Source organism: Henckelia pumila, chromosome 4 (genome assembly GCF_033568475.1).
Source record: "Henckelia pumila isolate YLH828 chromosome 4, ASM3356847v2, whole genome shotgun sequence".
Taxonomy (NCBI): domain Eukaryota; kingdom Viridiplantae; phylum Streptophyta; class Magnoliopsida; order Lamiales; family Gesneriaceae; genus Henckelia; species Henckelia pumila.
This window is the reverse complement of record NC_133123.1, coordinates 46,407,582-46,479,670: the sequence shown is the minus strand read 5'-3', so window position 1 is coordinate 46,479,670 and position 72,089 is coordinate 46,407,582. Positions and strand designations below refer to the sequence as shown.

Here is a 72,089-nt window from a genome sequence, read left to right as displayed (position 1 = left end):
TCAAATAAAATATCCACTACCTGGGATGGATCGACAACATCATACAAAAATCAAAATGGTAAACAAGTATGTGGTTTAGGCGGGACAACTCAAGAAGCATCATTCTTGAGTTTCAAATCCCTGACTTGCGATGCTGTCTTATACCTTCGTATTTCTCGATTCTGAATACTTCAAATCTGAAATATAACAATCAGAACATTCTTATCAAACTTCATTCAAGATGATCAATCCAACATCTGATCAAACTCATCAATATAACTTCAATACAGCCACTTCAAACCTCAAGCAAACTTCTTCGGTTCAAAGTCGGACTTCTTGAATTGATCGAGCTTGGAACTAATCTGAAATGTAACGATTATGGTCAAGAAACATTAGTATACAATCACAAGATCCTCAGCTCAATCTTAGGCTATCAAAACAGTCTCAAAACCTAAATCGGCGGCGTAGCGATTGAAAATCGGTAACCGACGAAATATCGAAACCATTTCCGACTTCGAATACAATTCATACGTATATCATATCAGACATAACAACTAAAAGAGCAAGATAACAGCAGCTATAATCATCAAACATAAGCTGACAATCAGGATTAAGTAAAAACAACATGAATTCTTCAAGCCTGTTTCGATATCGGAATGTAGAAACGTCGAAGAACAATTACATAACATCAATATCTGATATCTACCAACTTTTGAACTTCAAAACTTGTCAAAATAAGTAAAAACTTACATTAGATCGAAGCCCTTGTCGTAAGGATTTCAGAACACCTTTCGGAATCAAAATCGGACAATCAAATCAAAAGATACGATGATTTGAAAATTGAAAATCAAATGAAAAGAGAGGGTGATAATCATGTTTGTGTTGCATATTTTCATATCATTTCATTGTCGTTTTTGCATGCATTCATTGGTTTTAATTAAGTTTTAGTTTGTATTTCATGCATCATGTCTACATTACGCGCTCCCGTGTTTATTGTATAGGACGTATCTTTTTGTCGAGGAAAAGATGGAAAAGCTTTTGCGCGAGAATGAATTACGGAGCAGCAATGATCTGAAATTATATTTAATTTTATAAAAATCCAAATCCGATCTCCACCATTCAGAATGAATTTCAAGATGTTTTAAAGTAGCTGTCAAAATTTCAGCTCAATCCGACGGTTAGATTGTGAGATGTGATTTTTTGAAAATTGTCGCTCGCTGCAGAATAACACATGCGAAGCTAAGGCGCGCCCGCGCTGCTCTGTGCGAGAAATTGGCTGATTTTTGTAACTTTAAAACACTCGATTTTTTGGACTTTCTTTGACGGGCTTTGAGGACATATAAAAGAGATTTAAAAGACACAATAGAAGGGATCAGAGGGAACGACGCAGACTTGGACGGCCGAAGATAGAGAGAAATCTTCTGGCGGCTTGGTTCTTTCTTCCTTGTTCTTAGATTTTAATCTTTTAGCTTTTGTTCTTGGTTAAGGAAGACGAAACCCTTGATTTTATTTAATTTGTGAGATTCAGTTTGTATTTGTTTAATTCAAATTGCGTATCAAGAGTTATTCTGAATTGATTGCCATGCTTGTGTGTGAGATTATAGGCCTGTGATTTCTATACAATCTACTGCTAAATTAGAATTCAAATCCGTAATTGTTTGAAACCTCTGATTTGTGAAGCAACTACAATTAATAATCGTCCGCTTGTAAGATTAGGAATTGTAGGGATAACAATTGACTAGGCTAAATTCATCCGCTTGTGTATGGGTTGTCTAGATTTATCAGTTTTTCTAGTTTGAATGCTGCCGTGGGTTTAAATCTGATCGCTTGTATTGGGTTAATTCATTGATAAGGGTTAATTTAGAACGCTTGTGTCTAGTTAACTAAAATTAAGGTGAAACAAGAATTAAATTTCCAATTGTGAATATTCAATGAGAATTAATTATTTTTAGAGAATCGATGATCAAATGAATAATTTCAAGAGTGGAGTCGACTGATACCATGACTTGTTTTTAAGTATTTTATTTTTTTTTAAATTGTTAGTAGTTATTTTTTAAAATCCAAATCCCTTTTTTTTTTTTATTTAATTTCAGTAATTTTAAGAAAACATATAAATTTCACATTCCTCGTGGGAACGATCTCTACTCTCGCTACTACATGTTTAATTATTTAATCTGAGTTGGGTTAATTTGGGCGTGACACAATTAAGCGCTACCAAATTTTGGCGCCGTTGCCGGGGAAGGCGTTTAATTTATTTGTGTTTTTGTTTTTGTTTTTGTTTTTATTTAATTCTTCGTTTTCTGATCTGTTTTTTTTTCCTTCTGTTTTTGCAAGAGTTCTTATGGTGTAATACTTCAAGATGTCAATCGACAAGTATTAGCAAGTTTTATCCAGCAACACGGAGAGCCATTCTACGCAGCTTGGAAGAGATTCAAAGATTGGGAAACCATCTTCCGGTATCATGATTTTTCTAACTATTTTCTCCTTACATATTTTCTTAATGGTTTGGATGCAGTGACAAGAAGATGGGTAATTGATGGAGCTTTCACCGCCGGTGTTTCAATATTTTGCCGAGATGATGAGACCATTAGACACCTGATGGATGATATGGCAGAATTTGACTATTACTAGTATTCACACTTTCAATACCCAGATTTTACAGACCAACCATTCGAGCTTCAATAGGAGGTGGGAAGTTGTGATCAAGGGGCCTTACATCCGCTGAAGGATATAATGAGCAAGCTTGTGGCATCGACTGAGGAAACTATAAAAGATATGAAGAAGTCTAGATGCGACCTTGCGGAGCACATAGAGAATCTCAAGAGGTCAATTATCTAGGGACACAATGAACAGGAGGTGAAGCAAGATACTCAAGAAGTGACCAACCCAATTTGGTTTGATGATGATGACTCAGAACCAGGATTGGGAGTGCGAATCAATTCCTGCTGAAGATTTAGAGGTGCTTGAGTCTTCTCTTCTTATTGACTCTCAGCCGGAAGATGTACTGGAAGAAATATTGGTTGATGGAAATATGTCAGAAAAGTGTGAGGATGACGCGGTTCAAGAATGTATCGATAGGAGCTCATCGATAGTATTATCATACACACATCCCCAATATCCTGTCCTTCCATCAGTACCTGTTTCAAAGGATTTTGGCTTTCGAGATCCAGTAGAGATATTCTCTTCCCATGTTTACCAGCTACAGAGTGTTGTTGAGGTGACGAGATTAATCTTTTTACATCAAGCCAAGATTGAGGGCATATGGAACCAAGACCCATTTGTGGTGTCATATGACACTTACTTTGGGCGTCAGCCGCTCTTTGTGTAGTGCTTCTGAGAGTCAAGCCGACGACTGAAAATCAAGCGCTGGCTGGGAGGCAACCCAGTGTCTTTTTCCTTTATTTCGTTTTTGTTTGTTTTGTTTTTTGTTTTATTTTCTTTTTTTGTCAGAACCTAGCCGCCCCATCTGCAGTCCAAAGTTTCAATAGGAATCTTCCGTTATTCAGCCAGATATCGAAGAGGAAAACATCGACACTTAAACCAGGGGAGTATTGTTTTGTTTTTTTTCGCTTGCATTTTCATCTTGTGTTTGCATTTGTGTTGTTAGTGCTAGAGCATTGAGGGCAATGCTTTGGTTAAGTGTGGGGGGAGTTTCATTCGTTGTTTGTCATTTTGTTCTGCATTTTTTTTGTTGCGTATTTGCATATAGTTCGTTCCGTATCATTTGTTAATTTGTTAGTATTTGTCGTGTTACATAAGTAGGATGGAAATTGATAGCCTATGAAGAGATTGTGAGAAAATGTTTTTTTTGTGAAAATTTGCTCTTGATTGGATATGAGAAACTTGAGGTTGAGTTGTGAATAATCTTTTGCACACATGTTTGACCAGTGAACTGTAATGATGTATTAGACGAGTTGGTGTCTATTGGACCATTGCACGGCAATAGATGTCTGTGAAACTTGATAGTTTCTTGAACCTTGATGATTTTTTTATGTGACACCTACGATCTTGGGCGTACCTAAAAAAAAAAAAAATTTTTACAACTCCATCCGGGCCTTGACAAGATTGAAATCCTAAAAGAGCAAGATCAAGGCTAAGTATGCGGATTAAATGGGGTTGATGCTCCATCCGGGCTATAGACGAGGGGATTAGAAAGAAAAAATAGAATGATTTTTCGTATACTAGCCAGTTATAGCTAAGTCAGCGGGTAATTATTGGGGCTATTGCAATACCGGGTGCAAAATCCGGAGGTACATAATTTTATCTCAAGAGAGTTGTGTTGTGTTAAAGGGTTGTTGAGAGGAGGGATTCTTGAGGGTGAAACGTACACTGATATGTCTTAGGTCGGCGAACAGTCTTAAAAATTTTTCTTTTGAAGTTGCACTAGCTGGAATAACATGACACACACACACATTTGCGCTTAACTGAAGGTGTATCATTGAAAATCGAGAGTATTCGTAAGATTGTTTTTGTGGGAGAAACTTCATTGAGGCTATGATGTCATGATCCATACTTACTTATGATTGTTTTGTTTTATTTGCATATTGTTTTGCATAACTTGCTCGAGGACGAGCAAGGAGTAAGTGTGGGGGTATTTGATATTCATGTTTGTGTTGCATATTTTCATATCATTTCATTGTCGTTTTTGCATTCATTCATTTATTTTAATTAAGTTTTAGTTTGTATTTCATGCATCATGTCTACATTATGCGCTCCCGTGTTTATTGTATAGGACGTATCTTTTTGTCAAGGAAGAGATGGAAAAGCTTTTGCGCGAGAATGAATTACAGAGCAGAAATGATCTGAAAATTATATTTAATTTTATAAAAGTCCAAATTCGATCTTCATCGTTCAGAATGAAGTTCAAGATGTTTTAAAGCAGCTGTCAAAATTTCAGCTCAATCCGATGGTTAGATTGTCATATTTATTTTTTGAAAATTGTCGCTCGCTGTAGAATAACACATGCAAAGCTAAGGCGCGCCCTCCCGATTTATAGGCGCGCCCGCTCCATCCCTGGACGTGAAAAGAAGTGAAAATACGAAGCTAAGGCGCTCCCTCACAATTTGTAGGCGCGCCCGCGCTGCTCTGTGCGAGAAATTGGCCGATTTTTGTAAATTTAAAACACTCGATTTGTCGGACTTTCTTTGACGGGCTTCGAGGACATATAAAAGAGATTTAAAAGACACAATAGAAGGGATCAAAGGGAACGACGCAGACTTGGATGGCCGAAGATAGAGAGAAATCTTCTGGCGGCTTGGTTCTTTCTTCCTTATTCTTAGATTTTAATATTTTAGTTTTTGTTCTTGGTTAAGGAAGACGAAACCCTTGATTTTATTTAATTTGTGAGATTTAGTTTGTATTTGTTTAATTCAAATTGCGTATCAAGAGTTATTCTGAATTGATTGCCATGCTTGTGTGTGAGATTATAGGCCTGTGATTTCTATACAATCTACTGCTAAATTAGAATTCAAATCCATAATTGTTTGAAACCTCTGATTTGCGAAGCAACTACAATTAATAATCGTCTGCTTGTGAGATTAGGAATTGTAGGGATAACAATTGACTAGGCTAAATTCATCCGCTTGCGTATGGGTTGTCTAGATTTATCAGTTTTACTAGTTTGATGCTGCCGTGGGTTTAAATCTGATCGCTTGTATTGGGTTAATTCATTCGTAAGGGTTAATTTAGAACGCTTGTGTCTAGTTAACTAAAATTAAGGTGAAACAAGAATTAAATTTCCAATGGTGAATATTCAATGAGAATTAATTATTTTTAGAAAATCGATGATCAAATGAATAATTTCAAGGGTGGAGTCGACTGATACCAAGACTTGTTTTTAAGTATTTTATTTTGTTTTAAATTGTTAGTAGTTATTTTTTAAAATCCAAATCCCTTTTTTTTTATTTAATTTCAGTAATTTTAAGAACACAGATAAATTTTTCTTTTCTCGTGGGAACGATCCCTACTCTCGCTACTACATGTTTAATTGTTTAATCTGAGTTGGGTTAATTTGGTCGTGACACGACTAAGCGCTACCAGAGGATCTCGACTTCTTGGCTTTGAAAATCTGAATTCTTCTAAAACATACACGTACACATGCTGATGAAGCAACTAATAATCTGATAGCTTCAAATAATATTGCACTTTAGTCCCTAGGAACTTCATAAATTGCAATTCAGTCCTCGGCCCTTATTTTAATTCAATTTCAATCCTAAATAATTTAAGAATATTAGAATTTAAATCGAAACTCTAAATATTCCCAATATACTTGGATTAAAATTAAATAATCTTAGATTAAATTATATATTCATGGATTAAATTAAATAATCCCGGGTCTTACATATTGACAATATCTCAATAATTATCTCAAAAATGCCAATATTATCAGATATCCAAAAATATTCAAAATCATTGACTAATTGACACGTGTATTTTGTAAATACACTCTATAACTCATTTAACTGTAATAATTATTTTTTCCAACTCAATAATTATTTTAAATTGCCAATTAATTCGGTAATAAATTTTTTGGGGCGTTACACGTGAAGTGCCCAAAAGTCTCTAGGGACAACTCTATTTCTCTATCTAGTGACTGATCATCCATTCAACTTATCAAAGTTGTCTGTTTACTCTTAACAATCCCATTTTAAAATTGAAGCATCACATTCAATTAATCCACCAACTAGTAGTCTTCCCGTTAGAACTTAATATAATTGATAGTCGTCATTCCTCGGATCACCACAATAACTTAGGATTTTATCTAGTACTAATACTAAATTCCAATAGTCTAACCACTCACTAAGCAGTTACAAGTCAATTCTCTACTCAAGAAATCGAAATGATGATTGAAACTATAATCCACCTGAGTATTCATCAGGATAGATCATGGAAAGAAATAAACATACAAGTAATGCTGCTAAATACAAAATGAAATAGTGCAAACATTACAAACAAACGAGTTGGAAATAAAATTTAGATAAGTGAAAGCAACTCACTCATAATTCAATTCTAGGGATGAGTGAATAATAAGGGATGCTCCAAAATAACGAATATGAGCCAACAAGATAACATATCTGATGATCACTCACCCATGGGTAATGGCATCATGCTCAAATAATCAAAGCACAATCAAGGAAATCAGTGTGACTTTGGTCGAGAGAAGTCCACATAAGTAAATAATCAGGAGAACAACGGTCCTAAGACATATTCATATATCAACCACAACATAAGTAGGTCACAAAGAAGAAAAAACAAGATGAGTCCCACTCACATCAACATGTGGCTCTAGAACTGAAGGAAAATTTCATGAAGTGTGACATATAAACAAGTTTTTTTACTAAGAAGTTTACCCAAGGTCAAAGTAGTAGCATACAACTTTGACTGATGTCATACGATTCTATAAACGAACCAAGGATGTGCAAAAAAATTTCAGATACTCAAAAGTATATGTCGCAATGGTGATGAGCACAATAGAGGAAACATGAAATAATGATCGGAATAATAGTTCATATAATCGAAAGTCTCATAGTAACCGACTAACTATTTCCCAAAATCATATTTGCCCATATAACAAAAGAAAAACTCAAACTATCTAAAATAATATAAAACAAGGTATTTATTCCAAGTCTTTGCACGACTTTGATTCATTAACTTAACAGACCAAAACATACGTCTTATCAATTTCTAAACAAACTATGCACTTAGTTGAATCCGACAAAAAATCCAATATAAGAACATAACTTACAATAGCAACACACAATCAATATCTCCTAATGCGCAAGTTTAATATTTTTCAACAAACTCCTACAACTTTATCAAAATTTTTTAACACTACCTAATAACTCAACTTCTACGTACTGCTTAAAACTGGTAGGAATATTGGTACACCAACTCCGTTTAACTTAAAACCGCATGCTATAAAAATAAACTGTCAAATAGTACAATTTAAACTATAAAAAAATTTATTTTTTTTTAAAAAAATAAACACTCAGCTACACACTTAAATAAATTAAACATTTAGTTTTGAAATTATTTTAAAAAGGATGACATCAAAACATTTAAAGTAATAACTCAAATGCGCCTAAAATATAAAATTTCTTAAAAATTACAGACTTTGAGGCGAGACTTCTCGAGTTTCTTGCAGTCGGCAGTAGGCACAACCCAAACCAAAACCATGCTCTGATACCAACTGAAACGACCCTAACCTCCACTTAATTAAATAATAAATAAAATACGGATTTGTTTTTAAAATTTTGCCATGACTTGTTTGAAAATACAAAATTCCACCTGTCTCAACTCAGCAGTTCAAAATTAGAATATACGGTAGAAAGAAAAGAAAATACGATAATCATAATCTTCCGAAAATACAACATCCAAAAGTTCAACATTTTGTCTTTTACATGCTCACATACAATTCTATAAATCCTTAAGCTTACATTTATCCAATCAACAAAAATGAGACTTTAAAGTATTAAAATAAACTTTTGCGGAATTCTAGCATAGGCCGAAGAGATGTGTCGTGCCCGCATCGCAGTCCACTCGATAGTCCTGCCCCTCGATCTCAAAAATAATCTAACATGCACCAAGCAAGCGTAGTGAGTCTAATGACACAACAAGTATAAACTTTATAATAACAAGGGTTAAAAATACATGCAAGAATACTTAAAGTATTGTACATATAATACTTTGCAACTTAAACTGAAAATATGCATGATACAAGAGAATGAGACAACCTGTAAACAATGAACTCATGCCAACTCACGCTATGAGAATTTTGATCTTTCTTAACTTAACTTGAAACTGAACTTGAAACTGAACATGAGACTTTCATAAACATTCTTTGAACTTTACTTTCTTTTCTGAGAACTTAGATCATTGATTGTGACGTTTTCTTTAATAATTTGACAGATAATTGTTGTAGTGCACTATGCCGGCAAGGACATCGAGAATACTCCCGACGCCGCATTGCCCCTTTGTTGGTAAGGGAAATCACGATTTCTCCCAACTCCTCCAAACCCCTCTGTTGGCAAGGGAAATCAGGATTTCTCCCAACTCCTCAAAGCCCCTCTGTGTCACAAATCGATTCACTTTGAGTTGTTTTTTTGTATTGGAGTTTAAGCTATAGAGGAAAGCCCAGATATTTGGTTAAGAGCCTTGCTCGCTCAAGCACAGGTTGTGCTCGCTCGAGCGAGGGGCCAAAATCCTGTTTTTTTTGGACAGGGCGTTGCTCGCTCGAGCGCAGTACGTGCTCGCTCGAGCGAGATCTTTCCTGGGTGCCGGGCAGAGTTTTTCTCGCTTGAACTGGCGATTCTTGTCGCTTGAGCGAGGCACTATTCACAGGAATTAATTTTTTTTTTATTGTTTTATGCATGGCTCTTGTATGATTTTATTTTGGTTTATTCTAATTTTTATGATTGGAACCGAGGTCCTCACATTAAGTGGTATCAGAGCGATAAGTTTCTTGGACTGAATTAGAGTGAGCGGGGTAGATCGAGTCCACTTGAACTGATTTCTTGCATGTGTTTGAGTTACTTAATTGATTTATTAAATACTATGCGAGCATGATTTATTAATTGAGAATTATTGAGTTACATGATTGTTAAATTTCTAAAGCATGATTTACTTGAGATATCAATTTCTTGGATTCCTGGATCGAATTCGAATCTTTTCGAGATGGTTGAATATTCGAGAATGAGGTTTTGGGCACCAAATGGAATTGATGGAATTGGATTATCTATGTCCTAACTCTTGATTATCAGATTATGGGACCTCGAAGAAGGTTGAATAGGAACCCACCGCCAGTTATTCCTTCGAATGAAAATCCGCCTGCAGTCACTTCTCCGAACGAGCAGGGCAGTACAGTGATAGATCAGATGGATGCCACAGCTACGCCAAAGGAGACCTTATTTAAGAGGTTCCAATCTTTCCGACCCCCGATTCTGAAGGGTACGGAGAATCCAGTTGACTGTGAGAGCTGGTTGGACAATATAGATCAGCTTTTTGATTGTCTCGACTATTCTGATGACCGTAGAACCAAGTTGGTTATTCATCAGCTGCGGGGTGTTGCTAAGAACTGGTGGATCACAACGAAGAGAGCCATTGAAAATCGAGGTACAGTTATTAACTGAAATATTTTCAAATCTGACTTTTATAAGCGGGTTTTCCTAGTTTCGTACCGAAAGGATAAGGGTGTTGAGTTCGCTAATTTGAAACAAGGGAACTTGAATATCAAAGAGTATGTTACCAAGTTTGACAGCTTAATCAGGTTCGACCGCACATTGCTGACAACGAAGAAGAAAAGCCGATCAGTTCATCAACGGCTTGAATCTTGATATCATTACTCTTGTTAATACTGGGAGGCCCAATAATTCTGCGGATGCAATGGATCAAGTTAAGGGTGCTGAGGCAGGACTCATGAGATAGAGAGGGAATCAGTTTGCACTTCAGAAACAGCAGAGTCAGTTTCAGGCCCAACCGTTGCAATATCAAAATCAACCACCGAGATCTGAGGGTGGTAGCAGTGTAGGCAATAGGAAGGACTACTTTAGTCCCAAGGGAAAACATTTTAAGAAGTCCGGGAGCAGTTCTTCGAGCTCAGGTGGCTCGAAACAGTATAGTTTAGGACAGAGTTTAGGATTCTCTGAAGCGGCTTGTAACAAGTATGGAGGTCGCCATTCCAGTGATCAGTGTAGAGGTGTGTCTGGGAGTTGCTATATCTATCAACAGTCTGGACACTATGCGAGATTCTGTCCTGAGCGGGTTCTTGAGAGATCACAGGTTGGAAGTTCGTCGAGACAGTCAACTCAGCCCGAAAGTCATGCATCTGCTGTACATTCTTTTCATCCACCATAGCAGAGTCGACAGGGAGGTGGACAGAACGTGAATCAGTCTCCGAGACAGCAGGCTAGAATTTTTGCTTTGAATGAGGATCAGGCTCAGGCAGCACCTGATGACGTTATAGCAGGTAACTGTTCGATATTTGGTTATCTTGCTCATGTTTTGATTGATATTGGTGCGTCTCACTCTTTTATTTCTGAAAATTTTGTTTTGATGCATGCCTTGCCTTGCGAGCCTTTGCCTGCTGTAGTTTCTGTTACTTCACCGTAGGGTGGAGGAATTGTTTCTGTGAGGTTAGTCAAGAACTCTGAACTATAATTTGATGAGAATGTGATTGAATTTGATTGTATTGTACTTGGGTTATCCGATTTCGATTGCATTGTTGGTATAGATGCTTTGACCAAGTACAGAGCTACAGTTGATTGTTTTCAGCAGGTAGTTAGATTCAGACCGGAGATGGCCGAGGAGTGGAAATTATTTGGTAAGGGTTCTCGATCCAAAATTCCTTTGATATTTGTTTTGTCTATGACTCGACTGTTACAGAGATGAGAAGAGGGATTTCTGATTTATGCAATGTATGTTTTGAAGTCTAGCCCTGGGTTGACTGACATTCCGGTGGTTAGAGAGTTTCCTGACGTATTTTCGGATGAGATTCATGGATTACCGCCTATTCGTGAGGTAGAATTCAGTATAGAACTATTGTCAGGTACTCAGCCGATTTCCAAGGCTCCATATCGAATGGCTCCGATCGAATTGAAGGAATTGAAAGAGCAGTTGGAGGACTTGATTGCCAAGGGATACATTCGACCTAGTGTATCGCCTTGGGGTGCTCCAGTACTTTTCGCTCGAAAGAAAGATGGTTCTATGAGACTCTACATCGAATACCGCCAACTGAATCAAGCGACGGTGAAGAACATGTATCCTTTACCTCAAATAGATGACTTCTTTGATCAACTGCAGGGTTCTTGTGTCTATTAGAAGATTGATTTGAGGTTCGGATATCATCAGCTGAGGTTTTATGATGAATAAGTCCCTAAGACTGCGTTTAGAACGAGGTATGGCCACTTTGAGTTCATTGTCATGACGTTCGGTTGGACAAATGCTCCGGCAGTTTTTATGGGTTTGATGAACCTTATCTTTCAGCGTAAGTTTGTTATTATTTTCATTGATGATATCCTTATTTATTCGAAGAGTCGTACTGACCATGCTGAGCACTTGAGGATCGTCTTACAGGTTTTGAGGACTGAGCAATTGTATGCCAAGTTATCAAAGTGCGAGTTCTAGTTGGACCAAGTCATCTTCATTGGTCACATTATCTCGGGAGATGGGATTTCTATTGATCCCGGCAAGATCGAAGCGATTATGAACTGGAGTAGATCGACTTTTGTGCCTGAGATTCGAAATTTCATGGGTTTATCGGGTTACTATAGTAGATTCATCCAGGGTTTCTCTTCTATTGCGAAGCCGATTACCCAGCTGACTCAGAAGAATGCACTTTTTGTTTGGACTGAAGAGTGTGAGGCCAGTTTTATTGATCTGAATAAGAGATTGACCAGTGCTATGATTCTTTCTATTCCATCAGGTATTGGAGTTTTTACCGTTTATTGCGATGATTTTCATCTAGGGCTTGGATGTTTTCTTATGCAGAGGATGCATGTGATAGCGTATGCATCGAGGCAGCTGAAGTTTCACGAGACTCGATATCCGATTCATGATCTTGAGCTCGCTGCGATTGTGTTTGCGTTGAAGATTTGGCGTCATTATCTTTATGGTGAGTCCTTTGAGATCTTTTCTAACCATAAGAGCCTAAAATACTTGTTTTCACAGTCCGAACTGAATATGCGACAGAGGAGATGGCTAGATTTGTTGAAGAACTTTGACTGCGAAATCAAGTATTATCCGGGGAAGTCAAATGCTGCTGCTGATGCTTTGAGCTGAAAACTTTGTTATTTATCTCTTTATACTATCGGTTTTTTCTCAGTTAATCGAGGACTTTTGCACTTCTGGTTTGGAGTTTGAATCAGATATGAGGTCTATCAGAGTATGTGCTATCCAATCCGAGCCAAAATTAATTGTGTTGATCAAATAAGCATAGAAATCCGATGCGAGTATCCAGAATTCGATAGAGAAAGTCAGATCAGGACATCAGTCTGAGTCTCAGTTCAGGGATGATATCTTGTTTGTGAATAATCATATTGTTGTGCCTGATATTTTTGAGTTGAGACAGCATATCCTGCGAGAGGCACACTGCAGTTGATTCAGTGTTCATCCTGGTGGCCAAAAGATGTATAAAGATCTGAGGAGTCAGTTCTGGTGGAAGAAAATGAAGAGCGATGTTACGAAGTTTGTATCCCGATGTTTGAACTGTCAACAGGTGAAAGCAGAGAGGAAGCGACCAGGTGGTCTATTTCACAGTTTATCTGTTCCTGAATGGAATAGGGATCACATCTCAATGGATTTTGTCACAAAGCAACCGCGATCTATAGTGACCCGTATCCGTAATTAGCGATTAATGAGTATATTAATCGTGTAATAATGTTGGATTAATTAAAACGTAATTAAGGAAATTCCTAAAGGGTTAACGGAGTCCAGAAATGGATCCAGGACACTCAATATAGCCGGGAAGGTCCCAAGGGTCCGGAGGGTTCGAAAGCTCCGAACCAAGTCAGGAGGTTCCAAACAGGATCGGAGGATCCGAAGTCAGGATCGGAGGCTCCGATCGAGATCGGAAGCTCCGTCGGTGAGATCAGACATTCCGATCGGGACCAGGGCACGTGTCATGGTTGATGTCAGCAAGGTGACGTCATGGCTGATGTAATATTGGGCGATCGGATGCTCCGAAGATGGGATCGAAGGTTCCGATCGTGTTCAGACGTTCCGAACCGGGTTCGGAGGCTTCGAACGTTGCCTATAAATATAGGAGCCGAGGGTTCATTTGGAGTTCACCTTTCCCTCTCTTCTCTCTAATTCCTAAGACTTCTAACTCAGATCTAGGGAGATCTAGGCATCCAATGAGGAATTCGGAAGTGGCGTAGTGATCCAGGTGACGTAGCAGAGCTGTGGCCTAGTTTTGAGACAAATTGTCATCAGCGTGCTGATGACGGACGCAGGTATAGCTATGGTCTCCTTAAAATATTTAGGAGTATGCAATAGCTTAGTTAAAGCTTTTAGAGCTTAAATAATGATGCACGGATATTTTCATTGTAGAGTTGATGAAAGGCTGGGAACCTAGAGTGGGACTGCCTGTAGTAAGGTACGTAAGTACAGATTGAGATAGCCAGCGGGTTTTGCATGCTTATATGTTGCATTTGTGTGTCATATTATTATGCAGCATGTGCATATCATATTGTGTCTGTCCATCTTGTGAGATGAGCCATGTAGGGCCGCTCAGCCCTGTCTGGACGGGTGATTTCTAGTGACCAGTGACTGACGGGTCATGGGTGATTAGCATCTGGGGACACGGTCCACGTCCTATAGGAATGAGCAGTGTACACAGGGTTTGCTCCCCGGGTTGTACCACTCATGTCCTAGGCGCCTTTATTGAGCAGTTGTATACAGTTATTCCAGATATGGATACCCTATCATTTGCATGCATCATGTTTGTATGTTTTACCCAGTTCTTTCGTATTGAGCTTAGAGCTCACGTCCAGTATTTTCTGTGTATCTTGACATCCCATTCGATAGGGCAGGTGTAGGTGAAGGGTGGATCACCAGGAGCTTGGATTGTCCAGTGACCAGTGAAGACAACGAGATTAGCTGTAGGTTTTGCCTTTAGGGTTTATTTATTCGATTGGGTTGTATAATCGAATTTATTTAACCGGTTGTATTCTGTCGGTCTGCTTTTATTTATGTTTTCCGCAGCGATTTATTTTAATGCATGCTTAACTCTTAACTCTGATTAGGTAGTGGATCCGGGTAGGGTCGCTACATTTTTTTGGTATCAGAGCGCATGCATGCAAGAGACTTGGGTTAAAGTAATAAGACTTTGGGTTATCCTATAGGATTGATGAGACCTTGGAAGAGGTGATGATGTGGCAATTAGTTTGCCCAGAGACTATCATCATCGGCAGGATTTCTGAAGATTTGGCTTATAGGATACCAGCAAGTGCGGACAGGAGTGATGGATCGTGTTCGAGTTTTCAAGATTTCTACTCAGGTGGATCCTAGTTTTGGATCGAGTACCGGATGCCAGAGGCAGTGGCAGAGGATTGGATGGGACGCACTTTATGTTTGCATCTGTATCGTCCGTACCATGATGACACTACTCTGAAGATTCTCCACTAGTAGTTGGAGAGATTGTCAGATAGACCTTTACCAGGGAATGCCTCGAGTGCCTAAGGCACGACAAGTTTCGAGCGTAAGTTCATTAAACTCATGCAGAACATAGTTTTGCCGGTATGCTTGTACCGATGCGTTCGGTAGGCACACGGGAAACTTCATGTTCAAAAGCATGATATGAATACAAGAAGAACGCTGATGGTAGATCGTGAACAGAAGGGGTCGACTGACATGCACTGACGCAGAGCATAGCTGGTTAGCTATCACGAGCCATTTCTCCAGAGTTCTTCGTAGGAGGACATGTAGAGAGACTTGGTCGGGAGTGTGCTTGTATCGATGCATGTGTCGATTAGAAGCTTCATGCTCAAGAAATGAAGACTAGTACGATGATTTAAATACTGTATTGATGTAGTTGTAAACAGTATTTCAGTTGTAATGAATCATCATACTTTGGTTGTATCATTTCAAGTTCGATTGTACATTTCATTGTATTTTGAATACTGTATGTATTACATGAGATTGTAATAAAGAGAATTGTACATAACTTGAAATAAGTGATACATGTTTTATTTATCCAGCAATTCGTGAATGATTGCATGATTGTGCGGAAGTTTGGATTGAGTTTAGTTGATTAGCGTTCAAACTGCTGTAGCTCATGGGATTTGAGTGGGCCAACTGCGACTCTTTGACTTGTGGTTAGTCTAGGCATTTTCCTAGGATTGACCTAGTTAGTTAGTGGACTATGTTAGTGCCAGTGATGGGTGGACTCATCTAGAGGCATTAAGGGTATTGTTCGGTTTAGAACGTTGAACTTTGTTCTAGGTTGTTTCCTTATAACAGGCTATCTGACCTTTGTTAGGTTGAGACTTGTGATGATGGGTTTTCATCGGGATACCAGGTCCAGTATATGCCGAGAGTTGTGGACTATGACCATGACTAGACGTGATGGAGCGCGACCCTATGCCAGTATTACTCTGGGAGTCCTTGTACTCCAGAGGGTACCTGGGAGCCTTTGTGCTTCAGGATTGGCGGTGGGAAGGCTACTCAGTCTAGGGATTTGATAGCAGTCTCGACAGGGTATGACCTTGGATTAAGATATCAGGTTTGATATCGATGGTTCGATATCGTCTGGTGTGCCAGAGATAAAGTTTGAGTATTCTGCTGTAGGAACCAATCATGGAGTTATTTTCTTGACAAGTGTGTACTCTGAACAGATAGGTTTTAACCTTTGGGTTACTGCTAGATGTGTGGATCTAGTAGGTGGACGGATTTCTACCAGCGATGACTAGGGGTTGTCATCAGAGTTGTGGTTAGAATTTCCTTGTGATAGGAATTATCCAAGATACTGGATGGAATGTTGTTTTAAGACTTAGACTAGAATACGAGGACTACACCATGATGATTGACTTCATCTGTGATAGTTTATGTCAGACGCTAAGGATTGTACAGAGCTATCTGAGATATGAGGGAAGCGTGGCCTATACCCGTGAAGCCTTGGTGGTTGTCAAGGTGGGTTAACATGGTAAGCTACCTTATTCTTAAATTGTTGCACAATCTTAGCGAGGGATATAATCAGGAGAGTGTTAGAAGATTGTAAGAATCTTGGAGATTCGTTAGTTATGATTCTGAATTTGACGAATCGTGATATTTATCCTGGATGAACGAAGCAAGGATAGTTAGTGCAGTGTTTGCGCTAAGTACTGTCTGATATTTTCAGAGATTGAGCGTAGGATTTTCCATGGGATGGAATGGGCTTAGTTTATCTTGATGTTTGCCTTGGGTGAACAAAACAACGATTAGTAGTGCTAAGGTGGCATGGGATCTGTGCTAGTGACTACTAGTGGTTATTGGTTAACTCTGTCAGAGTTAGGATGATTAAGTTTAGAATACAAAGCAGCGGTTAGTAGTGCTGAAAAGGCGCAGGACTTGTTCCAAGTAAACTACTTATGTACTGTGATCTGACACCGTTTGGAAATGGTTCTTTGTGGCAGCTGAGTCATGGTTATTGACCGAGCCATGTAGGTTGGATGATCAGTGGTGGTCTAATCTGATAAGTGCGAGCTTAAGTAGATCGACGAGTTCGATTGGTTGAGCCAATCAGGGTTGATCAGGATGTAGCAATTAAGAAATACTTGGGATAGTATTTTGTCGAGTAGTGCTTATGGGATGAGTACTGGATACCATCTCAGAGCATTTGACAATTCGGATGATTTAGGGTCTCTAGGTTGCCAGGGACTAATCTACCGAAAGATTATGATTGACTTGTATGGTCGAGTTAGATGTTAACTTGACAGGAGAAACAAGCGAAGGAATTGGTAACTCCGAGGATAGTGCTTTTGTGATGATGTCTTAGTATACCGTTGGGTTGAGATCCAACGAGAAATGTGTACTTGTATGGACATCAGTTGTTTGATTGTGAGGTGTGACATTTGCTGAGACCTAGTTCTCGAGATCCGGCAGGGTGTGTCATAAATTTTCATCGTGTAGTGTTTAAGATCATTGGGATGATCAAGGCAGTCGTAGATCGACTTTGTAGCCAACAAGATTATTGTGGGAATTGAAGATTTCGCAAGATAGCGATGAAGCAACTTTGTTCTTTCCAGTCGACAAGCCACATCAGTGCGGACCATTCGTCAAGGATATTGTGCTTTAGCAATGGACGATATTCGGATGTGCGTCGGGTGGCAAGTTACTTCGAGCACAAGTATTTCCCAGGATTGACTAGGGAATCGACGAATTAGATCGTTCAGTGCTGAGACTGATGCGTTCAGCAAGGGAGCGATTTGACTATTGAGAATCCGTTGGGATTTAGTTCCAGGATCAGTATGTTCAACCTTAGGAGGTTGGTACGACCTGATGGTATTATCATAGACTCTGAGTTGAGTTATACCAGGTGCAATGACTGTCGAGTTTCGAGACGGAATAGGAAGCATTTCCATATGTCTGTGCACTGTGGAATGTCCCAGTCAAGCATATTGGTGGGAGCTTGCCTTAGATTTGATGAGCGTACAGTGATTGCGAGTATGTATAACTATCAGGAGGACGTCCATCAATCAAATTCATGAGGTGAATAACCTATGATCGAGATGATGTAGATCATCAGAGGCGTGATGACTTCCATTGCAATGTATGCGTGATTTCGCAGGCCAATGGCTAGGAGATGACGTAGCGTCATGAATTGCAAGTAATGATAGTTATCATCAGGGCACAGTGTTGAGGTTATACTAAGAAACATGGACAGCAGAATGTACTAGACATGATGGTTTAAGTTCCCAGTATTCCTTGGGAAGCCGGTTGTGCTTCAGGGAGAGTGGGGAGGGTAACCAGTCTAGGGAACATTGTGAGCAGTTACGTTGAAGTATAGACTTGAGTCCACTGGATTATCTTAAAGCGAGATTCATGTTATAATATGTCAGCACAATGTTGGGATTAGTGTTTTCCTGAATAGAGGTGTTGAGCACCGAGAAATTTTGAAACCATTAGATGGTTAGATTCGATAAGTAATTCGACGTATGTCGTAAACCAGTCAGTTCATGACTTGGTCTTCGTTAGTCTAAAAATTACTTTGGGACGATGATATTGATCAAGAGGGTATTGTTCCTTCGTGGTCAGGAAGATCGTGGTCCAAGTAAAAGATGTATCAGTGTTAAGATACGCTAGCGCTAGGGATGTTTGACTGTCGACCAGTAGCGCAGTAATCTTCAGTGAAAGAATATTAATGCGGTTAAGCATTAATGGAGCTTATAGGGAATTCGATGAGAGTCTGAGTGTGTCGGAAGCTATTTCGACCAGACACTCAAGTAGTGGTCTATCTTACGCTCTCGAGGTATTACCTTAGATTTTGAGGAAGAAATCTTTTAAGGGGGGGATAATGTAGTGACCCGTATCTGTAATTAGCGATTAATGAGTATATTAATCGTGTAATAATGTTGGATTAAGTAAAACATAATTAAGGAAATTCCTAAAGGGTTAACGGAGTCCAGAAATGGATCCAGGACACTCAAAATAGCCGGGAAGGTCCCAAGGGTCCGGAGGGTTCGGAAGCTCCGAACCAAGTCAGGAGGTTCCGAACAGGATCGAAGGATCCAAAATCAGGATCGGAGGCTCCGATCGAGATCGGAAGCTCCGTCGGTGAGATCGGACGTTCCGATCGGGACCAGGGCACGTGTCATGGCTGACATCAGCAAGGTAACGTCATGGCTGACGTAATATTGGGTTATCGGACGCTCCGAAGATGGGATCGGAGGTTCTGATCGTGTTCGGATGTTCCAAATCGGGTTCGAAGGCTCCGAACGTTGCCTATAAATATAGGGGCCGAGGGTTCATTTGGAGTGCACCTTTCCCTCTCTTCTCTTTGATTCCTAAGCCTTCTAACTAAGATCTAGGGAGATCTAGGCATCCAATGAGGAATCCGGAAGCATAGCGATCCAGGCGTCGTAGCGGAGCTGTGGCCTAGTTTTGAGACAAATTGTCATCAGCGGGCTGACGAAGGACGCAGGTATAGCTATGGTCTCCTTAAAATATTTAGGAGTATGCAATAGCTTAGTTAAGGCTTTTTGAGCTTAAATAATGATGCATGGATATTTGCATTGTAGAGTTGATGATAGGCTGGGAACCTAGAGTGGGACTGCTAGGACTGCCTGTAGTAAGGTACATAAGTACAGACTGAGATATTCAGCGGGTTTTTCATGCTTATATGTTGCATTTGTGTGTCATATTATTATGCAGCATGTGCATATCATATTGTGCCTGTCCATCTTGTGAGATGAGCCATGTAGGGTTACTCAGCCCTGTCTGGACGGGTGATGTCTAGTGACCAGTGACTGACGGGTCACGGGTGATTATCATCTGGGGACACGGTCCACATCCTATAGGAATGAGCAGTGTACACAGGATTTGCTCCTCGGGTTGTACCACTCATGTCCTAGGCGCCTTTACTGAGAAGTTGTATACAGTTATCCCAGATATGGATACCCTATCATTTGCATGCATCATGTTTGTATGTTTTACCCAGTGCTTTCGTATTGAGCTTAGAGCTCACGTCCAGTCTTTTCTGTGTATCTGGACACCCCATTTGACGGGGCAGGTGTAGGTGAAGGGTGGAGCACCAGGAGCTTGGATTGGCTAGTGACCAGTGAAGACAGCGAGATTAGCTGTAGGTTTTGCCTTTAGGGTTTATTTATTCGATTGGGTTGTATAATCGAATTTATTTAACCGGTTGTATTCTGCCGGTCTGCTTTTATTTAAGTCTTCCGCAGTGATTTATTTTAATTCATGCTTAATTATGCTCTTAACTCTGATTAGATAATGGATCTGGGTAGGGTCGCTACACGGTCAGTCCGTGGATGTGATGCTATCTCGGTAGTGATTGATCGACTGCTGAAATCTGCCTAATTTATTCCGTACAGGATGACTTATCGTCATGATCAGATGACCGAGTTGTATGTTATAGAGATTGTTAGATTGCACGGTGTGCCAAAGTTGACTGTTTCTAACCGAGATCCTTGGTTTACATCTCATTTTTGGCATAGTTTTCAAGAGGCTCTTGGTACTCGTTTGCACTTGAGTACAACATATTATCCTCAAACCGACGGTCAGTCTGAGCGGACGATTCAGACTCTTGAGGACATGCTACGAGACATAGTGCTTGACTTTGGCACTAGTTGGCAAGATTCGTTGCCTTTGGTTGAGTTTTCGTACAACAACAGTTACCAGATGAGTATTGTTATGGCTCCTTTCAAAGCGTTGTACGGGAAGAAGTTCAGATATCCTTTGTATTGGGATGAGATTTCTGAGTCTCCTGACTTGGGACAAGATATGATTCGTGACATGTCTGAGCAGGTAAAGATTATTCGATTGAGAATGAAGATGACACAAGACAGACAGGCGATGTATGTGAATATCAAACGCAGACCTTTGGATTTTGATCAGGGAGACCGAGTTTTTCTTAAGATTTCTTTTTTCAGAGGCACTATTTGATTCGGGAATTGAAGGAAATTATCACCGAGATTCATCGGTCCGTACAAGATTCTGGAGAAGATAGACGATCTTGCCTACAGATTAGCTCTTCCTCCTTCTTTATCTTGTATTCATGACGTTTTTTACGTTTCTATGTTGCGAAAATATCATCCAGATCCTTCTCATATTCTTCAGCCTGACGAGGCTGAACTTGATGAAACCCTGAGCTACTTCGAACGACCGATTTAGTGCTGGATAACGCGGCAATCAGATCAATCAGGATTGATACCCAGTGCAGCGGAAGTTTAAAATTTTTATATGGAACGATTTCATATTGGGTATCAACCTTACGATTAAATTGTGTGTGTAAAAATTAAATAACGATTATAAAATTTTTACCTTCAATCTCGAATCGAGATTTTGGACACCAACAGATTTCTCTGCTCTTGTTGTATATCCCTGGAACTGATGGACGAACTGTTCTTCAATCAGGTCCACGAACGGATATTGAATCCCTCTGATAGATCGCACTAGAAAATCTATCAGAAGTTTCTACGAAGAGATTAACGAATTTGATCCGTTAAACCAGACTGTAAATTCAAAATTCACAGGCTGGATTTTCCGAGAGCAGAGGGGAGGGGGGCGGCCACTTAGAGAGAAAATCAGCTAGGTTTTCGAAAATTGTGGCTCTGTTATTTTATTTTTTGTACTGCAATAACTTATTTATAATGTAGGCCACTAACAGCTTAGGGCCCATTAGTCATAAGTTCAAGCCCGACAAGCAAAGCCCGCATGTTCAGAAATTAATATAAAATTCATCGTGACTCCGATTGATAAACCGACTTCACCAATGTGCACAAAAACCATTTCTGCACCTTTTAAAGTCAAGATAAATTTTTCTGAATCCGAATTCAGTGGTTTCCAAAAATGTCCATCCCTATGTCATTTTAGGAAATCTTACTCCTCTACTCATAATTAAGAAGTCCAACTTCTTTGTTCATTAAATTTAACTCTTTAAATTTAACTATCTCAACGGGGATTAAAAATCCATTACTCTGTGTGACCCTCAATGGTTCAGGGATACAGCTAGCCGTGGGCTCACAACTCCTTGTGACTCGGAACAACGATTTCCGACTTGCCCATCGAATCATGGTAGAGCGCCTAGCAACATCGCCCCATGATTCCCTAGGTATCACTGATAGTGCCTACAAGAACCAATAGATTTTGGTTAGCGTACAGTACGGTCCCTTCATCCATATATCCCGATCGAATCAACAACCATTGGTATATCGAGAGTCGCTCGAGATTCGATAACTATGCAATACATCTTGAAGATCAAATAGTGACATCGCATGTGCTACTAAGAAACCATTTCTTAAATCACATCATGTACTCTGGCCAGAGATTCGTCACACTAATATCTCCTCAGATCGCATAGGATATCCACACTCGCAAGTATGTGGTGAATCCTTGACAACAAAGCATCGACTCCTATATGTGTTGTAACTGTACCCAATCCCGACACCTGATGACCCCAATAGAGTCGGTAAACGAGTCAAAGCACAGTACTAGCATATAGAGTCTCAATGATGTTTCAAGTAGTAAGGACTAATGGTGTACAACCAAAACCGCGGACTTTATCCACTCGATAAGTGATAACCACTTGGAAAGTCCGAATAGGGTAGTTCGATCATTCATCATATGAATATCCATTTGCATGCTTCGAACATCTCTATGTTCCTTACCAATGAAACGTGGTACTCTGCATCGCAAATGCTAGTCTCAAACTCGAGCGATCCTTATCCTTATTATCGGACGGTTCAATTGACTAGGAACAGTTTAGAATATACAGTGACTATAAGATGTGTTTCATGATAGACATCCCCATGTTCTACCACATCTTACATACACTATAGTATATTCAAGGTCTTTATCAAAACAACAATAGTATATCACAATATAACAATATGAAGAAAGATAAATTCATTGCCATTAATAAAAGTGTAAATTATATTAAACAAAAGATTGTTTATACAAAGAATCATCAAAGCCCTTAGCCACAAGTTGGCTCACCGGGCACCTACTCTTTCAATCTCCCACTTGCCCTAAAGCCAACTAGTCATACTACGTAGACCCATTGTTTCGCGATGTTTGTCAAATAATGGTCCTGGCAAGGGCTTAGTAAGTGGATCAGCGATATTGTCTGCAGAGGCCACTCTTTCGACAGTGATGTCTCCTCTTTCCACAATCTCCCGGATGATGTGGTATTTCCTCAGTGCGTGTTTGGATCTTTGATGAGACCTTGGTTCCTTTGCCTGAGCAACGGCACCCGTGTTGTCACAGTACACTGGGACTGGACCAACAACTTCAGGAATGACGCCCAACTCTTGGACGAAATTCCTCATCCAAACGGCCTCTTTAGCAGCAGCTGATGCTGCAATGTATTCTGCCTTAGTGGTGGAATCCGCTGTGGTGTCCTGCTTGGAACTCTTCCAAGAGACAGCACCGCCATTGAGCATGAACACAAATCCAGAGGTTGACTTCGAGTCATCCACGTCACTTTGGAAGCTAGAGTCGGTATAGCCTTCCAATTTTAGTTCTCTTCCTCCATATACCATGAACATATTCTTAGTCCTTTGTAAGTACTTAAGAATGTCCTTCACGGCTTTCCAATGCATTTGACCAGGATTAGCTTGATATCTGCTCGTGACACTCAGAGCAAATGCTACATCCGGTCTGGTAGATATCATCTCATACATGATACTACCTATAGCTGACGCATATGGTACATGTGTCATTTTCTCTATCTCTTCATCCGTCTTGGGACACATAGACTTGGATAGAGAAACTCCATGATACATGGGTAGATGTCCTCTCTTGGACCCATCCATTGGAAACCGTTTCAATATGGTGTCGATGTAGGTTGATTGAATGAGTCCTATCATTCTCTTAGATCTATCTCTATAGATCTGTATCCCTAGAATATAAGATGCCTCACCCAAATCCTTCATCGAGAATCTACCTGATACCATATATTTGTTGACTGCAACATCCCTACATCATTCCCAATGAGTAGGATGTCATCAACATAAAGTACTAATAATGTCACAGCATCCTTAACTACTTTCTTGTACACGCATGGTTCCTCCGGGTTCTTGATGAAACCAAAATCCTTTATTGTTTCATCAAATTTCTGGTTCCAACTTCTTGATGCTTGTTTTAGACCATAAATTGATCTCTGAAGCTTGCATACCTTATGCTCGCTTCCCATGGATGTGAACCCCTCAGGCTGCTTGATATAGATTTCTTCCTTAATGTCTACATTAAGAAAAGCAGTCTTCACATCCATTTGCCATATCTCATAGTCATACCATGCAGCTATGACAATAAGGATTCTTATGGACTTGAACATTGCAACTGGTGAAAAAGTTTCATCATAGTCAACTCCTTGTCTTTGAGTATAACCTTTCGCCACCAATCGCGCCTTGTATGTCAATACCTTACCATCAAGCCCAAGCTTTCTCTTGTAGATCCATTTACACCCTATTGGAACAATTCCATCGGGAGGATCTACTAAAGACCAAACTTGGTTTGTATGCATCGAATCTATTTCCGATTGCATAGCTTCAAGCCATAAATTTGAATCCGCATCAGAAATTGCTTCCTTGAAGTTTCTTGGATCATATCCAGCGTCGGGTTCATCTTGATCCCCTTCAAGAAGAAGACCATATCGAATAGGAAGTCTAGAAGTCCTCTCGGATCTTCTAGGTACAGGCGTGTCTATCAATGGTTCCTGAGGTGTAGGATCGTTATTTTGTATTTCGGGTTCTTCTCGAATTTCTTCGAGTTCCATCATCTCGCCTTTCTTATCCAATAAGAACTCCTTCTCCAAGAAGGTGGATTCCTTGAAACAAACACCTTTGTTTCAGCAGGATAATAGAAATAATATCCGATTGAATTCTTCGGATACCCTACAAAATAACATAAGCTGGATCGACTATCCAACTTATCTCCCACTGTCCGCTTCACGTAAGCAGGACATCCCCAAATCCTCAAGTACGAATACTTAAGAGCTTTGCCATTCCATAACTCGTATGGTGTTTTGTCCACTGCTTTAGTGTGGACGTTGTTCAACAACACTATCGCCGTTTCAAGCGCATAGCCCCAAAACGAAGGTGGAAGCTCAGTGAAGCTCATCATGGATCGAACCATGTCCAACAAAGTTTGATTACGACGCTCCGATACACCATTCAGCTGTGGTGTCATAGGAGGAGTCCACTGAGAGAGAATCCCATTATCTTTTAGATAGTCCAAAAACTCGGTACTTAAGTATTCTCCACCTCGATCCGATCGAAGTGCTTTAATACTTTTACCTAGCTTGTTTTCTACTTCAGCCTTGAATTCTTTGAACTTTTCAAATGCTTCAGACTTATATTTCATTAAATATAAATACCCATACCTCGCATAATCATCAGTAAAGGTAATGAAGTAGGTGTGGCCATATTGAGTACCAACTCTAAATGGACCACAAACATCTATATGGATCAAATCCAACAGATTTTGACTACGCTCAGGTTTTCCCTTAAAAGGAGATTTAGTCATTTTTCCTTTTAGGCAGGATTCACAAGTAGGTAGAGAGTTAATATCAGACATATCAAACATGCCCTCTCCCACTAGCTTGTTCATCCTCCTTGAGAAAATATGACCTAGCCTAGCATGCCAAACGTTTGCCGTGTTTTGACTGTCGATTTTCCTTTTGTTTGTTGTTGCCGGTTTATCAACATATTTTATTGGAACGTCTTTTAGTTTTAAGTTATATAGATCGTTTTCTAGTTGTCCATGTCCAATCAAACATTCATTCTTGTAAATATTGCAAATCTCATTCACAAAATTGCAAGAATAACCATCTCTATCAAGCATAGAAACAGAAATAATGTTTTTAATCAAATCCGGAACAAATAAAACATCTCTTAAAAGTAACTTAAAACCGTTCTGCAAAATTAAATAAAAATCTCCCACGGCTTTAGCTTCAACTCTGGAACCATTCCCGAGCCTCAAATGGGTCTCACCCATTCTAAGCCTGCGACTTCTTGTCATCACTTGCAAATCATTGCAAATGTGAGATCCACATCCGGTATCCAATACCGAAGAAGTAGTATTAAGTGAAATATTTATTTCAAAATAGAACATACCCTTCGCAGTTCGCAACTGCTCTAGATATTCCTTGCAGTTACGCTTCCAATGACCGGGCTTCTTGCAGTAATGGCAAACATCCTTGGATTTTTCCATGTTTGAAGCCTTTGTCTTGTACTTCTTCTCGGGTTCGATTTTCTTGGGTGGGGCAGAACGTTTCTTACCCTTCGTACTTGGCCCCTTCTTAGCAGAATAAGAGGAACCCACCAAGAAAGCCGGTTTATCCTTCTTTAATGTGGATTCATATGTCACAAACATATTGACCATCTCTTCAAGGGAGGCCTCTATCTTGTTCATATTGAAATTTACCACAAATCCGTCAAACGAAAAAGGAAGAGACAGAAGTAGTAAGTCCACGTTGAGTTCATGCTCCAACACCAAATCAAGGGTTACCAACTTCTGTATGAGCCAAATCACTCGTACCCCATGATCACGGACCGAAGTCCCTTCACGCATGCGACACGTCATTAGCTCCTTTACAGTAGCGAACCTTTCAGCCCTCGATTGAGCCCCAAAAAGTTCCTTGAGTTGTACGTGAATGTCAGCAGCATTCACGGTGTCCTCAAATCGCCTCTGGAGTTCATCAGACATCGAGGCTTGCATATAGCATTTGGCCTTGATATCATGGTCCCACCATGTATCAAGTTTGGCCAACTCTTCTGGATTTACGTCAGCTGGTGCTTCCTTCGGAGGAGATTTTTCTAACACGTAGAGCATCTTCTCCGAAGTCAAGACAATCTTCAACTTACGGAACCATTCCGTATAGTTTGCGCCAGTCAACTTATTTTGTTCGAGGATCGAGAAAAGTGGATTACGCGAATTCATCTTATGAAATACTGAAAAGAAACAGACAAATATCAGTGATTGTTTAAGCAATTTACTAAGACATAAAATAGGCGAAATTTATTTTATGAATCTCACTCCCACTATTTTAACGATTTCACTACCGTCTAGTGAAAACGGGAAACTGTTTTCCTTAGTGAGAACATGGAGTCCAATTGACAATCTATGGTCCCGAATAATATCAGTCAACCATAATTTTCAAAAGGTAGAGCTCAATTGCTTCCAAAGCAACCTCCATGTTTTTTTTACCTCATGTCCAATAAGGGCCCAATAATATGACGCTGTTTATTGTGACATGTCAAGATGACCCATCAATATTAAGTTGTGATGGACGGTCGCCATGTGGATCCCCCAATAATATGAGCCGATCCCATGGGAGTTCCACCCAACTTACAACATGTGTCGATCCAATGTACAGCTTTCCGACGAACGGGCCCCCCCAATAATATGAGCCGGACCGTATCCGCGGGTAGCATCTCATACATTGATCGTTGATGGAAGATAGGAACATTTAAACAATTTAAATTTCCTTTATTTATCTTGATATCAATTTTAAATCATATTTAAAATGAGGAATTTTAATTATGAAAATTTGTCTCATCATTTTCAAATTTTGTATGCTTGCCGGATTCACACAATTATGTCTAAAACATGCATACAATCATAATATCATATATTATATAGGATGATCGATTCCATTTCTAATTGACCCGTGGTTGCCAATCACGAGTCTTAGTCCAATCCTAGGTAATATGCAGTATGCAATGCAATCCTATTACATTGAGCTTCCAATTTACATTTTTTCTGTCTTTTTTGTCTGTTGGGCCCACCTTCATCTTCAAATCTTGATCTCCCACTAAATCTAATGTATTTACAATAAATAACAATGACAAGTAGGGGATACATTTTTAGGGGGTGGGAACGGGCCATAAACCAAGCCCACTTTTATTACATATGACATTCATATTGGGTCATAAACCAGACCCATTAATAAATCCAACAACAATAAAAACAAATGTAAATTCCTAACATACACCTACAAAATTGGTCATGGCAATCGATCATCCTTATCCAATAACATTTAATTCAAAATTAATTTATTGGATAACATGCAATGGCAATTTAAATTAAAAGGATAAAATCATATTTCATACATAAAATCTTATTTTACATACAAAATCATATTTTATCTTTTTATCAAATAAAATCATATTTTATCTATAAAATCTAATTTTATACATAAAATCATATTTTATTCAATATATTCATAAGATCATATCTTATCATCAATTGTACCAAAAATAATTAATTTCAAAATTCAATTTAAGGATAAAATATTAAAATTTTCCAAAAATTCAAATTTATCCAAAAATCAATTTTAAAATTTTCGGACTCGAACAATTCCATCCGACGCCTCGTGGACCAATCAAAAACAATTTTCGATCGGACCAAAAATAGAATTTTAACATATTAAAATTTAATTTAAAAATTAAAAATAATTTTTCCCGCGGGCCGCCCAGGACATTCCCGGGCTGCCCGCGCCATAACGGGGTCGGGCCGGGCAGCCCGGCTGCCCTTAGGGCAGCGACGATCGCTGCCCTGGGCAGCGATCCAATCGCTGCCCAATTTTTGCCCGAAAATTTTTTTTTTTTTTATTTTTAAAATATTTATTTTGTTTCAAAAACAGAGGCTTAAAAATTTTTGTACAATCGATTAATTTAATCGCTTGATCTGAGCAACCTGTCTCTGATACCACTGTTGTATAACGCGGCGATCAGATCAATCAGGATTGATACCCAGTGCAGCGGAAGTTTAAAATTTTTATATGGAACGATTCCATATTGGGTATCAATCTTACGATTAAATTGTGTGTGTAAAAATTAAATAACGATTATAAAATTTTTACCTTCAATCTCGAATCGAGATTTTGGACACCAACAGATTTCTCTGCTCTTGTTGTATATCCCTGGAACTGATGGACGAACTGTTCTTCAATCAGGTCCACGAACGGATATTGAATCTCTCTGATAGATCGCACTAGAAAATCTATCAGAAGTTTCAACGAAGAGATTAACGAATTTGATCCGTTAAACCAGACTATAAATTCAAAATTCACAGGCTGGATTTTCCGAGAGCAGAGGGGAGGGGGACGGCCACTTAGAGATAAAATCAGCTAGGTTTTCGAAAATTGTGGCTCTGTTATTTTATTTTCTGTACTGCAATAACTTATTTATAATGTAGGCCACTAACAGCTTAGGGCCCATTAGTCATAAGTTCAAGCCCGACAAGCAAAGCCCGCATGTTCAGAAATTAATATAAAATTCATCGTGACTCCGATTGATAAACCGACTTCACCAATGTGCACAGAAACCATTTCTGCACCTTTTAAAGTCAACATAAATTTTTCTGAATCCGAATTCAGTGGTTTCCAAAAATGCCCATCCCTATGTCATTTTAGGAAATCTTACTCCTCTACACATAATTAAGAAGTCCAACTTCTTTGTTCATTAAATTTAACTCTTTAAATTTAACTATCTCAACGGGGATTAAAAATCCATTAGTCTGTGTGACCCTCAATGGTTCAGGGATACAGCTAGTCGTGGGCTCACAACTCCTTGTGACTCGGAACAACGATTTCCGACTTGCCCATCGAATCATGGTAGAGCGCCTAGCAACATCGCCCCATGATTCCCTAGGTATCACTGATAGTGCCTGCAAGAACCAATAGATTTTGGTTAGCGTGCAGTACGGTCCCTTCATCCATATATCCCGATCGAATCAACAACCATTGGTATATCGAGAGTCGCTCGAGATTCGATAACTATGCAATACATCTTGAAGATCAAATAGTGACATCACATGTGCTACTAAGAAACCATTTCTTAAATCACATCATGTACTCTGGCCAGAGATTCGTCACACTAATATCTCCTCAGATCGCATAGGATATCCACACTCGCAAGTATGTGGTGAATCCTTGACAACAAAGCATCGACTCCTATATGTGTTGTAACTGTACCCAATCCCGACACCTGATGACCCCAATAGAGTCGGTAAACGAGTCAAAGCACAGTACTAGCATATAGAGTCTCAATGATGTTTCAAGTAGTAAGGACTAATGGTGTACAACCAAAACCGCGGACTTTATCCACTCGATAAGTGATAACCACTTGGAAAGTCCGAATAGGGTAGTTCGATCATTCATCATATGAATATCCATTTGCATGCTTCGAACATCTCTATGTTCCTTACCAATGAAACGTGGTACTCTGCATCGCAAATGCTAGTCTCAAACTCGAGCGATCCTTATCCTTATTATCGGACGGCTCAATTGACTAGGAACAGTTTAGAATATACAGTGACTATAAGATGTGTTTCATGATAGACATCCCCATGTTCTACCACATCTTACATACACTATAGTATATTCAAGGTCTTTATCAAAACAACAATAGTATATCACAATATAACAATATGAAGAAAGATAAAGTCATTGCCATTAATAAAAGTGTAAATTATATTAAACAAAATATTGTTTATACAAAGAGTCATCAAAGCCCTTAGCCACAAGTTGGCTCACCGGGCACCTACTCTTTCATTTAGATCCTTGATAGAAAGGAGAAACAGCTCAAAACCAAGTCGATTCCATTGGTGAAGGTTCAGTGGAGTCATCACGGATTCGAGGAAGCGACTTGGGAGACAGAATCTGATATGCGACAGAGATTTTCGGACTTATTTATCTGATGTGAGTCCTTATTCAGTTTCTTGATTCTTTATTCTCTATCTTATGTGTATATTTTATCTTATTTCGAGGACGAAATCTATTCTTAGAGGGGAAGAATTGTAACGCCCCAAATTTATCTTAATTGAGTTTATTTAAGATAATCAGAGATTATAGAATTCGAGGATCGATTTGATTTTGATCAAGGTCTATTTTGCAATTTTCGGAATTTTCAGGGACTAAAATGCAATTTTGGACTTTAATAGATATTTATACTTGGAATTGACTACTCCACCTCATTATATTCTTCTCCTTCACGCCATCCTCTTTTGTTGAGCCTCCAAACGTGACTTCAAGCTTCTGAATTCTCGGTTTTGTTTTATCCGTCCGGTAGAAATTAAATCTGAAGACAGATTATCGATCACAGCTGTGAAAGCTCCGTTTGGAGTAAGTTTCTCTTATTTCTATGAATTTTGATTTTTTGAAAGTTGTTATAATCGAACGATATTCGAAGATGTTGTTCTTGAACTAGTTCTTATCATTTATTCTCAGTCGGATCTGAAAAAGTCGTTTGGATTTGTTATGATTTTTCTTGTGATTTTCAAAAATGAGGCTTTGGAATCGTTTTGGATTTGAGTTGTTGATGATATTGAAGTTGTTATGAGTTGAATGAGATATTTTACTACTGTCTGCGTTTTCAGTTGATCGATTTATAGTCGTTATGCCGCCGGTTTGAGTTTTGGGATTATCGATCGAATGTATTGTTGAAACGTATTCGAATTGAGTCATTGAATGATATTGATTCATGTACATCTCCGTACAGATTGGTTTGAAGGCCGATAACTTGGAATTAAAGAGTTTGAATCTTGAGAGATTGAAGACGGTATAGTATTGTACTTCTTGACTATTTGAATTGAATTCGAATAGCTTTTGAATCGAATTATCTTTTGATTGTTCAGGATTGTAACTTTTGATCAAGAGAGGTATAAGAAGACATTGGATGGAATAGGACGATTAACTCAAATCTGGATTGATTCGAGTGTCCTAGAGAACTCACATACTTGCATGTCTATGTAAATTAATTGAATTATATGATTGAATGTTTTAGTTTTCATATGCATTCATATTGAGCCGAACGTTTCGTTTCATTTGAACTAGACGATCTGGGATTATAGTCGAGTGGCACTGGTAGACGATTTACTATAGTGGCCGATCAACTCTCTAGTGAATGCCTCATAGTCTGGAGGATTGAAGTATACATCGTCCACCTCGAAAGGGGAAGTCGATGTGATTGTTGTGATATTTCATCCTTGGGATCCCACCAAAAGAATCTAAGAACCGATTTACCTTTTGATTATCCGGATTGATAACCTAGACTTTTGAAGTCATGCATTCATTTACTCTCATTCTGAATATCTGGAAGTTGATGTATTTCATTTTGAGATGCCTATTTGATATAGCATGTTATCTCTTTTACTGAGAATATTATTTTCACCGGATTTATCCGGCTGTTGTCTTGTTTTTGTATGTGTGCTTGACAACAGGTAGGCAGGACCGAGTCAGAGATCGCATGAATAGTTAGGATGTGAAGATAGAGTGAGTACTTGGTGTTTTAGAGGTCGATTATGTAATCGAACTTAGATTGTACTCGAACTCGTTATGTATTTTATTGTATTGAATAAACTAGACCGAAGCATGTTCTACTAGTTTGAATATTGTATAACTCTAGAACTACCTTGTATTTGATTATGCATGTTGATTGGAGTGAGTTATGCTTGTTGAGTTGTTTTTTTGAATTGGAGTTTGAGCTATAGAGGAAAGTCCAGATTTTTGGTTTAGAGCCTTGCTCGCTCGAGCGCAAGTTGTGCTCGCTCGAGCGAGAGGCCAGAATCCTGTTTTTTTTTACAGGGCGTTACTTGCTCGAGTGCAGGATATGCTCACTCGAGCGAGAGCTTTCCTGGGTTTCGGGCAGAGTTTTGCTCGCTCGAGCGGGCGATTCTTGCCGCTCGAGCGAGGAACTATTAACTGGAATTAATTTTTTTTATTATTGTTTTATTCTTGGCTCTTGTATGCTTTTATTTTGGTTTATTCTAGTTTTGATGATTGGAACAGAAGTCCTCACACTTAGCCTCTTCACCAGCTTTATCCAAGGTAATGAACTCGGATTCCATGGTCGATCGAGCTATACAAGTTTGCTTAAAAGATCTCCATGACACTGATCCTCCACCAATTGTGAATACATATCCGTTAGTGGACTTGGAGGTCAGATATCCAATTTGCATCACAAAATCCTTCAAGCACCGCAAGATATTTTTTATATACCAATCCATAATTTGATGTGTATTTTAAATATCCAAGCACTCTCATTAATGTTTTCCAATGATCCTTACTTGGATTACTTGTGAACCTACTCAGATTATTTACTGTATATGCAATGTAGGACGAGTACAGTTGGTTAGATACATCAAACTTCCGATTATTCTTGCATATTCTAAATGTGAGACATGTTTTCCTTTATTTTTGGCCAAATGTACACTTATGTCTATAGGTGTTCTTGCCGGAGGGTGATTTTTGGCATTGAACCTGCCAAGAATCTTTTCGACATATTGAGTTTGGGATAAGATAATTCCATCAGATATTCTAGAGATTTAGAAATTTTAATCCCCAATATAACATCACGTAATCCCAAATCTTTCATGTCGAAATGTTGTTTCAGTATTTTATTAGTATTTATGATCAACTTATGATCATTTCCCATAATTAACATGTCGTCTACATATAAGCATACAATTACGTATGCATTTGAATTACCTTTAATGTAGACACACTTGTCACATTCATTAATCTTGAACCATTTGACAACATTTTCATGTCAAACTTCTCATGCCACTGTTTAGGTTCTTGTTTGAGTCCGTACAATGATTTTACAAGTTTACACACCTTTCGCTCTTGTCCGGGTACGACTAACCCCTCTGGTTGATCCATATATATTTCCTCTTCCAGTTTTCCATTCAAGAAGGCGATTTTTACATCCATTTGATGAATCTTAAGGTTATGCAATGCAGAATTGGCCACGAGAACACGAATGGATGTAATCCTTATATCTGGAGAATACGTATCGAAGAAATCACATCCTTCTTTTTGTTTAAAACCTTTAGCTACCAAACGAGTTTGTATTTATATATAGATCCATCTTCTTTGTATTTTCTTTTACGGATCCACTTGCATCCTAAAAGTTTACAGCCCGGAGGGAGACCAACCAACTCCCAAGTATGATTATGCATGATGGAGTCTATTTTATTTTGTATTGCTTCTTTCCAAAAAGGAGCTTCTGGAGTTTCAAGAGCTTCTTGAACAGTTCTTGGTTCAATATCTAACATGTATGTTAGGAAATCAGGACCAAATGATTTTTTAACTTGTGCTCTCTTGCTACGTCTTGGCTCTTCATTGTTTGGTAGACTTTCATTTGAGTTTTCATATGTTCTTTTGTTCGAACTCTCTTCTTTCTTTTCTTTAAAGAAAAAACATTTTCAAAGAATACAACATTCCTTGACTCTATGATTTTTCTTTCATTTAATTCAGGAATTTTTGACTTATGTACTAGGAATCGATATACACTACTATTATATGCATATCTAATAAATAAGCAGTCAACGTTTTAGACCCAATCTTTGAAAGAGTGGGTGCCCGGTGAGCCAACTTGTGGCTAAGAAAATCTTTTGTTTAATATAACTTAAACTTTTATAATGGCGTTTACTTTATCTTTTATCATATTATTATGTTGTGACATACTATAAGATGTTTAGATGAAGACCTTGAATATACTATAGCATATGTAATATGTGGTAGCACATGGGGATGGCTATCATGAAACACATCTTATAGTCACTGTATATTCTAAATAGTTCCTAGTCGATTGAGTCGTCCGTTAATAAGGATAAGGATCTCTCGAGATTGAGACTAGCATTTGCGATGCCGAGTACCACGTTTCATTGGTATGAAACATAGAGATGTTCAAAGCATGCAAATGGATATTCATACGATGAATGATTGAACTACCCTATCCGGACTTTCCAAGTGGTTATCACTTATCGAGTGGATAAAGTCCGCGGTTTTGGTTGTACACCATTAGTCCTTAATACTTGAAAAATCATTGAGACTCTATATGCTAGTACTGTACTTTGACTCATTTACCGACTCTATTAGGGTCATCAGGTATCGGGATTGGGTACAGTTATGACACATATAGGAGTCGATGCTTTGTTGTCAAGGATTCACCACATACTTGCTAGTGTGGATATCCTATGCAATCTGAGGAGATATTATGTGACGAATCTCTGGCCAGAGTACATGATGTGTTTTAAGAAATGGTTTCTTAGTAGCACATGCAATGTCACTATTTGATCTTCAAGATGTATTGCATAGTTATCGAATCTCGAACGACTCTCGATTTACCAATGGTTGTTGATTCGATCGGGATATTTGGATGAAGGGACCGTACTGTACGCTAACCAAAATCTATTGGTTCTTGCAGGCACTATCAGTGATACCTAGGGAATCATGGGGCGATGTTGCTAGGCACTCTTACCATGATTCGATGGGCAAGTCGGAAATTGTTGTTCCGAGTCACAAGGAGTTGTGAGCCCACAGCTAGCTGTATCCCTGAACCATTGAGGGTCACACAAGTAATGGTTTTTTAATTCCCGTTGAGATAGTTAAATTTAAAGAGTTAAATTTATTTAACAAAGAAGTTGGACTTCTTATTTAAGAGTAGAGGAGTAAGATTTCCTAAAATGACATAGGGATGGGCATTTTTGGAAACCACTGAATTCGGATTCAGAAAATTTATCTTGACTCTAAAAGATGCAGAAATGGTTTCTGTGAACATTGGTGAAATTGGTTTATCAATCTGAGTCACGATGAATTTTATATTAATTCCTGAACATGCGGGCTTTGCTTGTCAAGCTTGAACTTATGACTAATGGGCCCTAAGCTGTTAGCAGCCCACATTATAAATAATTTATTGCAGTACAGAAATTACACAACAGAGGTCACAATTTTCGAAAACCCTAGCTGTTTTTCTCTCTAAGTGGCCGCCCCCCTCCCTCTCTGCTCGGGAAAATCCAGCCTGTGAATTTTGAATTTTCAGTCTGGTTTAACGGATCAAATTCGTTAATTCTCTTCGTAGAAACTTCTGATAGATTTTCTAGTGCAATCTATCAGAGGGATTAAATCTCTATTCGTGGACCTGATTGAAGAATTGTTCGTCCATCAATTCCTGGGATATACAACAAGAGCAGAGTAATCTGTTGGTGTCCATAATCTCGATTCGAGATTGGAGGTAAAAATTTAATTGTTATTTAATTTTTACACACACAATCTAATCGTAAAGTTTTGATACCTATTATGGAATCGTTCCATATAAAAATTTTAAACTTCCGCTGCACCGGGTATCAATTCTGATTGATCTGATCACCGTTCTCCAATAGTGGTATCAGAGCCAGGTTGCTCAGATCAAGCGATTAAATTAATCGATTGTACAAAAATTATTTTTTTTTTAGCCTCGGTTTTTGAAACAAAATAAATTTTTTTAAATAAAAATTTTTTTTTTTCCGGGCAAAACACGGGCAGCGATTGGATCGCTGCCCGGGGGGCAGCGATGGTCGCTACCCAGTGCAGCGCTGGGCGCTGCGCACGGCGCTGCCCATGGGCAGCGACGTGATTGCTGCCTGGCCCGAGCCCCTTTGGGGGCGCGGGCCGCCCGGGATCGTCCCGGGCGGCCCGGGAAAAAAAAATTAATTTTTTTATTTTAAATTAAAATTTTAATATGTTAAAATTCTATTTTTGGTCCGATCGAAAATTGTTTTTGATTGGTCCACGAGGCATCAGATCGAATTGTTCGAGTCCGAAAATTTTAAAATTGATTTTTGGATAAATTTGAATTTTTGGAAAATTTATAGATTTTATCCATTAAATCAGATTTTATGAAATTAATTATTTTTGTTACAATTGATGATAAGATATGATCTTATGAAAATATTGAGTAAAATATGATTTTATGTATAAAATTGGATTTTATATGTAAAATATGATTTTATTTGATAAAAAAGATAAAATATGAATTTGTATGTAAAATAAGATTTTATATATGGAATATGATTTTATCCTTTTAAATTTAATTGCAATTGCATGTTATCCAATAAATTAATTTTGAATTAAATATTATTGGATAAGGATGATCGATTGCCATGACCAATTTTGTAGGTGTATGTTAGGAAATTTACATTTGTTTTTATTGTTGTTGGATTTATTAATGAGCCTGGTTTATGGCCCAATATGAATTGTCATATGTAATAAAAGTGGGCCTGGTTTATGGCCCGTTCCCACCCCTTAAAATGTATCCCCTACTTGTCATAGTTATTTATTGTAAATACATTAGACTTAGTGGGAGATGAAGATTTGAAGACGGAGGTGGGCCCAGCAGATAATAAAGACTGAAGAAATGTAAATTGGAAGCTCAATGTAATAGGATTGCATTGCATACCTGCATATTACCTAGGATTGGACTTAGACTCGTGATTGGCAACCACGGGTCGATTAGAAATGAAATCGATCATCCTATATAATATATGATATTATCGTTGTATGCATGTTTTAGACTAAATTGTATGAATCCCGCAAACATACAAATTTTAAATGATGAGACAAATTTTCAAAATTAAAATCTCTCATTTTAAATATGATTTAAAATCGATATCAAGATAAATAAAGGAAATTTAAATATTGTTTAAATGTTCCTACCTTCCATCAACGATCAATGTATGAGATGCTACCCGCGGATACGGTCCGGCTCATATTATTGGGGGGGCCCGTTTGTCGGAAAGCTGTACATTGGATCGACACATGTTGTAAGTTGGGTGGAACTCCCATGGGATCGGCTCATATTATTGGGGGATCCACATGGCGACCGTCCATCACAACTTAATATTGATGGGTCATCTTGACATGTCACAATAAACGGCGTCATATTATTGGGCCCTTATTGGACATGAGGTAAAAACGTGGAGGTTGCTTTGGAAGCAATTGGGCTCTACCTTTTGAAAATTATGGTTGGCTGATATTATTCGGGACCATAGTTTATCAATTGGACTCCATGTTCCCACTAAGGAAAACAGTTTCCCGTTTTCACTAGAGGGTAGTGAAATCGTTAAAATAGTGGGAGTGAGATTCATAAAATAAATTTTGCCTATTTTATGTCTTAGTAAATTAATTAAACAATCATTGATTATTGTCTGTTTCTTTTCAGTATTTCATTAAGATGAATTCGCGCAATCCACTATTCTCTATTCTCGAACAAAATAAACTGACTGCCGCAAACTATACGAAATGGTTCCGTAAGTTGAAGATTGTCTTGACCTCGGAGAAGATGCTCTACGTGTCAGAAAAATCTCCTCCGAAGGAAGCACCAGCTGATATAAGTCCGGAAGAGTTGGCCAAACTTGATACATGGTGGGACCATGATATCAAGGCCAAATGCTATATGCAAGCCTCGATGTCTGATGAACTCCAGAGGCGATTTGAGGATATCGTGAATGCTGCTGACATTCACGTACAACTCAAGGAACTTTTTAGGGCTCAATCGAGAGCTGAAAGGTTCGCTAGTGTAAAAGAGCTAATGACGTGTCGCATGCGTGAAGGGACTTCGGTCCGTGATCATGGGGTACGAGTGATTTGGCTCATACAGAAGTTGGTAACGCTTGATTTGGTGTTGGAGCATGAACTCAACGTGGACTTATTACTTCTCTCTCTTTCTTCTTCGTTTGACGGTTTTGTGGTGAATTTAAATATGAACAAGATAGAGGCCTCCCTTGAAGAGATGGTCAATATGCTTGCAACATATGAAGCCACTTTAAAGAAGGATAAACCGGCTCACTTGGTGGGCTCCTCTTCTTCTGCTAAGAAGGGGCCAAGTACAAAGGGTAAGAAACGTTCTGCCCCACCCAAGAAAACCGGACCCAAGAAGAAGAACAAGACAAAGGCTTCAAACATGGAAAAGTCCAAGGATGTTTGCCATCACTGCAAGAAACCCGGTCATTGGAAACGTAACTGCAAGAAATATCTAGAGCAGTTGCGAACTGCAAAGGGTATGTTCTATATTGAAATAAATGTTTCACTTAATACTACTTCTTGGGTATTGGATACCGGATGTGGATCTCACATTTGCAATGATTTACAGGTGATGACAAGAAGTCGCAAGCTTAGAATGGGTGAGACCCAGCTAAGGCTCGGAATTGGTTCTAGAGTTGAAGCCAAAGCTGTAGGAGACGTTTATTTAATATTGCAGAACGATTTTAAGTTACTTTTGAGAGATGTTTTATTTGTTCCAGATTTGATTAAAAACATTATTTCTGTTTCTATGCTTGATAGAGATGGTTTTTCTTGCAATTTTGTGAATGAGATTTGCAATATTTACAAGAATGAATGTTTGATTGGAAATGGACAACTTGAAAACGATCTATATAACTTAAAATTAAAAGACGTTCCAATAAATTATGTTGATAAACCGGTAACAACGAACAAAAAGAAAATCGATAGTCAAAACCCGGCAAACCTTTGGCATGCTAGGCTAGGTCATATTTCCTCAAGGAGGATGAACAAGATAGTGGGAGAGGGCATGTTTGATATGTCTGATATTAAATCTCTATCTACTTGTGAGTCCTGCCTGAAAGGAAAAATGACTAAATCTCCTTTCAAGGGGAAACCTGAGCGTAGTCAAAATCTGTTGGATTTGATCTATACAGATGTTTGTGGTCCATTTAGAATTGGTACTCAATTTGGCCACACCTACTTCATTACCTTTACTGATGATTATTCTAGGTATGGGTATTTATATTTAATGAAATATAAGTCTGAAGCATTTGAAAATTTGAAAGAATTCAAGGCTGAAGTAGAAAACAAGCTAGGTAAAAGTATTAAAGCACCTCGATCGGATCGAGGTGGAGAATACTTAAGTACCGAGTTTTTGGACTATCTGAAAGAGAATGGGATTCTCTCTCAATGGACTCCTCCTATGACACCTCATCTAAATGGTGTATCGGAGCGTCGTAATCGAACTTTGTTGGACATGGTTCGATCCATGATGAGCTTCACTGAGCTTCCACCTTCGTTTTGGGGCTACGCGCTTGAAACGGCGGTATTGTTGTTGAACAACGTCCACACCAAAGTAGTGGATAAAACACCATACGAGTTATGGAATGGCAAAGCTCCTAAGTATTCGTACTTGAGGATTTGGGGATGTCCTGCTTACGTGAAGCAGACAGTGGGAGATAATTTGGATAGTCAATCCACCTTATGTTATTTTGTAGGGTATCCGAAGAATTCAATCGAATATTATTTCTATCATCCTGCTGAAACAAAGGTGTTTGTTTCAAGGAATGCCACCTTCTTGGAGAAGAAGTTCTTATTGGATAATAAAGGCGAGATGATGGAACTCGAAGAAATTCGAGAAGAACTCGAAATACAAAATAATGATCCTACACCTCAGGAACCAATGATGGACACGCCTATACCTAGAAGATCCGAGAGGACTTCTAGACCTCCTAATAGATATGGTCTTCTTCTTGAAGGGGATCAAGATGAACCCAACGTTGGATGTGATCCAAGAAACTTCAAGGAAGCAATTTCTGATGCGGATTCAAATTTATGGCTTGAAGCTATGCAGTCGGAAATAGATTCGATGCATACAAACCAAGTTTGGTCTTTAGTAGATCCTCCCGATGGAATTGTTCCAATAGGGTGTAAATGGATCTACAAGAGAAAGCTTGGGCCTGATGGTAAGGTATTGACCTACAAGGCACGATTGGTGGCGAAAGGTTATACTCAAATACAAGGAGTTGACTATGATGAAACCTTTTCACCAGTTGCAATGTTCAAGTCCATAAGAATCCTTATTGCCATAGCTGCTTGGTATGACTATGAGATATGGCAAATGGATGTGAAGACTGCATTTCATAATGGAAACATTAAGGAAGAGATCTATATGACGCAGCCTGAGGGATACGCATCCATGGGAAGCGAGCATAAGGTATGCAAGCTTCAGAGATCGATCTATGGTCTCAAACAAGCATCAAAAAGTTGGAACCAAAAATTTGATGAAACAATAAAGGATTTTGGTTTCATCAAGAACCCGGAGGAACCGTGCGTGTACAAGAAAGTAGTTAAGGATGCTGTGACATTCTTAGTACTTTATGTTGATGACATCCTACTCATTGGGAATGATGTAGGGATGTTGCAGTCAACAAAGATATGGTTATCAGGTAGATTTTCGATGAAGGATTTGGGTGAGGCATCCTATATTCTAAGGATACAGATCTATAGAGATAGATCTAAGAGAATGATAGGACTCACTCAATCAACTTACATCGAAACCATATTGAAAAGGTTTTCAATGGATGGGTCCAAGAGAGGACATATACTCATGTGTCATGGAGTTTCTCTATCCAAGTCTATGTGTCCCAAGACTGATGAAGAGATAGAGAAAATGACACATGTACCATATGCGTCAGCCATAGGTAGTATCATGTATGGGATGATATCTACCAGACCGGATGTAGCATTTGCTCTGAGTGTCACGAGCAGATATCAAGCTAATCCCGGTCAAATGCATTGGAAAGCCGTGAAGGACATTCTTAAGTACTTACGAAGGACTAAGAATATGTTCATGGTATATGGAGGAAGAGAACTAAAATTGGAAGGCTATACCGACTCTAGCTTCCAAAGTGACGTGGATGACTCGAATTCAACCTCTGGATTTGTGTTCATGCTCAATGGCGGTGCTGTCTCTTGGAAGAGTTTCAAGCAGGACACCAGAGCGGATTCCACCACTGAGGTAGAATACATTGCAGCATCAGCTGCTGCTAAAGAGGCAGTTTGGATGAGGAATTTCGTCCAAGAGTTGGGCATCATTCCTGAAGTTGTTGGTCCAGTCCCGGTGTACTGTGACAACACGGGTGCCATTGCTCAGGCAAAGGAACCAAGGTCTCATCAAAGATCCAAACATGTACTGAGGAAATACCACATCATCCGGGAGATCGTGGAAAGAGGAGACATCACTGTCGAGAGAGTGGCCTCTGCAGACAATATCGCTGATCCACTTACTAAGCCCTTGCCAGGACCATTATTTGACAAACATCGCGAAGCAATGGGACTGCGTAGTATGACTAGTTGGCTATAGGGCAAGTGAGAGATTGAAAGAGTGGGTGCCCGGTGAGCCAACTTGTGGCTAAGGGCTTTGATTACTCTTTGTATAAACAATCTTTTGTTTAATATAATTTACACTTTTATAATGGCGTTTACTTTATCTTTTATCATATTATTATGTTGTGACATCTTATAAGATGTTTAGATGAAGACCTTGAATATACTATAGTGTATGTAAGATGTGGTAGCACATGGGGATGACTATCATGAAACACATCTTATAGTCACTGTATATTCTAAACAGTTCCTAGTCGATTGAGCCGTCCGTTAATAAGGATAAGGATCGCTCGAGATTGAGACTAGCATTTGCGATGCCGAGTATCACGTTTCATTGGTATGGAACATAGAGATGTTCAAAGCATGCAAATGGATATTCATACGATGAATGATCGAACTACCCTATCCGGACTTTCCAAGTGGTTATCACTTATCGAGTGGATAAAGTCCGAGATTTTGGTAGTACACCATTAGTCCTTACTACTTGAAACATCATTGAGACTCTATATGCTAGTACTGTACTTTGACTTATTTACCGACTCTATTAGGGTCATCAGGTGTCGGGATTGGGTACAGTTACGAAACATATAGGAGTCGATGCTTTGTTGTCAAGGATTCACCACATACTTGCTAGTGTGGATATCCTATGCAATCTGAGGAGATATTAGTGTGACGAATCTCTGGCCAGAGTACATGATGTGTTTTAAGAAATGGTTTCTTAGTAGCACATGCGATGTCACTATTTGATCTTCAAGATGTATTGCATAGTTATCGAATCTCGAACGACTCTTGATTTACCAATGGTTGTTGATTCGATCGGGATATTTGGATGAAGGGACCGTACTGTACGCTAACCAAAATCTATTGGTTCTTGCAGGCACTATCAGTGATACCTAGGGAATCATGGGGCGATGTTGCTAGGCGCTCTTACCATGATTCGATGGGCAAGTCGGAAATTGTTGTTCCGAGTCACAAGGAGTTGTGAGCCCACGGCTAGCTGTATCCCTGAACCATTGAGGGTCACACAAGTAATGGTTTTTTAATTCCCGTTGAGATAGTTAAATTTAAAGAGTTAAATTTAATGAACAAAGAAGTTGAACTTCTTATTTAAGAGTAGAGGAGTAAGATTTCCTAAAATGACATAGGGATGGGCATTTTTGGAAACCACTGAATTCGGATTCAGAAAATTTATCTTCACTCTAAAAGATGCAGAAATGGTTTCTGTGAACATTGGTGAAATTGTTTTATCAATCTGAGTCACGATGAATTTTATATTAATTTCTGAACATGCGGGCTTTGCTTGTCAGGCTTGAACTTATGACTAATGGGCCCTAAGCTATTAGCAGCCCACATTATAAATAAGTTATTGCAGTACAGAAATTACACAACAGAGGTCACAATTTTCGAAAACCTTAGCTTTTTTTCTCTCTAAGTGGCCGCCCCCCTCCCTCTCTGCTCGGGAAAATCCAGCCTGTGAATTTTGAATTTTCAGTCTGGTTTAACGGATCAAATTCGTTAATTCTCTTCGTAGAAACTTCTGATAGATTTTCTAGTGCAATCTATCAGAGGGATTAAATCTCTGTTCGTGGACCTGATTGAAGAATTGTACGTCCATCAGTTCCTGGGATATACAACAAGAGCAGAGTAATCTGTTGGTGTCCATAATCTCGATTCGAGATTGGAGGTAAAAATTTAATTGTTATTTAATTTTTACACGCACAATTTAATCGTAAAGTTTTGATACCTATTATGGAATCGTTCCATATAAAAATTTTAAACTTCCGCTGCACCGGATATCAATTCTGATTGATCTGATCACCGTTCTCCAACAATCTTTATTTGTTTGGCTTTGGTACTTCCACTTTAGCCAGACACCCCTACACTTTGAGGTAAGCTATACTCTCAGCGAATCACATTCTTAATAAGATACCACAGGAAGGTTTGCGACCTTTCCATTGTTCATATGGATTTTTATCATTTATTTTCTGTGGTATCTTATTAAGAATGTGATTCGCTGAGAGTATAGCTTAGCGCCACATATTTTGAGGTAAGTCAGAATTAAGTAACAATGCATTCATCATTTCCTTTAGAGTACGATTCTTGAGTTCGTCAACTCCATTTGATTTAGGTGAGTATGGTGCTCTAGTTTGATGAATGATGCCAAAATTTAAGCAGAATTATTCAAACGGAGCAACATACTTTCCACCTCGATCACTTTGAATCATCTTGATCTTTGAACTTAGTTGATTTTCGACCTCATTCTTACATGTTTTGAAAGCCTCAAAAGCTTCATATTTTCCTTTTAATAAGTATACCTTACACAGTCTTATGCAGTCGTCAATAAACGTTAAAAATACTTATTTCCACCTCGAGTTTGCACATATTTTAAATCGCATACATCAGCGTGTATCAACTTAAGTGGTGTAGTACTTCTAGTCACGGAATGGAATGGTGCTTTATGAATTTTTTCTTCAACAAAAATCTCACACTTATGTTGTGAATTTATTTTAAATGCATGTATTACATTTAAATTAACAAGTCTTTGTATAGTGTTGAAGTTAACATGTCCTAGTTTTTCATGCCATAAATATAACTTTCAATCAAGTAAGCAGAATTATTAACTTTATTCTTCACCTCTTGGAGGATAACATTCATTACATTGAGTTTAAAGAGAATACTATCTTGGTACCCTTTACCAATGAAAACACCATTTAGTTAAAATAAACTTGTCCGACTCAAATACAAGTTTAAAACCTGCATTACTCAATAAGGAACCAGAGACTAAATTCTCGCGAATGTCCGGGACGTGCAGTACATTATTCAACGTCATTTCTTTCCAGAGGTTGTTTTCAGAACTACATTCCCAACTCCAATGACATCATAGGTTGCAGATTTTCCCATAAATATCTTCATGTCACCAACTGTGGTGTATGAGGAAAACATCTCTTTTGATGCACAAATATGGCTTGTAGAGCCAGTATTTGCCCACCATTCACTTGGATTATCCACCAAGTTGGTCTCACAGAGAACAACACTTAGATCAATATCATAAATATCTAAAGGTACATACCTTTCCTCAACTATGTTGGCTTGCCTTGGTTTCTGACTTTTGTTGTCTTTCTTCGGAAGTCGGAAATCTTTTGCCGTGTGATTCGGTTTGCCACAGTTGTAGCAATCTCCTCGGAATTTCTTTGTGTTCCCTTGTTTCTTTTCATTTTTAGGGCGCTTCAATGTGGTTGTGACTTGATTATGCTAGATTAGCTTGCCTCAATAATTTCCTCTTGTACGGTATGGATTATGTTTTGCGGTTGTATTCCTAAATTCAAAGTCTCACAATGAGTTCTTCGAGTTTTACCTCATTGCGTTTGTGCTTGAGATAGCTTTTGAAATCTTTACATGACGGCAATAGCTTTTCTATGATGGATGCAACTTGAAAAGGTTCATTGACTTCCATTCCTTTGGCCAATAAGTCATGAATAATAATCTGAATTTCTTCAACTTGGCTCATCACCATTTTGGTGTCATTCATTTCAAAGTCAAGGAACTTTCCAACAACAAATTTTTTCACGCCTACATCCTCTGTTTTATATTTCTTTTCCAAGGAATCCAACATTTTTCTGGCAGTCTTGACTGAACTATAGACACTGTATAGTGTGTCATTTAGTCCATTCAGTATGTAATTCCTGAAATAAAATCATTGTGATTCCAAGCATCAACTGCAGTCCTTTTTTGTGTGTCAGCGTTGCCTTCAATGACGACGGGGGGGATCCTCCTTGAGGAATTTTGACAAACTTAGTGTAGTCAAGTAGAACAACATCTTCTGTTGCCCACGTTTGAAGTCGGCTCCAGAAAATTTCGATGGTTTTTCACCATGTGCAGGAGCGGTAGCCAGCGGAGTGAACGACACAATTGACATCTTTCACAACAGATTTCGTCTTGTGATTGTTGTTTACGATATCAAATTTCTTGGATAAGAACACAATCTGGACTGTCGAGGCAAGAGTATACTCTTTCTTCATAAGACAAAATTGCCCCGTATCAAAGTGCTTCAGCGGTCAATCTTCTCTAAGATACAATAACTTGTATCAAGTAATAGCAGCACAACAAATTACTTGATCTTTGCGAACTCTGATATGCATAACTTTCAAGTGAAGAAAGAAAAATAAAATGCAGGAATATGTATGTTTTTATGTTTTTTGTTTCTGAATCTCTCTCTTACGCATTGTTTTTCTTCAGATAGAGGATTGTGTATATATATACAACCACAGGTTTGGATCCAAGGAACACGTATTTTCGTCTAAAGACGCAACCCAACGCGAAAAAGAGCCCAAAAAGTCACAACTATTCGGAAAAACCAGACGGCGCGCTCGAGCGCGCAGCGTTTTTGTGACGCCTAAAATCCAATCTACTAAATTGCATGCATTAATTTGATACATATTAGGATTATTATTTTTAGGTTTAATTGATTTAAATTCTTTATGTGAATTATGTGTTAATAAAATATTTTATTATTTATTCAAAAATTTTATTGTACTAACTATTTAATTAATATTTTTAATTATTTAAGTTTATTTGTCTAAATAATTTTTATTGTGCTATTTAAATTATTTTAATATTTTAAAGGTTTAAGCTTGCATATTTAAATGATTTTAATAATTGTCTAATTTATTCTTTTAAATGATTTTAACTGTTTAGCTTATTTGTTCAAATATTTTCGAGTGTCCAACTTATTTATTTTTAATAGTCTAAGTTTAGCAGTTAGTTATTTTAAATTATTTTAAATGTTTAGCTTGCTTATTTAAATCCTTGTTAATTGTCCAAGTCATTTTAAAGAATTTTATTTTCGCTTGTGTATTTATTTAAATTTGCTTTTAAACGTTAGTCTAGTTTGTTTAAATTATTTTAATTGCTCTGTTTATTGTTTAAATATTTTATTTATCGTTGCGACATCAAAATATTTAAAGCGTTGATTTTTAATTCCTAAGTTGCTAAGTTGGAGTAGCACCTCTTAAAAGTGTGTAACACTTTTTCCTATCACCTACACACACTCAATTTTAATACATAAACCTAACCCCTAAAATAACACACACATACTCACGCCTAACACATACTCACCTTCACCACATTGCTCCCCCTTTTCTCTCACGCTCTTGCAGCCACCGATCTCACCTTCTCCTCCATAGCTCGACGCCTACTCTTTTTTTTTTCTTCTTATTTTTCCAAAGAGGCATCGCCCAGGTGAGCCATTCGCTGCTGCAGCTCCTTCCTTGAGCTCGGTTCCCAGCTCGAGCAGCGCCAGTTCTTCCCTTCGATCGGCCGCAGCAACTCCCACTTCTTTCGTTGTTTTATTTTATTAGCTAGGCAAGAATATGGATTCATTTTCTCACCTTGTAGATTATATATGTCGTGTGATTGATTGGTATCTATGCATTACATGTTTTCAAAGAAAATTAATATGGTGCCCTGTTTCTGCCAGATTTCGGCCATGAGGATATTTTCATTGTTTGTGTTTAAGAAATTATCCTATTATGCTTATTATTGAGTATTGAAATGAGTATGAATTTTGAAATGGTGATTGTTTTGATACCTTGAGTTATTTTCGAAAATTCCCAACTTTTTCCAGCTTGTTGATTTGAAAGTTCTATGTGTGACTATCGGTGGTACTTGAATGGTGATTTAGAGCTACCATGGATGATATGTAGTTAACATGGTAGCGTTTAGGATGTCATGAAGTTATCTTGAGAGAAGGAGTTGAGGCGCATTTGAGGAAGGAGGATGGTTGGGCTCGTTTTGAGGTGTTGTGAGGCTGCTATGTTGGAGCTGAGTTTAAGCATGTTATGGGCGGGTTCTAGGTTTTGGAAATGAACCTAAGTTCTGGTCTTGACCCTAGCTTAGAGGCTTAATACTTGGGAGTCACATAGCTAAGCTTTTGGTTGAGGGTAAAAGGCACAATCTGAGTAGAATTTTTGGAAGTGTATGAGCTGCCCGAAAACTTGTAGTTAGGGTTGAGTTCAAATCAGGTTTTGGCCATGGGCTTGGGTCCTAAACTAGCCTAGGATGTTAGGTATACAAAGGTGAAGGCGGGAATTAATTCGGTTAAGTTTTGGTCGAGTTATAGGTGCTCGAATGGCTAAGTGCAGATTTTGAACTATAAAGAGGTGGCTGTCCGGAAATATATGTCTAAGGCAGGGCTAAAGGTGGTATTTTGTTATGGGCTCGGATTTGGAACTTTTTTTAGATGTCAAGATTATGTTGATTCAAGCGGGAATTAATTCGGTTAAGTTTTGGTGATGTTCTAGAATTTTGAATGAATGTGTGCAGAATTTTGAAGTCATAGGTTGCTGTCCGGAATTGGATTTTTATAAAATGATTGTATAAGAATAATAATTCGAGGATGACTTCTATATTTAGTTCTAAGTGTCATGGAGTCGTGGGTTCAAGCGTAATCTTTTTTGATTAAGAATCGAGCAAGTTACCAATTTTATGGACGAACCGCTCGAATTTGTCCTAAGCACTACATTATGGTTTAGTTTACCCATCCTTTGGTTTGTCTCCTAAATCACCATCCCGATCATTCATGTGTGAGTCATTTGCATGATTATCATTCAAATATTTACATGTACGTCATATTTACTTATGCATTCTAAGTTTCATATTAAATAAAGGAAAAAAGTATATTTTGAACGAAGTGAGATGGTTGTGACTACATATTCATGTGTTCGTGTGGGGCTGAAAGATGTTTTGGCCTCCTTTACTAAATCATTATGGGTTTCCTTACCTTATCATGTGTTCGTGTGGGGCCAGAGCTATTCTGGTCTCCCTTACCAATATAGGGCAAGATCGGGTTGGGTTTCATCTCGCCCTCCTTGCGGCATTGTGCACTATAGCCATAATCATGATCGAAATCACAGAGTCACAATCAAGGATCTAAGTTCACAGTTATAGTTACAGATTCAGATACAGTTTATGCAGTTTCCTTGATTATTAATGAATTAGTCATGCATATGTTATATTCATGTTCTCTCATTTTAGAAGTACATTTTATTCAAATTAAGGGCACAAAGTATTTTATTATCAAGCTATTTTTAATCTGCGTGTGCTTATATTTACGTAGTACTCGTTATCCCCCCCCCCCCCCATATTCTTGCTGATTCTTTAAGACTCACTACACTCATTGTTTTCTGGTGAGGAGTATTTCATTGAGACCGAGGGGAAAGACTATCGAGTGGACTGCGATGCAGGCACGACACATCCCTCTGACCATGCCAGTCTTCCGCAAGAGATTATTTTAGCACTTTAAGTCTTTCATTTTGTTGATTGGATAATTGATATTGTAAGGATTTATAGATTTATTGGTGGGCATGTATATATGTAATTGCTTAATCCTTGATGTTCGAAATGTCGAATCTTATCTTCGATCTCGGTCTAGTTATTTAGTGTTGTTGTTTACATTTTAAATTGTTGTATGTGACAGATGGGTTTGAATATTTATAGATGGGTCATGCCAAAAATTTTTGAAAACCCGCATTTTATTTAGTTATTATTTAGTACAGGTCAGGGTCATTTCAGTTGGTATCAGAGCATGGTTCTGGTTGGGTTGTGCCTACTGCCGATTGCAAGAAACTCGAGAAATATCGCCTCAAAGTCTATAAGTTTTAAGGAATTTTATATGTTAGTCGCACTTGAATTAATACTTTGAATGTTTTTATGTCATCTTCTCTTAAAATATTTTCAAAACTAGCTATTAAATTCCCTTAAGTCCGTAGCTCGGTGTTTATTCTTTTGCTTAAAAATTTCCTTTAATAGTTTAAAGTGTACCATTTGACTGTTTATTTTTATAGCATGCGGTTCCAAGTTAAACAGAGTTGGTGTACCAATATTCCTTCCAGTTTTAGGAATTACGTGGATGTTTGAGTTATTAGGTAGTGCCAATAATTTTATGAGATTGTAGGAGTTTGTTGGAAAATACTATATTTGCGCATTAGGAGATATTAATTGATGTGTTCTTGTTGTAATTTGTTCTCTTATGGAAGGAATTTGATCGAATAGAACTAAGTGAATAGTTGCTTAGAAATTGATAGATGTAAGTTTTGTCAGTTAAGTTTATGAATCGAAACTCATGTGAAGACTTGGGATACGAACTTGGTTTAATTTTGGATAGTTTGAGTTTTTCTTTTGTTATTCGGGCAAATATGATTTTTGGAAATAGTGAGTCGGTTATTATGAGCCTATCAATTTTGTGAACTATTATTCCGATCATTATTTCCTCATTTTTTTCAATTGTGCTTATATCCATTGCAACATATACCTTCGAGTATCTGAAATTTTTTTGCACATCCATTGTTCATTCATGAATTTGTATGACATTAGTCAACGTTGTATTCAGCTAATTTAGCATTGATTGAACTTTTTAATAAAATATTGTTTATATTTCGCACTTCTTGAAATTATTTTCTTCTGTTCTAGAGCCACATGTTGATGTGAGTAAGATCCACTTTGTCTTACTTTTTGGTGATCTATTCATGTTGTGGTTGACATCTGAATATGTCTTAGGACCGTTGTTTTCCCTGGTTATCGACTTGTGTGGACTCCTCTCGACTGAAGTCACACTGATTTCCTTGATTGTGCTTTAATTGTTTGAGCATGATTTCATTAACCATAGATGAATGATCACGAGATTTGTATCTTGTTGGCTCATATGCATTATTCATGGAGCCTCCATTATTATTCATTTACTCCCAGAGTTGAATTATGATTGAGTTGTTTTCACTTATCTAGATTTTTATTTTTCAACTCGTTTGTTTGTAATGCTTGCATTATTTTCGTATTAAGCAGCATTACTTGTATGTTTGTTTCCTTTCAAGATCCATCATGATGAGAATATGGGTGAATCATAATTTCAATTATCATTTTGATTTCTTGTGTGGAGAATTGGCTCGTAACCTCATAGAAAGTGTTTAGACTATGGGAATTTAGTATTAGTACTAGATAAAATCCTAAGTTATTGTTGTGATCTGAGGAATGTCAACTACTAGTTATAACTAGTTCTAGCGAGAGGATTTCTAGTTAGTGAATTAGTTGAATGAGTTGTTCCATTTCTAATAAGATCGTTAAGAGTAAACAGTTTATTTTGGTAAGCTGAATGACTGGTCAATTACGAGATAGGAAATAGAGTTGTCCCTAGATACTTTTAGGTACATTATATTTGTATTCTAAGATTTTGTGAATATCAACCGGTTAGACTAACGCACCAACTATGGGTACAGAATGACGAATTTAATATTTAGGAAGTTTTCTGGATAAGGTGTAGATTTAGTTACAGGTGAAATGCTAAGGTACTTGAGGAACAATGAGAAAACATTTTCAATCGAATTACAAACTCTTCGAGGTGCCTAATTGGGTACTAAGTTCTAAAAATATGAATTTAGGTTGTACATAAAATAATTTGGGAATTTTTTTTTTTGGATTTTCAGACTTGCTGCCAAGTCAAACTAGGGATCGAAATATGTCTTTAGTCGATATGTAGGAATTGTTTGGTACTTAGAGAACCATCTAATCCAATAAGTGGATAATAGCTCGTAGTATATTTTGAATTAAAGTGTAATTATGGATTTCTTAGTCGTTGCATCTGGGATTGGGCATAGTCCAGGATCATTAAGCGTAGCATTGCTAATAAGTGGTGTAGACCTTTAGAATTTCAAATTGGATATTAAGTTGTTCTTGAAGATATCAATGCTCCGTAATATTAACGATTTGGGAATGTAAGAGAATTAACTCGTTGTTGAAACTTATACGATTGTTGAGGATATAAGTAATTTGTTTTATCGGTTGGGCATGATGTATAGAATTGTTGGGGAGTTTTTGTCAAATCCATCTCATATCTTGAGTTTTATCGAAATGGAATTGTATAGTCCCTTGGCTATCCTATTTAGAAAGGTTTGGTGTTAGTTGCTAAAATTTTCTGAGCAGGTGAATTTCTTAAGAGTTCGAGTTCTAGATCATATGTGTTAAGCTTAATCGGTAAATAGACATTAAACATAGTTTCGTTGTTAGGAAGCTTTTAAGTTAGAAGTAAGGTCGACATAAATTATTTATTGGTTTTGCGGATATTTATTGAATGTAGTTGCGATCCAGGATTTAAGGTTATCGAGATAAGTCAGGAATTAGATATTTTAGGAGTTTTGGTGACAAATTAAAAGCTCTCACAGGCACATGGGAACAATGACTAGAAATTTTCTCTTAGACTCCAAACATTTGGGGATAAATAGGAACTTGCAAATTTACTTTGCAGTGTGAGTTAGTTAGCTCCTAGCTTTGTAGGCGATGATAAGTATCAGTGTGCGCAACAAAAACTTATTAGCGTTGACTCGTGGAGGTACTAGGTAAGATTAGTTAGTGATGATCTGGTCTAAGGTATTCGAATCTAGTTAGTAAGTCCTGAATTTCGAGGACGAAATTCCATTTAAGGGGGGAAGGAATTGTGACGCCTAAAATCCAATCTACTAAATCGCATGCATTAATTTAATAAATATTAAGATTATTATTTTTAGGTTTAATTGATTTAAATTCTTTATGTGAATTATGTGTTAATAAAATATTTTATTATTATTCAAAAAAATTTTATTGTACTAACTATTTAATTAATGTTTTTAATTGTTTAAGTTTATTTGTCTAAATGATTTTTATTGTGCTATTTAAATTATTTTAATATTTTAAAGGTTTAAGCTTGCATATTTAAATGATTTTAATAATTGTCTAATTTATTATTTTAAATGATTTTAACTGTTTAGCTTATTTGTTTAAATATTTTTGAGTGTCTAAATTATTTATTTTTAATAGCCTAAGTTTAGCAGGTAGTTATTTTAAATTATTTTAAATTATTTTAAATTTTTAGCTTGCTTATTTAAATCCTTGTTAATTGTCCAAGTCATTTTAAAGATTTTTATTTTCGCTTGTGTATTTATTTAAATTTGCTTTTAAACGTTAGTCTAGTTTGTTTAAATTATTTTAATTGCTCTGTTTATTGTTTAAATATTTTATTTATCGCTGCGACATCAAAATATTTAAAGCGTTGATTTTTAATTCCTAAGTTGCTAAGTTGGAGTAGCATCTCTTAAAAATGTGTAGCGCTTTTTCCTATCACCTACACACACTCAATTTTAATACATAAACCTAAACCCTAAAATAACACACACATACTCATGCCTAACACACACTCACCTTCACGACATTGCTCCCCCTTTTCTTTCACGCTCTTGCAGCCACCGATCTCACCTTCTCCTCCATAGCTCGCCGCCTACTCTTTTATTTTTCTTCTTATTTTTCCGACGAGGCATCGCCCAGGTGAGCCATTCGCTGCTGCAGCTCCTTCCTTGAGCTTGGTTCCCAGCTCGAGCAGCGCCAGTTCTTCCCTTCGATCCGCCACAACAACTCCCACTTCTTTCGTTGTTTTATTTTATTAGCTAGGCAAGAATATGGATTCATTTTCTCACCTTGTAGATTATATATTTCGTGTGATTGATTGGTATCTATGCATTACATGTTTTCGAAGAAAATGAATATGGTGCCCTGTTTCTGCCAGATTTCGGCCATGAGGATATTTTCATTGTTTGGGTTTAAGAAATTATCCTATTATGCTTATTATTGAGTATTGAAATGAGTATGAATTTTGAAATGGTTATTGTTTTGATACCTTGAGTTATTTTCGAAAATTCCCAACTTCTTCCAGCTTGTTGATTTGAAAGTTCTATGTGTGACTGTCGGTGGTACTTGGATAGTGATTTAGAGCTACCATGGATGATATTTAGTTCACATGGTACGTTTAGGATGTCATGAAGTTAGCTTGTGAGAAGGAGTTGAGGCGCATTTGAGGAAGGAGGATGGTTGGGCTCGGTTTTAGGTGTTGTGAGGCTTCTATGTTGTAGCTGAGTTTAAGCATGTTATGGGCGGGTTCTAGGTGTTGTAAATGAACCTAAGTTCTGGTCTTGACCCTAGCTTAGAGGCTTAATACTTGGGAGTCACATAGCTAAGATTTTGGTTGAGGGTAAAAGGCAATATCTGAGTAGAATTTTTGTAAGTGTATGTGCTGCCCGGAAACTTGTAGTTAGGGTTGAGTTCAAACCAGGTTTTGGCCATTAGCTTGGGTCGTAAACTAGCCTAGGATGTTAGGTATACAAAGGAGAAGGCGGGAATTAATTCGGTTAAGTCTTGGTCGAGTTCTAGGTGCTCGAATGGTTAAGTGCAGATTTTGAAATATAAAGAGGTGGCTATCTGGAAATATATGTCTAAGGCAGGGCTAAAGTTGGTATTTTGTTATGGGCTCGGATCTGGAACTTGTTTTAGATGTCAAAGTAATGTTGATTCAAGCGGGAATTAATTCGGTTAAGTTTTTGTGATGTTCTAGATTTTTGAATGAATGTGTGCAGAATTTTGAAGTCATAGGTTGCTGCCCGGAATTGGATTTTTATAAAATGATTGGATAAGAATAATAATTCGAGGATGACTTCTATATTTAGTTCTAAGTGTTATGGAGTCGTGGGTTCAAGCGTAATCCTTTTTTATTAAGAATCGAGAAAGTTAACAATTTTATGGACGAACCGCTCGAATTTATCCTAAGCACTACATTATGATTTAGTTTACCCATCCTTTGGTTTGTCTCCTAAATCACCATCGCGATCATCCATGTGTGAGTCATTTGCATGATTATCGTTCAAATATTTACATGTACGTCATATTTACATATGCATGCTAAGTCTCATATTCAATAAAGGAAAGAAGTATATTTTGAATGAAGTGAGATGTTGTGACTACATATTCATGTGTTCGTGTGGGGCTGAAAGACGCTTTGAGCTCCCTTACCAAATCATTATGGGTTTCCTTACCTTAGCATGTGTTCGTGTGGGGCCAGAGCTATTCTGGTCTCCCTTACCAATATAGGGCAAGATCGGGTTGGGTTTCATCTCGACCTCCTTGCGGCATTGTGCACTATAGCCATGATCATGATCGAAATCACAGAGTCACAATCAAAGATCTAAGTTCACAGTTACAGTTACAGAATCAGATACAGTTTATGCAGTTTCATTGATTATTAATGACTTAGCCATGCATATGTTATATTCATGTTCTCTCATTTAAGAAGTACATTTTATTCAAATTAAGGGCACAAAGAATTTAATTATCAAGCTATATTTAATCTGCGTGTGCTTGTATTTACGTAGTACTCGTTATGCCCCCCCCCCCCCCCTATTCTTACTGAGTCTTTTAGACTCACCACACTCATTGTTTTCAGGTGAGGAGTGTTTCATTGAGACCGATGGGAAAGACTATGGAATGGGCTGCGATGCAGGCACGGCACATCCCTCTGACCATGCCAGTCTTCCGCAAGAGATTATTTTAGCACTTTAAGTCTTTCATTTTGTTTATTGGATAATTAATATTGTAAGGATTTATAGATTTATTGGTGGGCATGTATATATGTAATTGCTTAATTCTTGATGTTCGAAATGTCAAATCTTATCTCCGGTATCGGTCTAGTTATTTAGTGTTGTTATTTGCATTTTAAATTGTTGTCTGTCACAGGTGGATTTGAATATTTATAGATGGGTCATGCCAAAAATTTTCGAAAACCCGCATTTTATTTAGTTATTATTTAGTAGAGGTCAGGGTCGTTTCAGTTTCTGCCTGGCCTCTTCGTTTGGGCATGGAATGCGCTCGAGTGGCAAAATCGCGTGCTGGAGCGCACCTGTGCTCTGCCTTGCTTCTATAAATTAGCGGCAGACGCGCTCGAGCGCACAACTTTTCTGCCCTAGTCTTTTTTCCAACTCTAAAACAATCTTTTTTCATTCATGATGCGGACAAAATAATTATCTCCCTAATCAGCAAATAAATTGGGAAGTCGTACGTTCTTTTGGTCTCCTGCTTCCTCGGTCACCTGCAGAAGGGGAACGATTTCCTGATCTCTTACTCCTTTGGTCACCTGAAGAAGTCGTATGATCTCCTTTTGGGTTGTCACCTGATTCACGAACACACGTTATAGGCGACGGGTGGTCACCCGGTGATAACCTCCGACGCTCAAATCAGCAATTACTTACACACAAAATAGGAGAGCAGAGAGCTTTTATAAATTAAAGAGTCACTTACTTGAAATGGAGAGCTTAAATGATATTTATAGGCAAAAATTGAGTTAAATAGCACATTAAACCTCCTAGGCTAAAAAATTGGCAATTAATCATTTAGTCATTTAAAAATGCGATTATAAAAAATTGACCCACTTAATTTATTATATATATTTTTAAATATGTTAAAAATTTTTCATTTAGTCACTCTTTTGCACAGGGTGTTCTCAATAAGGGCTGACAAATTTCTCATAAATCCCGAATCTTTCCGATTCCCAACCCGTTTTTGTCCCGAATTTTTCCCGTTCATAACTTTTTTCGACCCGAGTGGTGGGGATTTTTTTCGACCCGATCAATTTCTGGATCGAGATCGGGATAGACAAATTTTCCCGACGGGATTCCCGACCCGACCCGACCCGAATATAAAAATAATATTTTTTAATAATATTTTTTTAATTAAAAAAATATTTTTTTAATAATTTTATGTTTCAATATTAATGTTTTATAATTATCTACGATATAATTATTTTTTTATATTTATATTTATATTTTTTAATATTAACATTGAGTTATAATCATTATTATTATTATTATTATGAATAATTATATTTTTTTTGTATTAAGCAAGTAGTTGTTTTAGTTTATTTGTAATGTACTAAGAAAATGTTTTTGTTTTTTAATGGTTATATACAAAGAAATTTTAATTTATTTGTAATGTACTAAAAAATTATTTGAGTTTCTTCATAATTTTTTTTAAAAAAAATATAAAAAATATTGTTCGGGATTACCCTCTTTCCATCCGACGAGATTCGGAATCCCGAACATTCGGGTCCCGACACTTCTCGGATGCGGGATCAGGAGAAAAAAAAATTCTCAATTCCTATTGGGACGGAAATCGTCTAAGGAGGTTATGAGACAAGTCTTGACCGAATCCCACCCCTATTCAATATGACGCGCGATACTTAATTGAGTAAGCTATTATTATATATATTTTCAATATAAAATCTTCATCAACTCTAAAAAATAAATCACCCACAATGAACCAACTAACACGCAACATGTGTGCAGTGGGCACAAGTATAAATAATTAATGAATTAAAACAAAGGGCACCTCCAAATATTAGTGTGCCTATCTATCTATTTATTTATTTAATTTATGAGTGCATAAAATTAAGGAAAGACGTCGGAAAAAGTCCAAAACCAAGAAGATACATGAAATGCCATGGCTTCCTCTCTATATATATATGGCCTCTGCCCATTATTTTCTTTCCATCAACAACCCCAAATCTCTCCCCGTCAATATAATTACCCACCCATGGATAACGCTAATCGATGCTCTGTTATCGTGGTCGGAGCCGGAATTTCAGGTACATATTTATTTATAATTCAATTCGACCTTGGATGCCCAGAAATTATATTCTTGAATTTCTTGGATATCATTTGCATGTGCGTACGTGTATATAGGGATGACGGCGGCGAAGTTTCTGGCGGAGAATGGGGTGGAGGACGTGGTTATACTGGAGGCGTCGGACACCATAGGCGGCCGGCTGAAGAAGGAGGACTTCGGCGGCGTCACGGTGGAGCTCGGCGCCGGATGGATCGCCGGAGTCGGCGGGAAACACTCCAACCCCGTCTGGGATCTCGCCCGTCGGCACAACCTCCGCACTTGCTTCTCCGACTACAGCAACGCCCGATACAATATCTACGATAACAGGTGAGGTGCATATATACATAAATAAAATTAATTTCGAATTAGATAAACGAAATTATCTCCTTTTTTTCTAAAAATATAAAAAATATATATTAACATTCACGACTTCTAAATTTCGAGATTGATAATGATTTTAATTTCTGAATTTTCCAACATTTCATATACATATATATATATATATATATATATATATGCACGAACTTTAATAAATGAGTTTTAATTTAATATAATTGGTGGTGACCCCATGTTTATATTTATCCCTATTCCACTTCATATGTACTGCTATTCCTTGACACACGATACATGCACACACATCAAACACATATATCTTTCCACAGTTAATTAGTACATATGATACCTAATATAATTTATCTAGCTAACGTTATTTACATCATATTACACAAGTATAAGATTTATTGAAGCTATGTCGAACAACATCGACTTCAGATTTTCGATTCATAAAATATAATATTATGTTCGAGTTTTTATTTAATCAGATTTTATTTTTAATAAGCAAACGAATTAGAGATCTATATTTTGGACAAAAAAAATAAATGTTTTAGAAACGGAAACTATTTACTCTAGAAGTTTCATACTTGATAATATAGTACATGTTGCACATAGAATATCACTTTTCTTCACAACATTTTTTTTAATCCTAAACTATCATCAAATTTTTAAATGGGGTCTTAATATAGCTAGTAGGTTAATTAATATCACTAGTACAAGTAACAATACTACTTAATCTTTGATACCTTATATATTTACCGATATTAATCAATTTATTTTCTTGATCATAATGACACCCATTAAGGATAATCAATTCCTTAGTTATTAAATTTATGTTTTTATATATTTGTTTAGTGGGAAAATATTTCCAAGCTCTATTGCGGCAGACTCATACAGGAAGGCCGTGGAAGCCGCAATTCAGAAACTAAACTACGAACAAGCCAATCAACATTACGACGATACAACATCGTATGCATTTACTTGAATTTTTTTTTATTGAACTCGTGATTATTTGACTTCGGTTCGTCCGGTTCGCGTTCGCCCAAACCGGACACCTCGAGATTATATATATATATATATATATATATATATATATTATTGGTAATTGGTCTAATTTTTTATTATTTTAAAAAAAATGTAATGTGACAGAGTTCCAAAGACTCCAATAGAGCTGGCCATTGACTTCATTCTGCATGACTTTGAAATGGCAGGTTAATATTTTATTATTATTATTATTATTATTATTATTATTATTATTATTATTATTTTACTATTTTGATAATTAGATGAAGTTAAATAGTAAAGAATGTGAATATTTACCGATAATTAATTTATGGGTTTTCTTTCTTTAAAAAAAATATAATAGAGGTGGAACCAATATCGACGTTCCTAGATTTTGGTGAGAGGGAATTTCTGGTGGCAGATGAAAGAGGATACGAGTCCTTGCTTTATGAAATGGCGGAGACCTTTCTTTTTACCTCCGAGGGTAAAATCTTGGACGATCGGTTAAAACTCAACAAGGTTAGTTTACAACTTTATGTCAAATGATTTGATAAGTGAGTATCGAAAAATGTCGACTAACACACACAACAATGTAAAAGTGGATCACAAAAATTAGTTTCTCTTTATTTTGATAACATTATTGGGAAAAAATAATTTATGAAATTAGATTTGTAGTTTTTTTCCTTATATAATAAATAAAAGTAATTAAAGAAAGCTTTGCCTATATCTTGAAGAGAAGCTTTTAGAAAACATTGTTTGTAAAAAAATTATCTCCAATTTGGTTAAATTTTGTGCCTTGTAAAATTGGTGGATCGAAAAGAAAACGTGTTAAAATAAATTTTAGAGAAATCCCTTTCAATAATTCACAAGGAACATTAATTAATATGTGGCGGGAAATGGAAGTAGGAACTATTTTCTTTTTATTTTTATTTTCTTTTGTGCAAAGTGATGCTTCTTAGGTAGGCCGTCGCATCAAACATTTAAGAAAAACAAAATAATATATAATAATAATTCTGGCAGCCAAGTCCCTTTCATGCTCTCCTTAATTAATTCTTGAATTTGTTCCAAAATCTAAAAACTTGTCTTTTTTACTAATTTGTTTTAATATGCTACTATTTTCTTTGATTTTTTTCGATGTGAAAATCAAGAAAATAGTACTCTTTCCCCGTCAATATTCTAGTTGCCTCGCAAGGCCCATGATTTTATTACACACACACACATAAAAAGAAATAAGGTTTGATCCCATGAAATTCGGTCCAGGTTGTTGGAGAGTTGCAACACTCAAGAAACGGCGTCGTGTTGAGGACCGAGGATGGGTCCGTTTACGAAGCCGACTACGTTGTCTTATCCGTTAGCATTGGTGTTCTCCAAAGTCATCTCATAAAAATCTCACCACCTCTACCAGTAAGCTCACTTAATTCTCTTCTTCCCTAAACCAACACGAGCCAATTCCGAAAATCTTTTTATTTTAATTAAATGATATTTTAAAACCATTTATTTCACGACTTTACTAACATACATTGAACATGTTATATGAGAAACCATAAATTGTCATTATAAATACACACACACATATATATATATATATATTGTATTTATAATAATTTACCTTAATGGTCCCAATTCCCAATTGGGTTGGACAACCTAATCTAAAAATAAAATTATATTCATGTTGGGTTTCCAAGTAGCTAGTATCTGTGGGCTGTCCTTGAATGAATCCACAGGGGTTTTTTTATGCGTAAACAAAAGGCTGTCAGCAGTTGTCCGCCAGATAATGTTTTCTTCAATTGGTAAAATGTTTGTTTAATGCAATTCAATTATGTTTTTGCCTTGTTTGTATAGGTGGCAGCTGCAACACGTTTATACCAAGGGTATTTTAGGCGGTGAAAATTTCTGCAATCTATTTTTCACATGAAATATTGGACCGAACATCTCACTTTGTTTATATTTGTTTTTAAGTGAGATATTCACTAAAACATCTCAGGATAGAATAATCAACCTTAAATTTCAATATAAAATATGACGATGTACAGTAAAATTTACGGTTAAATAACGTTTGACTTTAAGTTACCTTTTTTTTATATCACACATATTTGAATTTTCGTCTCATTTTTTTTAATTATATGGTGTTATTTTTTCGTATATAAATTTTTTTTGAGATAAATATGATTAATTTAATGTGACAGAGATGGAAAACTGAAGCCATCGCAAGTTGTGACATTATGGTGTACACAAAGGTGTTCCTAAAATTTCCAAGCAAATTTTGGCCTTGTGGTCCTGGCAAAGAATTCTTTATCTATGCCCACGAACGAAGAGGTTACTACACTTTTTGGCAGGTATATTATTATTATCATCATCATTATTAGTTCGCTAGTCTGTTTAAGATCGGCTTCTCTGTCAGCTAAACACTAAAAATGAGAAATTGTAATTTCAGTTTTGTAGGTTTCTCTTTTTACGATTTTGGTATGTTATATTATCTAATTTTGATGCTGCTCTTGCATTTTAAAATTTTTAGTAATTTAACTCATTTTCTCTTGAATGTATATTGCTAAGTCGGTGTTACGTTAGACGTCACAGAAAAATTACTAAAATCGGGGGGAAAAAAGGATAATGGACGAAATCTCAAATTTGAAAATAGAGGATGAAAATGACAAACATAATCTTTTCTTTTGTGAGGAAAGCCTACCCTTTAGCAACTTAACTCGAAATATATTTGTCGAATTATATATATTCAGCATTTTTATTTCCTATATATATATAATATAATATTTAACAAGTAATTTCATATTCAGCACATGGAGAATGCGTACCCGGGATGCAACATCCTGGTCGTGACTTTGACAAACGGAGAATCAAAACGAATCGAAGCGCAATCCGACCACGAGACGATGAAAGAGGCCATGGAAGTGCTGAGAAACATGTTTGGCCCCGACATTCCGGATGCGACGGACATACTCGTCCCACGCTGGTGGAACAATCGTTTCCAGAGAGGAAGCTATAGTAACTACCCCATATACGTCCATAATCAACTCGTCGACGACATTAAGGTTTCTTACCAAGTTTTAAGATGACATGCATGCATGTATGTTTTTCCTAGCTACATCCATTAATTTTGTAATGCATGCATGTTTCAGTGTCCGGTGGGTCGGATATTTTTCACCGGCGAGCACACCAGCGAGAAGTTTAGTGGCTACGTGCATGGGGCTTACCTAGCAGGTGGATGAACTAAGCACTACTCATATATACATATATAGTTGTAGATATATATAGATATATTACCTTAACCATGTTGTATGTCTAACAGGAATCGAAACTTGTAACGCTCTGCTAGAAGAAATGACGACGCGAAAGAAGCGAAGAAGCGAAAAACAAACCTTTCTACATGAGCCATTGTTAGCCCTGACGGGATCTTTAACGTTGTCCCAACCCGAACCAAGATCAAGCTTACATGCAATGGATATTCCTCAACAACTCTTCTTACAAGCTACCAAGATTCAGACTACCAAGATTCGGCTTCCGGAGGCTATCTTATGACTAGATGGACCTATCGATGATGTTTCTCATGAAGATCATGACAATCTGACTGGTAATGAGACTGTTCGGACAGATCTTGATGAGCAGCATGATTCACGCGCTGATGCGTAGAAGATGCAAGGGACGAAAAACATGTCTCTAGACGTTGAACTTGCTTGTGTTTTGTTGAAGATTTTGAAGGAAGATGATCAGTTGATGATTTTAGAGGAAAGGTTACACATGTTTCTTTGCCAACGTAAATAGTTATTCTACAAGTCTGGTTAGGTCAATTGTTGTTCGAATGACTATAGTAATTTCTTCTTTTTATGAGTCGCATTGTGTGCAAATTAGACTTTGAATTTATAATTAGTTATGATTCATGAATCTTCAAATTAGCTCGATGAAAACAAAATATTCAAGCTAAGTATATTATGTTGGAAAAATGGGTCAATGGTTTTAAAATAAAAACATTTTTAGGAGAAAAAATATTTAGATCGATCGAGCCATACGAAATACTGATGTAAATAGTTTTTTCGTCTCATCACACGTAATATCCCCATGAAACAAAATTTTAATAGAGAATACACTTGCTCACGAATGGACAATGGTTATGCAATATTGGGAGAATTGATAATAGAATTGTGGAATGAAAAGATACTTTTCCAATTTACAATTATTGAAATCCCATTTGAAAATCACGTTGAGTCAAGACACTAATAGAAAAGTCGCAAAAGACTTCGGTTATTAACTGAAGTCGTAGATAGATAATTACCGAAATAGTGTCACGTGAAGTAATAGGTACTGTTTTACTTCGCGTTATAACCGAAGTCGTAGCCCTAAAATTACCGAAGTCTTTGGTTGGTTCATGGAGCCAAAACCGGTTCAGGATTGGGCCGATGCCGAAATAAAAACATATCTTTTACTTCGGCAATTTCATTAATTAACGAAGTAAAAGAAAGTCGTTTACTTCGTTAATTTCATAAATTTTCGAAGTATATGCTTGTACTTCGTCGATTAATGAAATTTCCGAAGTAAAAGATATGCTTATACTTCGGCAATGATAGTAATTGACGAAATAGAAAAAAGTCTTTTACTTCGACAATTTCACTAATCGACGAAGCAAAATAATATTTTATACTTCGGCAATTTCACTAATTGATTGCTTGTCGATTAGTAAAATTGTCGTTCCACTACATTAAATTTAGGTACAATAATTACACAATATAAATATATTTTTGAAACTTAAAATAAACTAATAAGGTTCATAAATTATTCATCTCAAAACAACAAACATCCATAAATTCACAAGTATATCCACCAAAATAACTCAAAAATTTGCATGTATCCACAAGTATTTCCGCAAAACTAAAAGTGCATCTATAAAAAATAATCAAATTCTAATTCTATAAACACTAGGGAAAAAAAACTATACATTAATACATATTTCAACACAGGATCTATCATATTTGCAGGAAGTGTAGTAAGCAGTATCCAAATGCACTATGGCCTGTGGCATTTGATTCGAGATTTAATTTCTGGACGATGCAATATACATGATTTCTTCGTTAATCCGTACCCTTGCCAACGATAGTTATGACATGTAACAAGTTATCCTGTATGTGATCAATTTACAAATCATTTAACTAAAATCAGTACCAAACCAAAGTCAATAGATGGAAACGCCAGGATGAAAATATAACACACACAGACAATAATTGAAAGTGCTAGCAAGCTATAACTCATCAAATATTGTTCCAGGAGCTATATTTTTTTTGTTTGGAAACGATATTAATATTATATAAATAAAAAGAGTGAAATTTACAACTTGTGAACTAGTGGTCCACCAAAAAGATTATAATAGAAGAACCACCAAATAACGCAGCAGCTATATAATTATAGATATAAAGCATCGATGAAATAACTATAAAGAATGAGAAGAACAAGCATGAAAAAAAAGTTCAAGACAAGAAACTCACATGACTTTAGGCGGTGAGACAGAGAGCTCAAATTTTTCACGTCTCATGTTCTCAATTAGAATACCTGTTTAAATAGTTCATAGAAATACAAACTTAGGGGACTAAATGCTATGCACAGAGGAATAATTGGAACTGGCAATATCCAGACCCATGCATTTTGAATATATTATTATATGTGAGTCGAAGTATTATTATATGGGAGTAGAGTAAATCAATTCATTTAGAAATATCTCAACAAAAGAACTAACCTAATTGAAACTCTCCTCTGCCCTGAACTTCATATGAATCCGACATACCAGGGAGAACATTTATTGCAAGATTTCTTTCAGCTTCAGCCTTTAGCCGATCACCAATTTGCCTTCCAGTCAGCTTAGTTACAAGAGAATAAAGACATATTCAGTTTATTTTATGCCAAATGAACCCAAGGATTGGGGTGAAAAGAAACACCAGCTCACTGAACCCACTTGAACAATATTTGATTCAGCTGGGAAGATTTGAACGAGATCTCAGTCAAGATTTCCGGGATTACAATCCCAATATTCTCGGGTTATATTTATGGAAAGACGACACCGAATTCGGAGGCCTCTCCTATAAATATGAGGTTTGATTTCATTGTTTGGGATTCCAACTTCAACGAATGCACACACATCACTCTCTATATTTTTCTATCCTAGCATCTAACTTGAGCGTTGGAGGGGATACGTCGGATCACCTTCCAGCCTCTTTTAACACTCTTGCTCTTAGTTGCAGGTCCAATCAGGTCGGAATAGCTTCGTTAGCTCGGCTGAGAAGATCACATTTTTAAGCAATATCAATTGTTGCCTTATGTGGAAAAATTTGAGATAAGACGTAGATATGGTAGGGCATCAGCGCGGAGAAGGAAATGTGGCAAGTATGAATCTAGATCAGCTCACTCAGCTGATCACCCAAACAGTGGAGGCAACACTTAATCGGAACCAGCCACCACCTCCACCCCCTCCTCCAAAGGGATGTCAGCCTAACCAAATGGATGCAATGTGGGAAGAGCTCAGGAGGTTATGGCAAGTGGGAGGCCGAACTGGGCCGATGCAAAGGGAGAGCCCTTTCTCCCCAACCATCTTGAACGAAGAGCTCCCTGTGAATTTTCGAAGGCCGGCAGTGGGGGAATATGATGGTAGTTTTGATCCGAAAGAACATTTAGGATGATTTGAAAATGCTTTCATGTTGCACAGGAATTCAGATGCAATCAAATGTCGGGTCTTCCTTACCACCTTGGTAAAATCAGCACAATAGTGGCTCAATCTATTGCAGCATGGCAGTGTTCGAAGCTTTAATGATTTCAGCGTGAGTTTCATTCATCAATTTGGGAGTAGCAAGAAATACTTGAAGACCTCCCTCAGTTTGTTTACCTTGAAACAATCTGAGGTGGAGCCCTTGAGGGAGTAAATCCAACGTTTTAATGCGGCAGCCCTGGAGGTGCATACCACGATAATTTGGTGAACTCTTTCATGCAAGGTTTGAGAGGAGGAGAGTTTTTTAAGTCCTTGGTTAAAAAACCTCCTGTAACTTTTGATGAGCTTGTAGGCCGAGCTGAGAAATATGTGAACTTGGAGGATGCTCAAAGGCAGAGGAGGTTAGAAGGAGCGTCACGAATTAAGCCAGGATTGAGGGTAGAAGTAAGAGCGAAAGTAGGGATTCACGAAGGTCCTAATATGAGGGCCGAGCTGACCTGTAGTAACCCAGTCTCATTTTACAAGATTAAGTGATTAAAAATGATTAAGGAATGATTAAGGGCTTAATTGGAATTAAGTTAGGAATTTTGAATAATTTGTCTCGGATGAGTTCGGAAGATCCGAACACTTCGAAAGCAAGAATCCAGTTCGGAAGCTCAAGGTGAGTTCGGAATGTCCAAACGTGAGATCGGAACTTTTAAAGAGTTAGGCCATGCGCACTATGACATGTCGCCAGCTTCTCGAATTGTAGACACATGCATGGGATCGGAACTTCCGAAGTAGAGATCGAAGCTTCCAATCGGGGCAGTTTGGAACATGGCATGCATGCAGAGATCGGAACGTTCGATCGGGAGTTCGGAGCTTCCGATCTCCGTCTATAAATAGGGCATCTGGGAGCCCATTATCTTTGCCAATTCACCATATTCTCTCTCGAATTCTGAGTAGTTTTAGGGGTTTCCAGCCTTGTTTGGTGAGGGGCGGGCCTTGGCGTGGCGTTTCCGAGGTCATAGCAGAGTTGTACCCAAGTTCTGGGGCTATCGACATCAACGGGCTAACGATGGATGGAGGTATATCCGAATTCCTATAAATATTTTGGGAGTATCTATTCGCTTAATTAAGACTTTTAGATGAGATTTAGTGATATAATAATCTTATGATTATATGCTTGGTCAGTAGAGCTGGTGTAGCTTATCTAATATTATTGAGGTACGAAAGTACTGTTCGAGATACCATGACTGAGTATGCATTTCTTATGTGTTGCATTATTATATAGCATGATTTTATCTGCATATCTTATGTCACAATACTATGCTTCATGCATTATCATATTGAGCTTTTATCCTTCAGATAGCCTGTAGTAGGGTACCACCCTAAGCATTAGTGGATGATTGGACATGTGGACTCGTGATCAGGTCATCAATATCCACTGTTGGGTGTGTGAGCCACCTCCTGGTACGACGGCACTGAGTGCTACATACCTTGGCGTCGAGTCTGTTGAACAGAGTTTCTTGACCTTGAGTCTTGGTATCCCGAACACTTGCATTCACTATAAGAAAAACGACTAATAACAACGGATAAAAATCCGATGTTGTATGGGGTAAAAACCGTTGTAAATAATGGTGTTGTTAAAAGCTCGCCCAACAACAACGGTTTTAAATCCTTTGTCTTTTTATACAAATGACAATAGTTTAAAACCGTTGTCATATGCAGTTTAAAACTATTGTCTTTTAGCATGTTTTTTAAATAACAAGACATTCGAAAACAGTTTTACACAACCTACGACAACGGTGAAAACCCATTGTCATTTTTCATATAAAAAACAAAAAAAAATATAATTTTAATATTATAAATCAATCAAAATTTAAAATTTTAAAATTAAATTTATTATACAATACACTAAAGTATTCATGATAAATAAAATACAACAAAAACCATAAACATAAAAATATAAACTTAACTACAAAATCAATCTTCACCAATGATACGAATCCGGAAGGTGCTCTAAGATTCGTATTGTTTTAAGAACGACTCTATGATTGGCCTTCGAGAATTGTCAGATTTTTAATACATGAAAATCAAGTTGGAGCACTTGAGGGGCAATTTGAAGATGTTATTGAAGTCCAAAATTCACAAGAAAGTGATGAAATTATTGATGAAACCAAAAAAAAAAGCTACATGGTTCAAGACAGCAGCGCGCCTGCTCCCCGGACTGGCGCGCCCGCGCATGTACAGACGAGACCCATGCGCGCCCGCACCTGTCTGGAAAACACACAATCGGTGTGTCTGTGTGTGTGCGGGAATTTTGAGTGTTTTTTTTTTAAATCTATTTTTGAATATTTTAAGCAATGTTATTAAAACCGAACCGGACCGGCCGGTTTGACCGATTCGACCGGGAACCGGTCGTCGGTCCGGTCCGGAACTTCATCGGGAACCGGAAAACCGGTCCAACCGGTCAGAACCAGTCAAAACCGGTCAAGAACCGGTTGGACCAGTCAATAACCGAAAAACCGGTTGAACCGGTTGAACCGGTTTTTCAATTTTTTTTAATTTTTTTTTGAAAATTTGAATTTTTTTATTTTAAAAACTTTAAATTTAATATATTTTTATATATATACATGATTATTTGGAATTTGTACTTCATTAAAAAATTATTTTAATAATTATTGATTTTTTAAAAATTAAATATTTAATTATTTAAATAATTTAGAAGTATAATTGACATTTTGAATATATTTATATATTTATTTAGCTTTCAAACTATGACAAATATATATATTGTTTGTCTATTTATATATATTTTTGAGTTTTTAAAATTCAAAATATATTATTTATTAGATTATATTATATAAACGGTTTTCCGGTTCGACCGTCCGGTTAAAACGGTCCGACCAGTTGGATCATTTTTTTTAGATAGACCGGTTCGATCATCGGTCCGATTATAAAAACACTGATTTTAAGTTTATTAGAAAACTTTAGATGATATCTTTTGATATCTTTTCATTATTTTGTGTTATATTTTATTATTTTTTAGTTGTATTATAAATACAACATATACATTCATTATTTAATGGACAACATAGTTCATATTATTGATTTTTATGAAGTGAAATTATTTCTAGAATTTTTTCAAATCTTTGCTTTATTATTCAAATCAAACTTATCAAAGTTTCATAGACTTTGTGGCGTTTTTCGATTGATTATCTTCATGGATTGTCAAAAAAAAGTTTTCTGAAGTTTCCGTTGTGATTAATTATTTATTCTACGATTATGTATTGCTAGTTTCAAGTAAAATAGAGGTCAATATTCAAAAATTTCTTGTTTCAAAGATTGGGGAAACAATTTTGATTTTTTTTGTTATTGAATAGAGGGCACGTTTTATCTATAATCGTGTTTTCTTTTCATGTCATTAAAAATTCTTATCATTTCATATCAGAGCTTAAGGTTTTGATTCAAGTAAGTATTATCCTTCTTTTATCCACATTATTTCTTCGTATCTTTTTCTTCGTTCTCCGTATTAATTGGTGTCAAGAACAAAGGTTTTGAGACAATTTTCAATATCTTGGTTTTTAACCGTTCTTCGTTCTTTGTTCTTCGTTCATTGTTTCTTTTGGTGTCGTTTTTGTTATCTTGTTGCCCAAGTTTCGTTTCTTGTGCTACAAGTTATTATTTAAAAAAAATCAAAAGTATCAAGTTCAAAAAAAAAGGGAGATACAAAATAACTTATGGCAAAATTTGTTGTGTCTTGTTCATCCTTGGGTGTCAAGTATATTCTTTGTTCATAAGTCATTTTCTTGTTTTTGCTCAATCTTTCGTGAAATCAATTTTTCGGCGTCTAAAAATTTTTAACTTGAAGGTTTGATCTTTACTCCACAAAGCAAATCCTACCATATATTTGAGTGAAAAAAATTATATTGTTTGCGTGATTCGTTTGGAGTGACTTGTGAGATCTTGGGTGAGGATATTTTATTACTAACATTTTTTTGCAGGTACAATGAATCCAAATAAAGAAATAGGAGAAAATTCGAGTCAAGGAATTTCCAAGGCTCAAATGGAGGCGTTGGTGGGACATATGACTAGAATGTTGAGGTCGGAGTTGGAGCCATTACATGAGAGGATGAGTAGGTAAGAGGAAGGTAGTAGTAGTGAAAATAAGAGTAAAAATAAGCATGAGATGGATGACTTTGAGGGTGAGGGTGATGAGAGCCATGATGATAATTGGGAGAGGAAAAGTGTAATGGGCTGGGTGCGTCCCACTGCTTCTACCTCAAGTGGTACCAGGCATCAGAAGAATTTGTACTTAAGCTTAGTGGTACAAGTTCGATCCCTGGGAAGGGCAAAAACTCCCCTAGCCAGGTGGGGAGAAGACCATGAGTATGGGCCTGGGCCCCCAAAGCAGAAGGCCAGATGGGCCAAAAGCAGTGGGACGCACCCAGCCCATTACAAAAAGGGCGCCCTTTTTTGTAATGGGTTGGGTGCGTCCCACTTCTTCTGGCCCATCTGGCCTTCTGCTCTGGGGGCCCAGGCCCAGACTCATGGCCTTCTCCTTTTTTTTGTAATGGGCTGGGTACGTCCCACTGCTTCTGGCCCATCTGACCTTTTGATTTGGGGGCCAGGCCTATACCCATGGCCTTCTCCCCACCTGGCTGTGGGAGTTTTTTTCCTCCCCAGGGATCGTACTTATACCACCATGGAGGGCAAAAACTCCCTCAGCTAGGTAGGGAGAAAGCCATGAGTATGGGCCTGGGCACCCAGAGTAGAAGGCCAGATGGGCCAGAAGTAGTGGGGCGCACTCAGCCCATTACACAGCTTACAAGAAGGATATTTCTTTTAAGTGGTCCTCAGAGTGTGAGAAATCATTTTGAGAGCTGCGTAGATGTCTTACCACTACACCTGTGCTAGCTCTACCATTTGGATCGGGAGGTTATGCTGTGTACACAGATGCCTATGGTCAGGGGTTGGGATGTGTACTGACACAGCATGGACATGTGATAGCTTATGACTCACGATAGCTGAAGACACATGAGATGAATTATCCAGTACATGATCTCGAGTTGGTCGCCATTATATTAACTCTCAAGATTTGGAGGCATTATCTGTATGGCGAGAAGTTTGAGATATTCACGGATCACAAGAGTCTGAAATATTTGTTCACTCAGGCGGAGTTGCACATGAGACAGAGACGTTGGTTGAACTTGTTGAAATATTATGTAGTGACCCGCACCGTGATCACCTACTAATCAAAAGCTTAATCATGAAATTAAACAATAATCCTAATCAGAGTAACTGCGGAATAAAAATAATACCAGGTAAGAAAAACCTAGTGGTCAACCTTGCTAACCAGCCATGGTCACTACCTAACCTCCCTGTCCCCAGGAGAAATACCTGCAACTGCCCCATGGAATACGACATGCCAACAAAAAACAACCAGAAGTGAGCCTAACATGCTCAGTACGAGAGTATGAGTATACATTATTATATGCGCATGAATGCAAATGAACCGGGTACCAAGACACTCAGGTCAAAAAACTAGCTCATAGACCGGGCCCAGGGTAAATAGCACGCTGCGCCATCGCCTCAGGAGGTGTCTCATATATCCAGTGGATAATGGTGACCTGATACTAGTACATATGTCCAACTATCACGATGACCTGACACAAGACTTACATATCCAACGATCCACAAACTCGTAGGGTGAGCACCCTACTACATGATACCTCTAAGGTAAATACTCAATATGCTCATGTATGCAACATACAATCATGACATGCTGTATATAAAGACATATAAAATATGCAATCACATAATCCATGCAAACACATAATTCATGCATACTCAATCTGGATATCTCGAATAATAATTTTGTGCCTTTCTAAGGTAGATCCTAGAAGCTCCCCCCTCTAGGTTCAAGCCTATCATGCAGCACTACAATGCATAAAATAACCATGCATTACATAGCATGCCAAACATTACCCACTAGGCTCTAAAAGCCTTATTTAAACTATAGTCTACTCCTTATTTACTATAGGGAACCAAAGCCATACCTTCGTCTGTCGTCAGCCCGCTGATGACGCTTGCCCCAGATCTTGGGCATAGCCTAGCTACGACCCCTGGACGCCTCGCTAGAGCTCTGCTGCCTGGCCACCTCCATGGACACCTTGCCAGAGCTTCGCCTCCTGGCCACTACTACGGACACTGTCCGTAATAAAAACTACTACCTACCCCAACTCTTAAAATAAGAGTACCCGAAAGCTCTTAAAATCGAGCTAAAATGGGCCAAGGAGAGGTGTGGAATGTGTCAAAATGAGTCCCTCTGGACCCCTATTTATAGGCGGAGATCGGATGGTCCGATCCCCGGTTTGAACGGTCCGATCTATGCATGGTTAACACGTATCCTGGATGCAACTTTGGACGGTCCGATCTCCTCTTCGGATCGTTAGATACTACACATCCGAGACACTTGTAAAATACTCCTTTATAGTTGTCCTGGTG

At 37.6% G+C, this 72,089-nt stretch overlaps 2 protein-coding genes across 2 annotated transcripts; one reads left to right on the top strand and one right to left on the bottom strand.

Annotated features, from left to right (window-relative positions):
• Positions 1–44,890: 44,890 nt before the first annotated feature.
• On the bottom strand, positions 44,891–45,677 carry LOC140860969 (uncharacterized). Its single transcript, XM_073263967.1, has 2 exons — positions 45,420–45,677; positions 44,891–45,289 (listed from the first exon to the last, which is right to left on the bottom strand). Exons 1-2 carry the CDS (start codon positions 45,675–45,677, stop codon positions 44,891–44,893), a joined length of 657 nt encoding a protein of 218 aa, XP_073120068.1.
• Positions 45,678–57,335: 11,658 nt separating this feature from the next.
• LOC140863850 (polyamine oxidase 1) lies at positions 57,336–62,795 on the top strand. Its single transcript, XM_073267597.1, has 10 exons — positions 57,336–57,545; positions 57,643–57,892; positions 58,754–58,867; positions 59,048–59,109; positions 59,265–59,419; positions 60,161–60,304; positions 61,087–61,236; positions 61,693–61,947; positions 62,035–62,116; positions 62,205–62,795. The coding sequence occupies exons 1-10, from the start codon at positions 57,401–57,403 to the stop codon at positions 62,432–62,434; spliced, it is 1,587 nt and encodes a 528-aa protein (XP_073123698.1). The 5' UTR covers positions 57,336–57,400; the 3' UTR covers positions 62,435–62,795.
• The last annotated feature ends 9,294 nt before the right edge of the window (positions 62,796–72,089 follow it).

Excerpts from the sequence above, each read along its gene's own strand:
- LOC140860969 (XM_073263967.1), bottom strand. The coding sequence starts at position 45,677 with ATGTTGGATTCCTTGGAAAAGAAATATAAAACAGAGGATGTAGGCGTG. Across the intron at positions 45,290-45,419 it reads TCAAGCACAAACGCAATGAG|CGCCCTAAAAATGAAAAGAA; the intron begins GTAAAACTCGAA and ends ACCACATTGAAG.
- LOC140863850 (XM_073267597.1), top strand. The coding sequence starts at position 57,401 with ATGGCTTCCTCTCTATATATATATGGCCTCTGCCCATTATTTTCTTTC. Across the intron at positions 57,893-58,753 it reads TACAATATCTACGATAACAG|TGGGAAAATATTTCCAAGCT; the intron begins GTGAGGTGCATA and ends ATATTTGTTTAG. Across the intron at positions 61,948-62,034 it reads AACTCGTCGACGACATTAAG|TGTCCGGTGGGTCGGATATT; the intron begins GTTTCTTACCAA and ends TGCATGTTTCAG.